This window comes from Eumetopias jubatus, unplaced genomic scaffold (assembly GCF_037043125.1).
Source record: "Eumetopias jubatus isolate StellerSeaLion01/CBP00866 unplaced genomic scaffold, mEumJub1_p1.0 scaffold_4, whole genome shotgun sequence".
In the NCBI taxonomy this organism is placed as follows: Eukaryota; Metazoa; Chordata; class Mammalia; order Carnivora; family Otariidae; genus Eumetopias; species Eumetopias jubatus.
Genome location: NW_028274810.1, coordinates 69,870,053 through 69,931,000, shown reverse-complemented (window position 1 = coordinate 69,931,000; position 60,948 = coordinate 69,870,053). Strand labels below are relative to the sequence as shown.

At 41.9% G+C, this 60,948-nt stretch overlaps 2 protein-coding genes across 2 annotated transcripts; one reads left to right on the top strand and one right to left on the bottom strand.

Annotated features, from left to right (window-relative positions):
- The first annotated feature begins 881 nt into the window (after positions 1-881).
- On the top strand, positions 882-38,987 carry CMPK1 (cytidine/uridine monophosphate kinase 1). The gene is made up of 6 exons (XM_028106924.2): positions 882-1,129; positions 30,534-30,680; positions 35,133-35,285; positions 36,571-36,647; positions 36,892-36,988; positions 37,902-38,987. Exons 1-6 carry the CDS (start codon positions 959-961, stop codon positions 37,941-37,943), a joined length of 687 nt encoding a protein of 228 aa, XP_027962725.1. The 5' UTR covers positions 882-958; the 3' UTR covers positions 37,944-38,987.
- On the bottom strand, positions 29,184-29,785 carry LOC148164526 (RING-type E3 ubiquitin-protein ligase PPIL2-like). The gene is made up of 2 exons (XM_088022993.1): positions 29,403-29,785; positions 29,184-29,269 (listed from the first exon to the last, which is right to left on the bottom strand). Exons 1-2 carry the CDS (start codon positions 29,695-29,697, stop codon positions 29,250-29,252), a joined length of 315 nt encoding a protein of 104 aa, XP_087879119.1. The 5' UTR covers positions 29,698-29,785; the 3' UTR covers positions 29,184-29,249.
- Positions 38,988-60,948: the final 21,961 nt, after the last annotated feature.

Genomic DNA, 60,948 nt, shown 5'->3' with positions numbered 1-60,948 from the left:
TATTGTAGTGGGTATGTTCTGTACGAACGCTGTCCAATACAACTGCCACTACCACATGTGACCATTGAGTACTTAAAATGTGGTTCGTGTGACTGAAGAACTTAATTTTTATTTGTATTTAACGAGATTTTTCACATATGCAGGCAGCAGAGAAATGGAGTTATTGTTAACGGGCTTCCCACTGCAATTAGAATTTAATCCCAACTCCATTCCATAACCAAAGGGCCTGAACGACCTGCCTGGGCCTACCTTTCCCACATTCCAGTCTCTGCCTCATTCCCACAGCTCTGGTCTCTCTGGCCTTTTCTAACACAAGCCGTTTTAGGTTTTTTTGCACGCGCTTTTCTTTTTGTGGGACACTCTATCCTAGTCTTTACCTGCTTTTGCTCTTTCCCATCCTTATGTCTGGGCTTAAACGTCACCTCTTTACAGGCTTTCTCTGACTACCGTCTACAAATCACAACCACCCCTTGTTATTCTTCCGCTTTTTTCCTTCAAAGCCTGCATCGCTTCCTCCCTTCCTTCTTGACTATCTATCTCTTCTTATGTTGGCTTGTCCAGCTCGGCTACCTCTCCATTGGAATTTAAACTCCTCGCGAGCAGACAATAGGTTTCCTCTCGTGTGTGTCGCGTTGCAGACGCCAGCACAGGCCCGCCACACAATGCGCGCGATGAAGGATCTGCGCACTGGACAAACTACAGCGGAGGGATGAATGAGCCGGCAGAGGGGCGGGAACGAGAACCCGCGCAGGCCCGTACGGGGGACGCTCAAGCGCAGCCGCTGAGGGGGCAGCGGAAGCCCCGCCCGTTCCGGCCGCGGCGCGGACACCTCGGCAGCCACGGCGGCGGGGCCGCGGCGGGCGCCGACTCGGCCCACCCCCTTCCCCCCGCCCCGCCCCGCGCCGCCGCCGGCCGGGCTGCTGTCAGCTCTCCTCAGCGTCGGGCCGAGACGCTGTGTATGCTGAGCCGCTGCGACCGCAGGCTGCTGCACGTCCTGGGCCTTAGCTTCCCGCTGCTGACCCGCCGGCCGCTTTTCCTCTGCCCTCACCGCCTCATGAAACCGCTGGTCGTGTTCGTCCTCGGCGGTCCCGGCGCCGGCAAGGGGACCCAGTGCGCCCGCATCGTCGAGGTGAGGCCCGGGCAGCTGGCGCACTCCCTGGGCTTGACCGAACGCCGGGTCGGCCTGTCCAGCCGTGCCGGGCGGTCCGCGCCTCCCCCACCCCCGGATCCGCGGACTACGAGTCCCGGCGACCATTGCATCGCCGGCTTGGCGGTGGTCGAGGGTCCTGAGGCGCGCGGCCTGTCGGGACTCGTAGTCCACGTCCGCCCGCCTCGGGGCGCCCAGAGTGGAGGGGGACCTCTTGGGGTCGCTTTGTTCTGCACCCCTTTTCCCTTAAAATTTGGGGACCAAGTTCGTCTCGAGAGTGGTCTGGGAGGGGGATTCGGGAGGATCAGCTTCCGGGGACCCCCGGCGCCCCGAGGTCAGTGTGTCGCTGGTTGTGAGGTGGGTGAAGGCACAGCAGGAGCGTGGGTTCAGGTTAGAGGCAGTGCGCGCTTGCAGCTTTCTGGAGGGGAGACGGGTTTATCCACTCCGCCCCTTTCCGCAAGCCCTCTGTAAACACCCAACACCTCAGCTAACCTCACCCTGGTCTTAAACCTGGAAAGGAACCCCGGGGACCAGGGTGTTGCTTAAGGTATTCTGTGACCTGCCCGGAGTACCAGCTCTGAGGCTCAGCCCGGATTCTTGTGGTCGAAAAGCCGAGGAGCAGAGTATGAGTTCAAGCTTCAACCTTTGGTCCCGCTGCCAACTCACGCTTTGTCCATGGCCAAGTCACTTCCTCTCTCCGAGTCTCAGTTGCACTCTAGACCATAAGAGCTCTGCACCCAGATTTAAACTCAGTGTAAAATACCTCCCAACCCTAAAATTGTGTTACTTTTTTTGTTGTTGCTTCATGACGCGTTAAGGTTACCGGTTCAATTCTGTTAATTTTCGAAAGATAGACGTGGTTAGCTGCAGTGACACTGAGGAGAAAGGCTTATTGGAGAATCTGGGGAATGAAATTGGGAGTGAAGGAAAACGGTATCTAGAAACAAGAGGCGACCAGTGGTGCTGTAAAACACCCAAACAATACCTGTGAAACTCGTTGACCACAAAAGTTTTGACCCAGAACTTCTAAAATAATGCCCTTCTCTGTTCCAGGACGTGGCTTATATTAGCGTTGGACCTTCATTCCAATTCTGTGTTTGTACAATCCACTCCTGTCCTATATCTTATTTTAAAAAGTTTTATTTATTTGACAGAGACAGCAAGAGCAGGAACACAAGCAGGGGGAGTGGGAGAGGGAGAAGCAGGCTTCCCGCTGAGCAGGGAGCCCGATTCCTGTCCTATGTTTTATTTTCTAAAGAGCATCCAAAGAAAGTGAAATGGTAACATCTACTTCACTACTCTTTTACAGCTGTCTTGATAATTACTGATCATTTTTAGGAATAAAAGTGGAACTAATTTAACCAAAACCCCCATAAATATTTTTCTTCTTGTTTTTGTTGGTTCTTTTAACTTTTTAAGACAAGTGGCAATTGAATGATTTCATTTTTTTTTAAATATCTGAGTATATAGCATAAGAGGGGAAGGAGAAAAGATTTCAAAATCAAACAAATATGGGTTCAAATCCTAACTCTGTCGTTTACTGTTTTTCTTTTTTTTAAGATTTTATTTTTTTTTAGGGGCGCCTGGGTGGCTTAATCGTTAAACGTCTGCCTTCGGCTCAGGTCATGATCCCAGGGTCCCGGGATCGAGCCCCGCGTCGGGCTCCCTGCTCCGCGGGAAGCCCGCTTCTCCCTCTCCCACTCCCCTGTTTGTGTTCCCGCTCTCGCTCTCTCTCTCTCTCTATCAAATAAATAAATAAAATCTTTAAAAAAAATAAAAATAAAAAAATAAAAATTGGTTTATGACTGCTATATTTGAATGCATTTAAATATTTTGTTTCTGAATCATAATGTGGCTTTAGATATCCACACCCCAAACTAATAATACTCAAATTACTCCACTGCTTTAAAAATAATTTATACATTCTGTAACTAGTATTTATTCTTTACTCTGTTCAGTAATGGCTAAGAATGTTTTAAACCTGTTAATTATCAACTATAAGTTTTCCATGATTAAATGTTATCATAATGTATTATTCTTTAATATTTTGGCAGTTATATAAGCTTGAATTGTTTTAAAACTTTTTTTTTAAGATTTTTTTATTCATTTGACAGAGAGAGCACAAGCAGAGGGAGAGAAAGGGAGAAGCAGGCTCCCTGCTGAGCAAGGAGCCCAATATGGGACTCGATCCCAGGACTTGGGATCATGACCCTGGCTAAAGGCAGCCACTTAACCGACTGAGCCACCCAGGTGTCCCAAGCTTAAATTGTTTTAAACTGTCATCTTCTTTCATGAAAATCGTTGCTCTTGATTCCACTTGCTGTAAACAATTAAGTTGATTTCTACAAATTTCAAATAGCTTATAATTTAGCAATTGCTATCTCCTAGCAGACTAAATTAAACAATGGAATGTCTGCAACAGTTAAGTCAGAGGTTTTTTTTTCACTCCTCGTGAGTCTTTTGAGATTTTATTTATTTATTTGACAGAGAGAGAGATACAGTGAGAGAGAGAACACAAGCAGGGGGCAGTGGGAGAGGGAGAAGCAGACTCCCTGCCAAGCAGGGAACCCAATGCGGGGCTCGATCCTTGGACCCTGGGATCATGACCTGAGCCGAAGGCAGACACTTAACTGAGCCACCCAGGCGCCCCTTCTCGTGAGTCTTTTGTATTTTGACTCAATTTTTATTTCATAGGCAAATAGAAACTGAATCATAAACAATTATAATTTGGGGGACTAAGTTTTTTTCTGTAGGGAAAAAGTTCTGTAACTCAAGGTTAAATTCCCTATCATGCCAATGCTAATTTAGTTCACAGAGTACCTGAAATATGGCTGAAATAAAATTTGAGGAGGTGGGGAATTACATTGATTTCCAACTCAGGCGGCCAGAAGTACCTATTTGGGCCTGGCTGTAGAATCTGAGAATATCTGGCCCTCCAACGTCTGGGGCATTGCAGTTAGTTATGAGCGTATAACTGGAGGGAAGCTGGTTTGTATGTATATATGTATTTATTTATTATCTCTTTCTTTTCTCCCTTCCCTCCCTCCCCTCCTTCTCTTCTTTCCTTCCTTGAGCTGAGTTGTACCTATGCTACTTACTCTCCCAGACCTTGAAGAAGAAAAGGCAAATCTGATACAGTATTTTGAGTGTTCTGAACTGGGATGGGAGAATTTGAGGGAGATTTGGGTGTTGTCTTTGCCCAGTTTGTACTGGTCATCCTCAGTTTTATTTTCTAATTGTTTCTAAGTCTGTGTCCTCTTGTACTCAATTTGTTTTTGAAAATTAGCAGTTTTCCAAATCAGTGCAATCCTTTCAGAGTTAAGTACGTAAGAGTTATTGTGGAATAACTTTTTACTAAAAAATGATGGGGATACTCTGTCATTTTTTTTAATAGATTTTTTTTTATTTTAAGATTTTTTATTTGACACAGAGAGAGAGAGAGTACAAGCAGGGGGAGCGACAGGCAGAGGCAGAGGGAGAGGGAGAAGCAGGCTCCCCACTCAGCAGGGAGCCCGATGTGGGGCTTGATCCCAGGACCCTGGGATCATGACCCAAGCCGAAGGCAGACGCTTAACCGTCAGCCACCCAGGCGCCCCATTTTTTTAATTTCTAAAATTAAGCTTTATTTATATTGTTTTGGCTCAAGAAAATTAATGGTGCCATAACCTAAACTTGTCCTTCACAATAACCACAATTTTGCATGTGTTAGCTGGAAGGATATTTAAACCTCCTCTCTCCTTTTTTTTTTTTTTTAAGATTTTTTATTCATTTGAGACAGAGAAATAGAGAGCATGAGCAGGAGGAGAGGGAGAGGGATAGGGAGAAGCAGACTCCCTGCTGAGCTAGGAGCCCACTCCGGGCTGGATCACAGGACCTGGAGATCATGACCTGAGCAGAAGGCAGATGCTCAACATGCTCAACCATCTGACCCAGGCGCCCCTTAAACTTCCTCTCTTTTAAAGATTTGCTTACATAAACAAATTATGCTAAAGCTTATCTCAATGCCAAATTGCTTTCTTTAGTACCCCAAAAGCATTCTTGTCATCTTCTGTGTCATAAGTTTCTCCAGGGACTATATGGGTAACTCATACTTTGTATGGTCTTCCTACTTACTATGCTTAGAAATTTTGAGATGGTATTAACTTTAAGCATGTAGAAATCAGAAAATTGATTTTATTTGCCTTAGTGTTTCTAGTGCTGAACATTGTGCCTGGCACATACTAAAGGCTTAGTAAGTATTTTTTGAATCAGTGGTTTTAGAAGACACTAGTTTGTACCAAGTTGTAAAAAGGTTTTAAAAAATTTGGTCCCCAGGGGGCGCCCAAGTAGCAGTTAGCTCTCACAGTTTCAGGACAGAAATGCTTGAAGGAGACCTAGCTCTGTCATACTCAGATTTCTTATGTAACACTTTGCTTACTCTCAGTGAATGAATGGTATGGTTGTGAAAATCTGCTGAGTATTCTAAAATATCCAAGCTCCTGATTACAAATCCCCAAAGCAGATTATGGCTCATAGAAGAAACTTGATAGGAAGATCCACTGAACATTAAGCTTGTTTTAAGAATAGGCCTTTCTCTCCTTTTGGTGGGATAGGATAGAGTAAGGGATAGGTTTGTTTAATAGAAAGTTTAAATTATCTGTAAAAGAGATGGTCCACAGAATTCTTGACTCTTCTGCAGTACTACCTTTTTATTAAAGGTGGTTGTAACTTAGAATTTTTTTTTTTTTTTTTTTTGGTTAACTTGTAGAAGGGGAGAATATATTGAGAAATTACTATCATTACTTTTGAAAACTTCCTTTTTTTTGCCTTTCTGTTTTTAATTACAAAAGTAATACATACTTGGTTGGGAAAAGTAAACTCCCCTCTAATTCTAATGTCACTCATATTAGCTGTCTAGTTTTAACTGCTTCCCCATCTCTTTCTCGATATTCTTAGAAATAAAAATGCCAGTGTATATATATTTTTTTACCTCCAGATGGGATTCTTCTATTTTCTACTGAACATATCATGGATATCCTTTCAGGTCTTTACATATAGATTTAATTCATTCCTTTTTTTTTTCTTTAAAGATTTTATTATTAGAGAGCCTGAGCTTGAGAGAGCTGGAGCAGTGGGGAGGGGCAGAGGCAGAAGCAGACTCCCCGCTGAGCAGGGAGCCCTAGGCAGGACTCCATCCCAGGACCCTGAGATCATGACTTGAGCCAAGGCAGACGCTTACTGGACTGAGCCACCCAGGCACATGATTTAATTCATTCTTAGTAGCTGTAGAATATTCCATAATATGCATGTTCTATAGCATGATTGTACCATTCCCCTATTGATGGACATTCAGGATAGTCTCCAGGAATTGTTTTGCTATTGCAAACAGTACTTCAGAAAACTTCCTTGTAAATATAACTTTGCATATGGATACTGTTTTTGTAAGTAAAGTCCCTAAAAGTAGAATTGTTGAGTCAAGATTTTTTAATTTTAATTGATAATTCTCAGAATACTTTTCAAAAACATTATACTTACTACATTTCTGTCAGCAGTGTATGGTTCTTTATTAGCACGGTATGGTTATCAATCACTTTAATTTTTGCAAACTTGTAAATCTCCTCAAATTTTTCTGAGTAAATTCCTCATTTTTTCCAATAAGTCCACAAAGGTGAAAAGGCATAATTTAAAAAATTTCCTTTTACTTGTCATTTATTCAGAAAAGTTTTTTGAGAGCTAGGCACTGTGATTGTTGCTGAGATGAATAAAGCACAGATCCTGCTATTGAAAGCTCTTAGTGTGGAGGCAAGAAAGTTTATCGGTGACTACATAGAGTGGTAAGTTCTCTGATACAAATGTACTAAATATACCATTTAGATAAGGGACATTTAAATTTCAGTCCAGTGGGTCACGGAGGTCTTCCCAGGGTAGGTGATATGTCTCAACTCAATTTTGAGGGACAATAGGAAAGAAGCATCTGGGAGATGTGGGGGAATAGAGAACACTTAAAGCAGACTTACCCTTGAATAGGGTGATTGGAGATTTCATTTCTGAGAAAAGCCTAGTGAGAGTAAACCTATATGAGATTGACCACAAAACACTTCCTGAATGCAGACTGTGTGCTGTTATCTTTGTATGGGGGTATAGGCTTCTAGATCTAGGGGCTTTTGATTTAGTAAAGATAGACACACACTTAATAGAATTTTATGAGAAAAGATACGAAAAACTTTTGCAAACATTCAAGTTTAACATTACATTGTTTTGTTTCTTTTTTAAAGATTTTATTTATTTATTTGACAGAGACACAGTGAGAAAGGAAACACAAGCAGGGGGAGTGGGAGAGGGAGAAGCAGGCTTCCCGCAGAGCAGGGAGCCTGATGTGGGGCTGGATCCCAGGACCCTGGGATCATGACCTGAGCTGAAGGAGGTTCCCCTAACATTACACTGTTTTAAAACTGTTTATCTTGTAGTTTTGCCTTCTGAACTGTATTGTAATGTCTTCAAGGGTGGGGACTTTGTCTTTTAGTCCTCCTACCTGGTGGTTTGAAATGCTTGCTCATCTTTCAGATCTTAGCTTACTACAGAGATTCCCAGACGTTCTCAGTTCATGGTGCCTTTAGTGCTCAGTAATTTTTTTCACAACTAAATATCTAAGTTATATTTGTTAAGTAATTAGATCTGAACAATACTTAGGTATTTTCAAACAACTTGTGATCTTTGTCCATAGCTCCCACACCTCCCAAAACCCTTGGAATTTCCCAAGTGTTGAGAGTTTAAAAAGTTTCTTGGTATGTTAATGAGGTGGGAGGGGGTGCTGGTTGACAGAAAACCAACTGTTCAATCAGAGGGTTGGAACGTTCAGTCCCACCCCTCCCCCTCACCTCCAGGGAGGGGAGTGAGCCTGGATGTTTATTCAATTGCCAATGGCCAATGATTTAATCCATGACTAAGTCGTGAAGCTTCCAAAAATGAGGATGGGGTTCAGAGAGCCTCTGGGTTGGTGAACACGTGGAGATTCAGGGGGAGACACTTGTCTGGAAAGGCATTAAAGCTCTGTCCCCTTGTGCTATGCATATATCTGGCTGTTCCTGAGTTATATCCTCTTTATAGTAAACCGGTGATCTAGAAAGTAAAATGTTTCTCAGAGTTTTGTGACCCATTCTAGCAAATTAATCAAACCCAAAGAGTGGGTCTTGGGGCTCTCTAATTTATAGCCAGTTGGTCAGAAGTACAGGCAATACCTGGGACATGGGACTGGGCTCTGAAGTGGTGATGGTGGAGGGCAGTCTTTTAGGACCGAACCTTTAACCTGTGGAAGCTGACCATATCTCTGGGTAGATAGTGTCAGAATTGAGTTGAATTTTCACACACTCCGCTGGTGTTTGAGAATTGTGTAAGGGAACCTGTCCCTAAAGTTGGAATTGGGTCCAGGAACCCCAAAGACTACCCCATTAGGCCATAAACTCCATATGGGTGGAGAACCCTGAATTTCTGATTTACTCTCATATTTTTAGTGCCCAGCACAACGTCTGGCGTAAATTGATGCTCAGTGAACATTTAAGTAGATTTTGAAGCCATTCAGATCTTGGGTTCCTGCCCCTTGGTGAGTTACTTAAATTTTTGCTTTTTAGTTTCTTCCACTGAAAATTTGGGATATTAATTTACTTTTCATGGTGATTATGAGGTTTAACCAAAAATGTCTGGCAGAGTGCCTAATACATGTTATTATTACTTCATATATGTTAGCACCCCCCCCTTTGCCTACTCTGTGCTTATCCATAAATAGTCAATGAAGGAAATGCTTTGAGCAATGTAAGTAGCTATACTTTGGGTACATTTTGGTACAAGTAGCTACATTCTTAGTCATTAGACTGAAGAGAAATTGAACTGAAAGGATATGAATTAATGTCAAAGTGTCATACCTATGTATTGTCTGTTAGGCAATATGTAGAGTTCAGATTCTAGAGTCAGACTGCCTGGGTTTGGTTTTCATCCTAGCACCTACTGTGTGTATGACTTCAGCCAAGTCATTTAATCTCTCTGGGCTTAAATTTCTTCATCTGTAAAATGGGAATAATAATATATAGTATCTACCTCATAGGGGTGGTGTGCAGATTAAATGAGCTAATATATGTAAAGTTCTTAGAGCAGTGCCAGGCACGTGGTAAATCATACATAAATGTTAGCTGTTTTTATTATTATCATCATCTTTTTATGTGTTAATTTTATATATCCCCCTCCCTCATCTGCTTTCTTTGACTTGATTGAAATGCCTACCCCCATTTACTCCCTCCTTCTTTGGTAGCTATACAGTCTGTTTTTAGTGTTTGCCCTAGAAATTTTAAGCATACATGTTATTTAACTTAAGTTTAATGTTGATTAATATTTTTACTTCCCCCCCCACAATAGAAATACCTTAGGATGCTTAAATACTATAGTGATTTTTTAAATCCCTACAAATGATGTGTTAATGTTTTATAGCAATGATGTAATGTTTGTGTAGAATAACTCACATGTATACCAATTTGTCTATTCACCATTTATTTTTGCATCTCAGAACTTCCTTCTTTTTTCCTTAACAAGTTTCTTTAATCAGTATGGGCTTGTGGTTAGGAATTGTTGCTGTTTTCTCTGCATGGTGGGTTCTCTTTTCTAGTAGCCACTAAGAATATCATCCTTTTGGGGTTATGACTTTATGTGGAGCTCTTTGATCTGACCTCCAGTCCTGTTTAGGCCTCAGTCTTTGCCCTCTTTCCCCAGTCTGTGGGCCATTAAATCCCAGGTTCTAGCCATCAGAAATTTAGGGGTGGGGAAAGACCCTAGGGCTGCCACAACTCTAACATGCACTCACTCTAGATTTGTGCATCCTCAATTTAGCTAAATCTGAGTTACTCCTTTAATATTCTGCCAGCTCAGTCATGCATTGAAAAAAAAAATATATGTATGTATACAGGGTGCTGGCTGGCTTAGTTGGTAGAGCATGAGATTCTTGATCTCTGGGTCATGAGTTTGAGCCCCACATTGGGTGTAGAGATTACTTAAGAAAATAAAGAAAAAATATTATAAAAAGTACTCCATTTGGAGTGCCTGGCTGGCTCAGTGGGTGGAGCATGTGGCTCTTGATCTTGGGGTTGTGGGTTCAAGCCCCATGTTGGATATAGAGATTATTTTAGAATGAAATCTTAAAAAATACACACACACACACACACACTCTCACACATATCCAACTACATGGGTTTGCTATGCAAGGAGGAGTCTCTCTGAATGTACATATATATCCTACTCCCAAGAAAATTCGATGCCTCTACCTAAGTCTTAGCTCAGAGTGCCTCTTCAATATCCGTTCTTTCCCTTATCCTTACTCTCTTTGAAATCTACTTGATGTACACCCTTTGGGTTAAAGTTTCAGTGACAGTAATGGGTTAATCTAAATACCACATTCTAGTTAAGATACTGATGGGGAGAGGACTTCATTCCCTGAGGACCTCCCAAAGTCACATAGGAGTACAGTATTTTTTTCTAGTGGTTGTCCTGAATTGAAATTCAGACCACTTCAGAGAAGTTCTCTAGTAGTGGGACTTTTAGATCAGGTAAGAGAGAAGGGGTGGGCATGGGTGATAACTGTCTTATTCTTCATGTCATGTTGGCCTAATCATACTGACTCTTGTTAACCTGAAAGCTAATACTTTTTTTTTAAAGATTTTATTTATTTATTTGAGAGAGAGAATGAGAGAGAGAGAAAGCACATGAGAGGGGGGAAGGTCAGAGGGAGAAGCAGACTCCCCGCCGAGCAGGGAGCCTGATGGCAGGACTCAATCTAGCGACTCCAGGATCATGACCTGAGCCGAAAGCAGTCGCTTAACCAACTGAGCCACCCAGGCGCCCGAAAGCTAATACTTTCAACCCAGTTGCCTGTGAAAATGTATTTGCTCCAACATTTCTATTGCTTTAACCTGGCAAATCAAGAACATTTTTATAGACTAAACATGTGATAAGAGCATCTGGAATTTAATAGAGAACAGGTGTGAATGGGTGTATTGTTTGCCAACAGTTTTATGCTGCCTGGTAAATAAAGCTAACAAAACATTACTTTGGTAAAGGAAAAAACACCAGTTGTTACCTACCATTCTCAGAAACTTTCACTTGGAGGACTGGATCCCATAAATGGCTTTCTATGCCTGGTTTCCATGTCTTTTCCAGAAGACCCATAGGTTGGTTTTATTCATCATTAGGTTATATCTTATATCAACAAACAATTAAATATGCTTAACTTGGGGCTACACAAAAGACTGCTTCCCTGCCCCCTATCTGTTTGGAACTTCTGTGACGTGTTTGTTACTGGTGTGTGCCATTGGAAAGTATTATGTGTTTAATTTAACCCATAAGATTTACCTTTATAATTATGTGTGGTTTAGGTAGATAACATGAATTAATATTTTCTCGGTGTCTACAGGGAGTAGAGAGACAGCCCAGAGCCTTTGATTATGTGATTGGGAATTGACTTAATGGCTAACATAGGTTTTTATATAGTGGACAATTTCATTTGCTACTTATTTAGTGATTATTGGGCGAGGCAGGTGGCAAGTGGAAATGGTAACGGTGTCAGAAGCGGTAGTGGTGTCAAAAGGCAAGAGTGAAGCAGGGATGATCAGAATCTGGCTGAATGGTAGATAGGCCAAATATGCTTGGCTCTTTGTGTGCGGATGAAGTTCTCTCATCCCATGCTAGGATACAACCGAATGATAAAGTACATCAATTTTGAGTTTCCTTTTTAATTTCTACCAGCAGATTCTGTTAATTAAAGGCAGTAAGTAGCTTGAAGGCAAAAGACTGTCTCCAGGCCTGTCACGTAGGAATTGCCCCAGATCCCCACTGTGGATTAATAGTCAGACTTGGGTTCAAGTGCTGGTTTCCTCTCCACTAACTGGCAGATCGGTTTATCTCAATGTTCCCTTTTGTAAAAGGAGGGGTATAGAAGTAGATGGTCTTGCCAACTCTGAAACAAATCTGTATCCCAGGACTTCAGTATTAGATAGCATGTAATCCAGTGTAGTCACACTCAGAGGCAAATTATCCAGTCGCCATGAATATGTATACCTTCTGTGCCATTCTGTGCTGTATGAATTGTGAGCGCCAAGGAATTGTATTTAATAAATTCCTGTGTATTTCATGTTTACCTAGAGCTTCAGGCTGGTAACAAAGACTGTGTAAGGTGGGAAAAGCAATAGCTTTCTGAAATAGAATTGTGTATGTATTTTTTTTTAATTACAAATATGTAAGAATTGGGGTATTAGGACCAACTTTCTTACAATACAGCATAGAATTAGAAAGCATGTCGACTTTGAAGTTAGGTGTTGGTTTGAATCTCAGTCTACCACCTACAGCTGTATTTGCTGACTTTTCTGATTCTGTATCTTCATTTGTAAAGTGATGATAATGCCAATCTCACTGGGTTGTTAGGAAGATGAAATGAGGTGATGCTTCTATAATGTTCAGCACAGTACATGATACTGAGTGTATAGATGGTAACATTTATTATTTTAGAAAAGATCTGTAGGAAAGAGATCAAAAAGTAATTTGGATAAAGGTAGTTTTGGGAAGCATTATATTCTCATTGTTGGCTGTAACATATAAAGTGATTGCTCACACTGATTTATAAATTTTAGAAAATCTGGTACAGTATTTTAGAGTCTATGGAATATGAAAGATCTTTGTACTTGGAGAAAATATTTGGAGTTAGCTTACATTTAAAAATCCTAGAAAGGGTGAGTGGATTTAAGGAAGTTGATAGTATAAATGCTATTTATATTCAAAATAGATTATTAGATGCCAAGTGGAGCTAATGACCTAATGATGTGTTAAGTGTCATAAGCTAATACTATATATATACCTTAAATGTCCTGTTATTAAAGATGTGCTGCATACTTCTTATTTTGGTTACTTTTTTTATTATGCAAGTAGTATAGACACATTATTCAAAATTTAGAAAATACAGATACAGAAAAATAAGAATACAGGGGCTCCTGGGTGGATCAGTCAAACATCTGCCTTTGGCTCAAGTCATGATCTCAGGGTCCTGGAATCAAGCCCCACATTGGGCTCCTCACTCAGAGGGCAGTCTACTTGTCCCTCTCCCTCTGCCCCTACCCCCGCTCATGCTTTCTCTTCTCTCTCTCAAATAAATAAAATCTTAAAAAAAAAAAAAAAGGAGGGGCACCTGTGTGGCTCAGTCTGTTAAGTGTCTGCCTTCGGCTCAGGTCATGATCTCAGGGTCCTGGGATCAAGCCCCACATTGGTCTCCCTGCTCGGCAGGAAGCCTGCTTCTCCCTCTCCCACTCCCCCTGCTGTGTTCCCTCTCTTGCTGTCTCTCTCTGTCAAAAAATAAAATCTTGGGCCCCTGGGTGGCTCAGTTGGTTAAGCGACTGCCTTCGGCTCAGGTCGTGATCCTGGAGTCCCGGGATCGAGTCCTGCATCGGGTTCCCTGCTCATCAGGAAGTCTGCTTCTCCCTCTGACCCTCCCCCCTCTCATGCTCTGTCTCATTCTCTCTCTCAAATAAATAAATAAAAATCTTAAAAAAAAAGTATAAAAATTACCAGTAACCTTACCATCCAGAGAAAGCTACCACCAATCACTATTTTTGGGCATATTCTTCCAGACTTTTTTTTTTTTTTTTAGTAGGCTCATGCTATCTGGAAACTTGCTTTTTCACTTATAATATAAACATATTACCATGTTAATAAATATACTTTTATCATATAATCTATATTAAAATATACAGTATAGATTAGATACGTTATATAATTGCCTATTTTGGAAATTTTGTTGTTTGTGATTTTTTCAGAAATTGTATTTTTTTTTTAAGGTTTTATTTCAGAGAGAGAGGAGGAAGAGCATGCAAACATGAGCAGGGGGAGGGGAAGGGGCAGAGGGAGAAGCAGACTCCCTGCAGAGCAGGGAGCCCAATGCAGGGCTTGATTCCAGGACCCCAGGATCATGACCTGAGCTGAAGGCAGACGCCTAACCAACTGAGCCACCCAGGCGCCCCTGTATTCTGTTTTTTTTTAAATAACTTCATTGAGATATAATTTCCATACCAAATGATTCCCCCATTTGAAGTGTATAATTCAGTGGTTTTGGTATATTGCATTGTTAATTTTTTTAAAATGTGGTAAAATACAGCTAAGGTTTCTCATTTTAACGATCTTAAGTGTACAGTTGAGCAGCATTAATCACATTCACCATGTACATTGTGCAGCTGTCATCACTTTTCTAAAACTTCTTTGATATACAAACAGAAACTGTGCCATATAGGGATAAGTTCCCATTCCTCCCTTTTCCCAGTCCCTGTTAACCTCTGATCTACTTTCTCCCTTTATGAATTTGCCTATCTTGGGCTCTTCATACAAGTGGAATCACAATATTTGTCTTGTTGTATCTAGCTTATTTCACTTAGCATACTGTTTTCAAGGTTCATACACATTAGCATGTGTCAGAACTTTCTTCCTTTTTATGGCTAATGTTTCGTAGTATGAATATCATATTTTGTTTATCCATTTGTCTGTTGTGGGACAGGGCTGCTTCCACCTTTTGGCTATTGTGAATAATGCTGCAATGAACATTGGCATACAAGCATCTGTTTGAGTCTCTGTTTTGAATTCTTTTGGGTATATAGCTGGGAATATAATTGCTGGGTCCTATGATGAGTTTCTCAACTTGTTGAGGAACTGCCGAACTGTTGTCCACAGTGGCTGTTAAGATTTTACATTCCCATCAGCAATGTGTGAGGGTTCCAATTTCTTCACATCCTTACCAACACTTAATTATTTTTGGTTTGTTTAATTACAGCCATCCTAGTAGTGTGAAGTGGGATCTCATTGTGGTTTTGATCTACATTTCTCTAATGACTAGCATGAGCATCTTTCCTAGACTTGGTCATTTGTGTATCTTTGGAGAAATGTCTATTCAAGTCCTTGAGCCATTTATTAATTGAGTTGTCTTTTTGTTGTTCAGTTATAGGAGTTCTTTATTCTAGATATTAAGAAGCCTTTGTCAGATAGATGATATGCAGACATTTTATGTTTAACCTTTAGAGGAACTGCTTGACTTTCTCAAAGTGGCTGCACCATTTTACATTCCTACCTACCGGGTGTAAGGGTTCCAGTTTCTTGACGTACTGGCCAACACTTCTTATCTGTTTTTTTCATGTTTGTTTGTTGTTTGTTTTAAAGATTTTATTTATTTGTCAGAGAGAGAGCACAAGCAGGGGGAGGAGCAGGCAGAAGGAGAGGGAGAAGCAGGCTCCCTGCTGAGCAAGGATCCCCGATGTGGGACTCGATCCCAGGACCCTGGGATCATGACCTGAGCTGAAGGCAGACACTTAACCGACTGAGCCACCCAGGCGTCCCTGTTTTGTTTTTTTTTTAATAGCTATCCCAGTGGGTGTGAAGTAGTATCTTACTATGGTTTTGATTTGCATTTCCCTAGTGACTAATGATGTTGAGGAACTTTCCCATATTTACCAGGCATTTGTTTTGTTTTTTCTTTTTTTAAAATATTTTATTTATTTATTTGACAGAGACATAGCGAGAGGGGAACACAAGCAGTGGGAGTGGGAGAGGGAGAAGCAGGCTTCCTGCCGAGTGGGGAGCCTGATGTGGGGCTTGATCCTAGGACCCTGGGATCATGACCTGAGCCGAAGGCAGACACTTAACGACTGAGCCACCCAGGCACACCTTACCAGACTTTTGTAGATCTGCTTTGGAGAAATGCCTATTTGGATCCCTTGTCCTTTTTTTCTGTTTTTCCCAGAATATTGCATTTTAAAAATTGTCTTTGTTCATTATTTGAATTGGGTTATCTTTTTATTACTGAGTTATAAAGTTGTTTATGTATTTTTAGATACAAGTCCCTTATCCAGATAGATATATGATTTGCAAATATTTTCTCCCATCCTGTGGGTTGTCTTTTCATTTTCTTGGTAGTATCCTTGGAAGCACGGTAGTTCTTAATTTTGATGAGGCCTTACATCTTGCACATTAGAGCATATGGTATGCTTTCTATCGCCTATGATGCAGAGATTAAAAGACTGATAAGTAAGTTTAAAACTCAAAAAGAGGACAGCTGGTAAGTGTATGTCTTGTACTTGGGACTGAGAATAGGGGGTGGATGAGAGCGGGGGTAGTGGTAAATGGAAAGGAAGAGTGGTAATAACAGATTCTTATTATTTTCTTGACTGATTCTAGGGTGTAATTGAGTCCAAGTTAAGTCAGACTAGTGGGGTGGGCGAGAGAAGTTGCCCATTTGGCAGAATGGTTTCTAGCATTCTTCCTGTTGTGTAGTCATGGCAGGAAAGAAAATTTGCCCTAAAATTTCCCATACATTTACCACTTTTTCCCTTATAGGAAGAAATTAGTCTCTAATCAAGAACTGGGAGTCCCTTACATTCTGCTCTACATTATAAAAATGGGTACAGTTATCTGTGGCCAACATTGAATTCCAGGCTGGGCTAGGATTTGATGGCTGTGCCATCAAAAAAGTGTATTCTTAGACTGACTTTGATTGATTGATTGTTGATGCACAATGTTACGTTAATTTCAGGTGTACATAGTGATTCAGCATCTCTATAGGTTATGCTGTGTCACAATAAGTGTAGCTACCATCTGTCACTGTACAATGCTATTACAATATTATTGACTGCATTCCCCACACCATGTCTTCTATTCTCATAACTTATTCATTCCATAACTGGAAGCCTGTATCTTCCACTTCCCCTCACCCATTTTGCCCATCCCCCTTCCTTCTGGTAACCATCAGTTTACTCTCTGTATTTGTAGATTAGATCCTGCTTTTTGTTTATTCATTTGTTTTTCTGACTTTAATTTTAGATTCAGCAAAATGTAATGAAACTACACTTTATAACCCCAATTTTAAAGCATGTCCTATCTTTAAAAGCCAAATAAATAATAGTTTTCTGATGCCTGGGTGGCTCAGTTGGTTAAGCATCTGCCTTCGGCTCGGGTGGTGATCCCAGGGTTCTGGGATGGAGTCCCGAACTGGCCTTCTTGCTCCACGGGGAGCCTGCTTCTCCCTCTGCCTGCAGCTCCCCCTGCTTGTGCTCTCTCTCTGACACATGAGTAAATAAAATCTTTGAAAAAAAATAATGGTTTTGCTCACACTTTCTTCTATTAGCACAGGTTGGTGGACTAAAATGAAGATGATTCTTTGTTAAAGTTAAGCAAGATTAATTATGTCTAAAAAATCAGTTGAGAGAGGTTGCTTGGCACAATAAAGTTCTGAAAGTGCTCCAAAGGGTTATTCTGGAGACTAGAAGTAGTATGAGTATATTGTTTTTGCCATGAAGGTGTCATTTTCAGAACAACTTGCTTATAATTTTGAACTCTAGTGTCTAGAGTAGGGCTTCATTGGAATAGGTTTCCTTTTAAACCTTTGCTGCTGTGCCTTTTGGATTCTCTCAACTGAGTGTTGTCTCTAAATTTCCATCTGTTTCTAAGCTATAAAACTGAACTGTTTTCTGTCTCCTTCTACAACTCTTGACTTCATGCCACAATTTTGTGTTGCTATATTATACTTTTGTTTCTCTTGTGTTTAAGGAATGGATCACTTTACAGAAAAATTTTTTATTCAAACATTTGAATTAGTTTTTGCTATTCTCCACAATGATTTAGTTTTAAATTTTAAATAAGTTTTTGATTATACAGGTCCTCTTTCCCTTTTTTCTTGAAGTTACATTTTTAAAAAAAAATTTTTAATTTATTTATTTGACAGAACACAAGGAGGCAGAGTAGCAGGTAGAGGGAGAGGGAGAAGCAGGTTCCCCACTGAGCAGGAAGCCTGATGCAGGGCCCGATCCCAGGACCCTGGGATCATGACCTGAGCTGAAGGCAGACGCTTAACTGACTGAGCCACCCAGGCGCCCCAAATTACATGTCTTTTTATATAGGGATTTTATCCTTCGTGTGAGGCTTTTTGAATTTCATTTTGCTGTTTTCTTAGGATTTTATATATACATATATATGTACTTTTTTTTTTTTAAGATTTTTATTTCTAAGTAATCTCTACACCCAATGTGGGGCTTGAACTTACAACCTTGAGATCAGGAGTTACATGCTCCACCGACTGAGCCAGCCACATGCCGCATGGATTTTATTTATTTTATTTTTATTTTATTTATTTATTTATTTATTTATTTATTTATTTATTTATTTATTTATTTTTATGTTAGGTTAATCACCATACATTACATCATTAGTTTTTGATGTAGTGTTCCATGATTCATTGTTTGTGCATAACACCCAGTGCTCCATGCAGTATGTGCCCTCTTTCATTCCCATCACCAGGCTAACCCATCCTCCCCACCCCCCTGCAGAACCTTCAGTTTGTTTCTCAGAGTCCGTAGTCTCTCATGGTCCAAGGATTTTATATTAATAAAACATTTAACTCATTAATTTTTCTTTGTGATATTTGCCATTTAGAGATGTGTAGGTAGTATATATGCTTTATGTAAAAGTATGTATATTAAAACTCTAAAAAGCTTATATGTATACATGTACATTATAAAAGATTCAAACATTTTGAAAGTGCATAAAAATGAAAGTTCTCCTTAATCAACCTCAGAGTACTCCTTATGTAATCACTTAAAAAATTTTTTGTGTGTGTTTCTGGTCTTTTTTTAATGTAGGCTCCACGCCCAACCTGGGGCTCCAACTCATGACACTGAGATTAAGAGTAGCATGCTCTACTGACTGAGACAGCCACGCACCCTTTTTTTGATGTATCTATACACAGATATAATGCATGCACACCTATGTGCACACACGTTGCCTGTTGTTTTGTGACTTGGGTATTTTTGCTTAACAGTGTATCTTGGATAGCTTTCCATATAGATAGCTCTACTTCATTCGTAATACATACAGTGATCTATTTAATCTCTTGTATATTGGTGAACATTTTGATTTTGTTTACAAATGATGCTGTGAACATTCATGTACAGAATGTCTTTTTTTTTTTTAAGATTTTATTTGACAGCACAAACGGGGAGCAGCAGGCAGAGGGAGAGGGAGAGGGAGAAGCAGGCTCCCCACTGAGCAAGGAGCCCGATGTGGGACTCAATCCCAGGTCCTGGAACCATGACCTGAACGGAAGGCAGATGCTTGGGGCGCCTGGGTGGCTCAGTTGTTAAGCGTCTGCTTTCAGCTCAGGTCATGATCCCAGGGTCCTGGGATCGAGCCCTGCATGGGGCTCCCTGCTTGGCAGGAAGCCTGCTTCTCTCCCTCTCCCACTCCCCCTGCTGTGTTCCCTCTCTTGCTGTGTCTCTCTCTGTCAAATAAATAACAGATTTAAAAAAAAAAAGGCAGATGCTTAACGGGTTGAGCCACCCAGGCCTCCCTGTACAGAATGTCTTCATGTGCATGTACAACTCTTTCAGTAGCAACAGCTCCTAGAGACGGAAGTACTGAGCCAGAGGGTATGTAAACTTAAATTCTGATAGATTCTGCTACATTGCCCTCTAAAAAGGCTGAACCAGTTCACACTCACACAAAGTATGAGGATGCTGGTTTTTCCCCACCCCAACCTCCATTCTTGTCATAGCTAGATAGAGCAGAGTTTTTATTTTAACCAATCTGATGGGTGGAAAATGGAATCACATTGGTTTGTTTTTGTTTTTAAGATTTTATTTATTTAACCGACTGAGCCACCCAGGCGCCCCATCTTTTTTTTTATTAAGATTTTATTTATTTATTTGACAGAGAGACACAGCGAGAGAGAGAACACAAGCGGGGGGTGGGAGAGGGAGAAGCAGGCTTCCCGCGGAGCAGGGAGCCCGATGCTGGGCTCATGGTCCTGGGACCATGACCTGAGCCAAACACAGATGCTTAACAACTGAGCCACCCAGGTGCCCCTGAATCACATTGTTTTAATTTGCATTTTTATGATTACCAGTGAATTAAGCATCAGTTCTTTTCTGTGAATCGTTTATTCTTATCGTTTGCCCATTTCTGTATTGAGGTTTTTTTCTTTGTTAGTATGATCTCTTTATGTATAGTATGTATTACCCCTTTCACCTTTGTATGGTGAAAACATTTTCTTCTAGGCTCTTGCTTGTTATTTGATTATACTTATGATATCTTTCTTTGTTCCAAAGTTTTTATTATTTATGTGGTCAGACATAAATCTTAGCTGACTTGGTTCTTGTTTTAGAATGCCTTTTTTATATCTCAAGATTTTTTTTCTCTAGTACTGTCATAGGGTTTTTTCCTTGTGTTTAGTTTTCATATAGTATGATGCAGGAATCTGATTTAATTTTTTCCCAGATGGGTAGCTAGTTGCACAAGTATCATTTATTAAATAGTTAATCTTTTCCTCATTAATTTTTATTTCATTTAAATTTCTTAAAAATATTTTATTTATTTATCTGACAGAGAGACACAGCGAGAGAGGGAACACAAGCAGGGGGAGTGGGAGAGGGAGAAGCAGGCTTCCCACCGAGCAGGGAGCCTGATGCGGGGCTCAATCCCATGACCCTGGGATCATGACCGGAGCTGAAGGCAGACGCTTAACGACTGAGCCACCCAGGTGCCCTTAACTTTTTTTTTTTAAGGTTTTATTTATTTGAGAGAGAGAATGAGAGCGAGCACAAGTGTGGGGTAGGCAGAAGGAGAGGGAGAAGCAGATTCTCAGTTGAGTAGGGAGCCCAACGTGGGGCTTGATCCGAGGACTCTGAGATCAAGACCTGAACAGAAGGCAGATGCTTAACTGACTGAGCCACCCAGGTGCCACTCATTTAAGTTTTCTTTAACCTTTTTTTTTTTTTTGAAGTATTCTCTGTGCCCAACGTGGGGCTCAAACTCAGGACCCCGAGATCAAGAGTTGTATGCTCTACTGACTGAGCTAGCCAGCCAGTCCCCTTATTGGTTTTTAGATGCTAAGTCTATCATTTCTTTTTAAGGATTTTACTTATTTATTTGAGAGACAAGAGCACGAGAGCAGGGTGAGGGGCAGAGGAAGAAGAAGACTCTCCGCTGGGCAGGGAGCCTGATGTGGGGCTGGATCCCTGGGATTCTGGGATCACTACCTGAGCTGAAGGCGGCTGCTTAACCAGCTGAGCCACCCAGGTGCCCCAAGTCTATCATTTATTGAAATCCCATTTACGCCTGGGTCAGTTTTGGGACTGTTGAGTCTCGTTGTTCTGTTTGCGTATTTTTATACTAGTGTTATACTATTTTAATTACTATAGTTTTATAATATTTTACGCTACCTGGTAGGACAAGTTTCCACTTGTTAAAATGTTTTAATTATTATAGTTTTATAATATTTTATGCTACCTGGTAGGACAAGTTTCCACTTGTTAAAATTATTTTCAGGTTTGGCCATTCTGCTCACAGTTACTGTCTGATAAACTTGAGAATCAGTTCATTCTGTTTCATTAAAAAAAATTAATTCCAGTTGAATTTTGATTGAGGTTGCAATAAATTCATAGATTAATTTGTGGAATTTTAAAATATTTACAGTATTGTGTCTTTCTATTCAGGAACACAGAAGCACAGAATGCCTTCTTTTTACTTATTTTTTAAAAATATTTTATTTATTTTTTTAAGTAAACTCTTTGCCCAGCGTGGGACTTGAACTCATGACCCTGAGATTGAGAGTTGCACGCCCTTCCAACTGAGCCAGCCAGATGCCCCAAATGCTTTCTTTTTGTGATAATGGTTTTAAGGGTTTTTAATTTCTTTATATGATTTTTATACATTAGTTTCAGGTTTAATCCTAAATTTAAGTTTTTATTGCTGTTTTGAGTAGGATCTTTTAAAATGTATTTTTTTCTTATTAATCATTGCTAGTTGATTGGAAAGCTATTGATCTGTTTGTTTATAAGCAAGATAAATTCCTGTTCTCATAAATTTTTAAATGTACTCAAATATATCTCTGATGACAATTTTTGGAGCCTCTGTGTTTGAGGCTATTTGCATAGTGGATTGGATTGTCATTTATCGTACTATACTTGTTCTATAGTTATTTGTTGACTTTGCTCCTTTCTTGTGTACATTTGTATGCTGTTGAGCCTGTTTGGTAGTTCTTTTCCTTAATTAGTATGTAATTGTAGTTTAGCCGCTGATTATTTTGGACTTTGTTCCAGGAATAATCTGAATATGTTTGTCTTAACTTCTCCCTGACGTGAATGCTCTCATAGTAGGTCTTAAATCTAGCAGTGTAGACCATGTATTTAGGAGTATGTTCTTAAGGAGATGCCTCTAGTTGTAATACTTTGCTGTAGCTGATAGTGTAGTGTAGATATTATTTCTGATAGTATAGATATTGTGTTTTAGAAATGAAGAAGCTGAGATCTAAGAAAGGTTACATAATTTTCCAGTGTCACACAGGGTTGTGACAGAGTTAGTCTTAAAACTAATCCCTTAACTTTCAGTTCAGTGCTCCAAGGATGTGACTTCATGCAAAATTCTTATGTCCTTGTGGTTCTTGCTGAGTTCTTTGTTTCTGTAAGTGCATTTCTCCATTAGTTTGATAATTTTGCAGATGCTCAAATGCTGTGTTTGTATATATTATTGAATTCAGAGTTTGGTATCCTTTGCACATTTTACCCAAGAGTGGATTTGTAAATCCAAATAAATTCTAGCCCTTAAGGAGAACCTGAGCTGTTAAAATGTTGTTATTTGTGATGAGGCTTTTTACAAATTGCATTCTCAAGTAGTTATATCTCTAAGGGTGACTTTATTACTTTTGGTATTCTGTAGGTAATGATATTCTGATTTTAATGTTATTTACTTTTTAAAAATAATAAATACAGTTAGGCTTAATATTTTAAAAGCCTCTCTTTTCTAATGTGAAATAGAGGCAAGGGCTTCATATGCGTGGTTTGATATATGTCCTCCAAGTGTTTTCACAGGAAATGACTTAACTGAACTCTAGGTTCTTATGCCACCTGCAACAATATTTGGGTTATAGTGATATGAGTGTATAGCTTGTAGACCCTACAGTGACTGTATGAATTGATCATTCAGTTAACAAGATCAGAGAATGTTTTCTAAGATTGACAAGACTTCTGTGCCTGTTCATTAGTGTTGGAAGTTTTCAAATTATTGCTTCTGAGGTCCTGGAATACCAGGAGGTTTCTGGGCCTGGTCTTCATCTTTGACCATTTTCCATCTCCTTCTAATGTAGGGAATACAGATTGATTAAGAATGGGTGAGATGAATTAAAAGAGAAATACTGGAAATGACCAACTGGAATGGAATTGGAGTGTGAAAATTCCAATTCACAGGCTATAGGGGGCATTCAGTATGTAAATCAGGTACACAAATCCTCAGTTATCTGAGAGCCTTTTGCAAACTGTTAGAGGGATATGCAGGCTTACACAGGTGGGGAAACAGTGTTGGGTGGCTTCTAACTCACCCTTGCTTTAAGTTTTATATATTGTTCTGTCTTCTTGCCACCCTCTCTGAGGAATCAACTTCTTCCCACAGCAGACGGTGCTGGTAAAGACTGAATTCCTTAGGAAAAGTTGTGCCAAGTATGAAGAATTACCTTATTAGTTAATAGTAGGGCTCCGGTCACTTTATATATGCAGGTCACTGTTACATCCTATTTACTTTCCCTGAATCAGCACATGACGTGGCATTTCATAGACACTCAATAAATATTTATGGATTTAAAGTAAGTTCCAGGGGCGCCTGGGTGGCTCAGTCGTTAAGCGTCTGCCTTCGGCTCAGGTCCTGATCCCAGGGTCCTGGGATCGAGCCCCACATCGGGCTCCCTGCTCAGCAAGAAGCCTACTTCTCCCTCTGCTTGTGTTCCCTCTCTCACTGTGTCTCTGTCAAATAAATAAATAAAAATCTTTAAAAAAAATGGAGTAAGTTCCAAGTATTGCCTGAATTAAAGTTTTCTTATATGAAGAGCAAAACATCGCGGAAAATGAATGGTGCTATAATTGTGTGCAGCTGAATGGATTATATCCCTCCTCTTTTCAGAATATAAGCTTTTAAAATATCACTCTTTAATTAGAAAAAGAAGTATGCTTCATGTTAATTTAAAATCTGTTAAAGCTTTTTGTTTAAGAAAAGATTTAGCTCAGTTTATAACTTCTATAGTTAATATGTAGATTTTCAGTTAATAGGCGTGTGAAATACAATGAATACATTTGGAAATACAGTGAGGGCACACTAAAAATGAGATTGGAAATCCTCTAGCGACTTAAGTCAACTATTACACTCAGCTTTTCTTGCACTGGATAGTCTTTTTTTTTTTTTTTCTTTTAATGCTAACCTTTCTTTAATGGTGATTATAGGGAAGACCCTTTTTCAAACCCTCTGTGGGTGAAACTGGAAGGAACCTTAAACATTTGACCAGTTTTAAGCGTCTGGGCACTGTGTCGGTTTTTACGTTCAAAGTAATGTAAGTTCCCCAAGACTGGCTGTTTCTGTTCTTGGAAGGTCCTTATCAATTTAGAGTAAATGGAAAAAGTTCTGTTGGAAATGCCTTTGAAATGAATGATAGGCGTACATAAAATGATGCTGGGAGGCTGTAGGCTCTAAAGCTGTTGTTTGCAACAAGCACCAGACTGGTGAGTATGGATGGCTCTGGATAGTCCTTGCAGCATTTCTAGGTGTTTTGCTGAAGGTGCATTGTTGATAGTACATAACCAAAATTAAGATTTTAAGGTTCACTAATATTCTAGGGAATGCAAAATACACTTAATCTTAAATGCTTCATAGATGTGTCCACTATTTAAAGGACACCCAATAATTTGAACACACACAGTTGCATTAAAAATATATTTGTATCTAATATATCTGCTATGTGCCCTTTCTTGTGAGGCTCAGAAGCAGTCCTGTGGTACTTTCTTTCTTTTTTTTTTTTTTAAGATTTTATTTATTTATTTGACAGAGACAGTGAGAGAGGGAACACAAGCAGGGGGAGCTAGAGAGGGAGAGGCAAGCCTCCCGCCGGGCTCGATCCCAGGATTCCGGGATCATGACTTGAGCCAAAGGCAGACGCTTAACCGACTGAGCCACCCAGGCGCCCCCCTGTGGTACTTTCCAATTGCCACACTAACTGGAGGAGGTGTCTGGCATCTGGATCTCTTCTTGCCTCCAAGGACTTGCCATTTACGCATCCTTTTTACCCTTTTTTTTTTTTTTTTTTAGATTTTATTTATTTACTTGAGAGAGACCGTGAACGGGGCGGGGGGGGGTTGTGGGGGGAGGCAGAGAGGGAGGGAAAAGCAGGCCCCCTGCAGAGCAGGGAACCCTACGCGGGGCTTAATCCCAGAGCCCTGGGATCATGACCTCAGCCCAAGGCAGATGCTTAACCTTAATCGACTGAGCCAGCCCAGGCACCCTGCATCAGTTTTATCTTGAACTCCTTTTTGTTGTTGTGGTTTTGTTTTTGATCGTGTTTATTGTTGTTTTTGTTCACATAGAACCACGTTACCCAAATTAAGAAAGAAGGAACGATGATTGCTAAGAAGTGAAAGTCCATCAAGAAGATTGGAGATTTGATATCATAAAGTTGTCAACATTCACCTAGTAAAATAGAGTGCCATTCTGTCCTTATTGAGAACGTGGTGCTTTTTTTTTTCTCCCTCCAAATCTTAGTATGTGGTTTATGAAAATTTATTGAGTTGTTTTTTTCAGTTTCTTTTTTTTTTTTAAGATTTATTTATTTATTTTAACAGAGAGAGAGACAGCGAGAGAGGGAACACAAGCAGGGAGAGTGGGAGAGGGAGAAGCAGGCTTCCCGCTGAGCAGGGAGCCTGATGCGGGGCTTGATCCCAGGACCCTAGGATCATGACCTGAGCCAAAGGCAGACGCTTAACAACTGAGCCACCCAGGCGCCCTTTTTTTCAGTTGCTTAAAGGAGAAAATGAAAGTAAAAAGTTTAGACCGATATTTGTCACTAGAAAACTATTTTTGTTTTTTTAGTTGAATAGTAGCTTGTAATTGTATTTATTGTAATCTGCTGTGGTTTTGAATGTTATTCTTAAGACTGCAGTTAGTGACCCACTAGGTTTTAATTGCTAGGAAATGTCAGAGAATGTGAAAAAGTTTTGGTTAAGTCTAAGAAATAGCCTTGCTTGCTTTCCTCAAAATTGGCATCCCTGACTACTTAATGACAACAGAATGCTTTAAAAACATGCTCCTTAAAGTCTAGCTGTTATTAAAATACCATAATAGCTAGTGTGTAAGTGATAGTTGCTTTTTTGTTGTAGAAACTCGGTGGTAAGAGGAAAGCTTTAGCAAAATCCTTAAGAAAAATACAGTATAAAAAAGCAGTAAATAGAGGATTTTTAAAAATGGAATGTGGATGAGAAATAGGAAGATACATGTATAGATCTGACATGGTTATATTTACTTAAATTCCTTCTTTCCTTAGACTTTGCAGATAAGGTTGTTTTCTCTCTTTTTGACGAACTATGGGTAATTGTTTTTTAAAATATCATTTGTATACCTCTACAGTTTACGACTGGTTTCTCTTTTTAAAAAGTGATATGCCAAAACCCATTTTAATGCAATATAAAGCTTGTAAATTTGAGCACACCAGTGCCAGGAAATCAACACCCTATGCACTGATTTCTAGATTAGTAGCTGGGCTTCTAAATGTATGTTGTTCATGCAGCAGAGGCAATCCCTACAGAGCAGTCTGTGTAGTTTGTGTTTCACTAAGCATTTGCCATTGTTTAGTACTGTTTGTCTCTGCATTTATTCAATATTACCATATGCTATCATCTCTAGACCAGATGAGAATATCCAGCAAACATAGACTTCCAAGCAGGAAACAAAGTAAGCTGTAGGAAATGGAGCTGCTATAAAATTTTATAGACACTAGTTGCAAAATGCTTTTTGAAAATTATAATAGTGAGTGGGAACGTGGGTCACGCCTCATTTTTTATAGTCTTTTCTACACCCATCTTTCAGAAGTTTCCTTACGCTTGGTGATCAAAGTAGCATTTAAAAATGGTGTGGTGTGGAAATAATTTTAGAATAACAGTTTAAATAATTAAACATTTTGTATTTCCATTTTCTGTAAACCATGGGAGGGTTTTTTTTTCTTAAGCCTATTACAACAACAGAATACACTTTTGATTATTCTAATGGAAGGGGCTGTATGACTAAGAGACACGAGTGACACTGTGGTTTTGTTTCTTATCCAACGTTATGCCCAATTTTAGTCAGCAAATAAACTGTTTAGAGTTTGTTTTCCTTTGCTGACTGCCTTGCCGCTTGCTTACTTTAGTCACTGAGAACAAGCTAGCCAACAATGTTTAGAATTGAAAAGGGGGTAAAGAATGTATGGCTTCTGCAATCCAAAGAAAGAAGTCTCACCATAATCTGGGTGATTGAGAGCTTTTATGAACTGTGCGATTGAAACATTCTACTTTAAAAGGGGGGGTGGGAATGTGGGCTTCCTCAGATCTTAATATTGAAATTGATAAATTTAAGACATTAAATTTTTATTGTGCACTGAACTATGGATGAGATAAAAACCCATTTAGGGAGTCTTAAGAATTTGGGGTGAGATGATTGTTGTAACTGAAAATTGAATATAGTTCTGAGTGCCCTGATAGAAAGTAAAAACTTTTCTTTAATATAAAGTGTTCTTTTTATTTATTTATTTAAAAAATTTCTTTAAAGATTTTATTTGAGAGAGAGAGAGTGAGATCGAGCAAGTGGGGGGAGGGGCAGAGGGAGAGGGACAAGCGGACTCTGTGCTGAGCATGGAACCAACTTGGAGCTCAATCTCATGACCCTGAGATCATGACCAGAGCCGAAATCAAGAGTCCTCGGCTTAACTGATTGAGCTGCCCAGGTGCCCCAAAAACGTTTTCTTTCTTTTTTTTTTTAAGATTTCGTTTATTTATTTGACAGAGAGAGACACAGCGAAAGAGGGAACACAAGCAGGGGGAGTGGGAGAGGGAGAAGCAGGGTTCCCGCAGAGCAGGGAGCCCGATGCGGGGCTCAATCCCAGGACCCTGGGATCATGACCTGAGCCAAAGACAGACGCTTAACTGACTGAGCCACCCAGGTGCCACCCCAAAAACGTTTTTAAAATAGATTTTATAGTTCTTTTGATTTAATAACAGGGAATGTGTATGTTCATGTGGCAGAAGAAGCTTTTCATTATTCAGAATTGTTTCTTAGATCTGCATTGTTTTTTCATTCCAGTCATGGGGGAATGGCAGAACAACACTACAGCATCTCATATGACTTAGTTCAACTATTACCCTATACCCTGACCTAATGCATCATTTGTAGTCCTACATAATAATGATCATCACAATCATAATAATACTATTGACCTTTCATAGGCTATTCATATCTGTTATTTCACTTAAGCCTCTTGATTGGTCTTTCCATAGAAACCATTAAAGTGAGTACATATGCAGGTCTGTGCATGTATATGTGTGTGTGTATGTATATATAGAATATAAAAATGATATATATATACATATATAAAAAATGCTTATAGATTATTTAAGATAAGTATCTTCATAATGGCAAGAAGGTAATTGATGACTTTTATCTCATACTATGCGTCAGGCTCTTTGGTAGGCAGTTTATGTACGTTATCTCATTCAGTCATCACCACTAACTTATGAAATAGGTATCTGTATTCCCATTTTACAGATGAGACCTTTAGTTGCAACTAGAGAGGAGGAGATGGACTTTTAAGAATGGTAAGGAAGGTACTGGTCTAGGTAGAGAGACAGTGATACTTGAAGACACTGTTTGATTATGTGACCACTTTCCAGAATGGTCAGGAAAGTTAATTTTGTGGAGGAGGTAGGACTTGTGCTATTTACCAAGAAAGGGAACAGACCAGAAGAACAGGGTTAGTGTAAATGCTGATGAGTTCAGTTTAGATGTGTTGAGTTTAAGGAAGGGAAGCATTTTGTAGAAGGTGGGTACAGCCAACAGTGGTGAGTTTTTGTTTTTTTTGTTTTGTTTTGTTTTGTTTTTTTGCCTTGAATTATTTAGGTTTTTTTTTTTTTTTTTTGCCACTTTAACCACTTTATTATTTTAAGTAATCTTTACTGCCAATGTGGGGCTTGAACTCACAACACCAAGATCAAGAGTTGCGGGTTCCACTGACTCAGTCAGCCCAAGGCGCCCCTACATATTTGAAAAATTAAGTGTCCAGCTTGATCAGAAAGGAACGATGGATTCTGCAGAGAATTTGGTGAGAGGCAGGGCCACTGGGGTCTGTGGCACAGTCTTCGAATTGGCTGTAAAAGGGATCACTCACCTTCCTTGTTCTTTGCAAAGTTCAGCTTGATCAGGGACCTCCCGTCCAGTTTCTCTCCGTTGCTGGGGTTGGTCCCATACTTCTTAAGCCAAGGGACGATGTTAAGCAAGTCAAAGACGACGCCTTCAGGGGTGCAGACTGGGTAGACGAAGGGCTGCAGAGAGAGACTGCAGTGATCAAAAGGCAAACGATGAAAATTTGCTTGTGGAATATCTGGTTTCTTGCCACCATAGAAGTGAGTGTATTCAGCACAGGTAATGTACATCTTGTCCTTCTGATGCTGTCGCTTCCCCATGGCGGCGGCGGCGGCGGCGGCACTGGCCGGGCCAGGACCAGCGAGTGCATAGAAACGACGGCAAACAATCCAGATTCCGACTTCCCGGCCCAGCCTGAATTATTTAGGTTTTTGTTAGGCATTTCTTTGGACATTATTAATGACATTTAAATTTTGTGTTTCTGAAGTTTTACAATAAAATGTTAATGCCTTGAATCTCCTTCCCCTCCTCCTCTTCTTCCTTCCCGCCTCCTTTCCCTTTTCTGTTTCCTTGTAAGCCTTCTTTCTTCCCTCCCTCCTTTCCTTCCTTCCTTCCTTCCTTCCTTCCCTTTCTTCCTTTTTCAACCATGACCCTCCTGTTGTTGCCGTTTTCTCAATGTTGTTGTTCTTTTGTGGTGAATGTGTCACCATCTTCAGATGATTTCTTGGTGTGTGAACATTATAGCTACCTTGCCCTACCAGGTTAAGAATGTTTTTTAAGCAAACTTGATTGTGTGAAATCTCTTAAAATTTGTTTATTATTAGTTTAATATACATGCAAATCTTATTTATTGTAGAAAAGTTAGACTATAGAAATTAATATAAAGGAAAAAAAATTGATAGTCCTACCACTCAGTTGAATGTATTCTTTTTTGAGAACGAGAGAGCGCGTGTATGCACGCACGTGTGAGCCTGGGGAGGAGCAGAGGGAGAGGGACAAGCAGATGCCACACTGAGCACAGAGCCAGATGTGAGGCTCGATCCGAAATCATGACTTGAGCTGAAATCAAGAGCCGGATGCTCAACCGACTGAGCCACCCAGGCGTCTCTGGGTTGAATGTATTCTGATTTTTTCCCCTATGTGTTGTTTCTTTCAGAAATATGGTTACACACACCTTTCTGCAGGAGAACTTCTTCGTGATGAAAGGAAGAACCCAGATTCACAGTATGGTGAACTCATTGAAAAGTACATTAAAGATGGAAAGATTGTGCCAGTTGAGATAACCATCAGTTTGTTAAAGAGGGTAAGGAGTGTGAATGCCAACCAGTTTAAACCAGCAAGGAAATATGAAACTAAATCTGCCCTTCCTTTGAGTAATGAAAAAAAAAATGAGAGTGCTAAATTTCTTTCTTGTGGTAAGTGGTCATGCTGTTTGAGAATGGTAGTACTGGACATTCTACTTTCACCTGGGAAGAAATTGGACAGTAGCAAGCATTCTCTGTCTTGATCTAGGATCAGCTCGCTCAGCTTCACATCCATATGTGTGTCCTTGATCCTTCCCCAACATGCAGACAGTGTCTCACTTCCATTTCTGTTTCTTCTTCCTTTTCTCCTTCCCCTCCTCCTCTTCCTTCCCGCCTCCTTTCCCTTTTCTGTTTCCTTGTAAGCCTTCTTTCTTCCCTCCCTCCTTTCCTTCCTTCCTTCCCTTTCTTCCTTTTTCAACCATGACCTTCCTGTTGTTGCTGTTTTCTCAATTTTGTTGTTCTTTTGTGGTGAATGTGTCACCATCTTCAGTATGAAATATGGAGATTAACAGCTATCAAAATATGTCCCATCTTAAAAACAGGTATCTTGCATTTACGTGGCATCTCTCCACTGTAGATTCCCAAGACGAATTATTTTTTTTTAAGATTTTATTTATTTATTTGAGAGAGAGAATGAGATAGAGAGAGAGCATGAAAGGGGAGAGGGTCAGAGGGAGAAGCAGACTCCCTGCTGAGCAGGGAGCCCGATGCGGGACTCGATCCTGGGACTCCAGGATCATGACCTGGGCCGAAGGCAGTCGCTTAACCAACTGAGCCACCCAGGCGCCCCCAAGATGAATTATTAACAGGTATTTTCACATATAAGAAACAATGAAAGAGAAATGCAGGAGTGAGAACAGCAAGAAATAGTTAAAACCCAATGGAAGAGAGATATATGAGCACCTGGATGGAACCACAGAAACTTGAGGAGGAGGAGTGACTCATTTACACACATTCTTACCTTTTGTTTCAGAGATGGGAGTAATGTGCTTCTATTCCAGAATATATCCTCTCTCCCTATTCTCTTTTTTTTTTTTTTAAGATTTTATTTATTTGACAGAGAAAGAGACAGCCAGAGAAGGAACACAAGCAGGGGGGAACAGGAGAGGGAGAAGAAGCAGGCTTCCCGCTGAGCAGGGAACCCGATGTGCGGCTCGATCCCAGGATCCTGGGATCATGACCTGAGCCAAAGGCAGACGCTTAAGGACTGAGCCACCCAGGTGCCTCCTCTCTCCCTGTTCTCTAGATTTAATGCCCTTTCTCCACTTTATCACTAAACATTGTGAAAAAGTGGTCTACAGTTTTCACTTTCTACTCTTCAACCCTTTGTGGTGAGGTTCTACTTCCATCTTCATTGAAACTATTCTTGCTGTTGTTACCAGTGATCTTCCTTATAAAATCTAGGGGATATTTTTAGTCATTTTTCTTATAGTATTTAACTCTATCCACTGTCTTTTTGAAACTTCTTTGTTCTCTGTGACACCATTTTTCTTTTTTCTTTTTTTAAGATTTTATTTATTTATTTGAGAGAGAGAGAATGAGAGAGAAGGCACATGAGAGGGGGGAGGGTCAGAGGGAGAAGCAGACTCCTTGCCGAGCAGGGAGCCCAATGCGGGACTCGATCCAGGGACTCCAGGATCATGACCTGAGCCGAAGGCAGTCGCTTAACCAACTGAGCCACCCAGGCGCCCTGTGACACCATTTTTCTTCTTTCCTGCTTCAACAGCTGTTGTTTCTTACGTCTCCTTGCAAGTTTCCTAAACCATGATGTTCTCCAGGTTTTATCCATGGTTCTCCTCTCTTATGTATTTCATGCTGGATGCTTTTAGCCATGCCCAAGGCTTTCATTATACTAACAAATGCTAAAATCTATAGCTCTAACACACACCTTTTTTAACTCCAGATCTACATTTCTAATTACTAGACATCCATCTGAATATTACACAAGTGTCTCAGCGTATCAATGTATCATCTAAAGTGTGATCACCCTTTATCTCCTGTCCTGGTTAATGGTTCCACCATCTGTGCCCAAGCCAGAAATCTGGGGACCATTCTGTATTTTTCACCTTTTCTATTACCACTGTCACCTTAGTTCAGATCCTCTTTTCCTTACCTGGAGCCTCCTCATGAGTCTTTTTGCCTTTAATCCATGCTTGTCCCCTTCTAATTCATCCTTCATGGTGCTGTCAGGGTGATTTTTTTTTTTTTTTGAGGGGGGAGAGGGGAGAGAGAATCTCAAGCAGGCTCCACACTCAGTGCGGAGCCCATCATGGGGCTTGATCTCACAAACCTGAGATCACAACCTGAGCCAAAATTAAGAGTCAACGCTCAACAGACTGAGCAACCCAGGCACCCCAGTCAGGGAGATTTTTTTCCAGAAGGTGATATAAGCATATTCTGCTTAAAATTCCTTAGTGGTCCTCGGTTGCTTCCAGAATAAAAACCAGTTCCTTAGTGTGGCATAATAAGCTCTTCATTAATCTTGCCCCTACCTACTTTCTAGTCATATCTCCCACCATCTGTACACGTGTCCTAATATTCAACTGCCTCAGCTTACTTGAGATTCATCAAAGCTATTATGCTTGCTCATTTCTGAGCCTTTGTATATTCAGTTTACACTGTTTGGAGTACCTTGATCCCCGTCTGCTTGCCACTTCATTATTTAGGACTCAGTTCCACTGCCACCTCTCGTAAAGCTCTCTCAGGCTGTTTTCCAGGTAGTTCGTGCTTTATTTCTTTGTTTTATCATAGCATCCTTTCATATGTCCTCATAGAACTTAGCACATTTCTTTACACATATTTGTTACCTGCTGAACCATGAGCCCCCCAAGAGCCATGTCACTGTCCATGTTCCCTGGTAATAGGCCTTGAGTAAGTGTATGTTGAGTGAGTAGAATATTGATGCACCTCTTCAGATATCTTCCTCTACCATAATTAGGGTAGAAATGCTATAGGAGGGGCCCAAAAACATTCTATGAAAGTTTTGTATTATTGGAGAATATTGGAGAAGCAAATGGTGGGACAAAGCCAACCCTCAGATGAAGGAATTAGAGGGCCTGACAGCCCTTGTTCTTCTTGAGGAACAAGGAGATAGTTTGAGTACTGAGGGGACTGGCTGTTGGTTAGCTTTGGAATAGAGGCTTCTTCAGAGTTGGTCATAGTCGTGCATCAGTGCATACCCCGTGGTGGCTGGCAGTGGTGAGGATTTGGAGACTAGAGATCTGCATCTCCCATTCACATATTTCGACATTCCGGCCTCAGACTTTGGGGGAGGATGGTGAAGCGTGCTACTCTTGCTGTCTTCCTTGACTGAATTCTTTTCCTCTGCTACCTGTGTTATGGGGTAGCTAGTGGCATTTAAAGTTTAATTAGCTTCAGTCAAAAATGTATTAACTTTTATGCTAATAATTAATGCTAACAATCTCTTTACATTTGTCCAAAGCTTTGTGCAATTGGACTTGAACTGCAGAGAATCTGAATGCCTGCAGAAGCAGCATACTTCTTCCTACAGCGAAATGACTTGGGGGTGGGGAGGGGAAGGCAAGATAGGGTCTCTAGTGGCTGAAGCAAAGATACTGGTTAATGCTTATTTTTTTTTCTTTTTGCTGTTCATAACTTTGTGAATGTATATGTGAAAGTAATAAATGCTTACTGTAGAAAACTTAGAAACTGCAGAAAAAAATTTTATGTGTGTATGTGTATAAATTGGGAAGGGGTACATACCTGTAACTCCACCAACTTGCTACATTGGATCATTTCATTTAAGTCTTTTTTTTTTTTTTCTATGCACCCTCCACTTTTTACTAGTGATTTAGGGAATAATAACAAAACAAATACTCATATCTCCACCACCCTGTTTAAATAATTGAATTTTGTTGGAGGGGAGGGGGTTGGGGGGATAGGGTAACTGGGTAATGGACATTAAGGAGGGCATGTGATGTAATGAGCACTGGGTATTATATAAGACTGATGAATCACTGAACTCTACCTCTGAAACTAATAATACACTATATGTTAATTAATTGAAATTTTAAGTAAAAATAAAGTCTTAAAAAAAAGGACTTCTCTACCCTTTCACCCCATTTTTCAACTAATCTTTTTGCTGCCAACTTAAAATTAATAGAATTCTGTGCCTCTTTATATTTTAATTTCTTCTGTGTTGTCAGTCAGCATTTTGTAGTCATTTATTAATATCTACCTTATGAGTTTTTTTTTTACATTTCTGCTTATGCTTCATTGTTTCAAATACCCCCTCAAATGGACATCATTCCTGGGTCAAACCTTTTCTTACACCCTCACCCCATAAACCTTGTAAAACTAGTCACTCCTCAGTTAGGCTACTTTTGTACCTAGCATATGCTTTTATTAAACATGTTAACACTGAAAAAAAAGAAAAAGAGAAATTGCATTTTGTTGATGTCCTGTTGAACCTAAATCTTCTTTTCTTTTAGGAAATGGATCAGACAATGGCTGTCAATGCTCAGAAGAATAAATTCTTGATTGATGGATTTCCAAGAAATCAAGACAACCTTCAAGGTTGGAACAAGACCATGGATGGGAAGGCAGATGTGTCTTTTGTTCTGTTTTTTGACTGTAACAATGAGGTAATGAAGACCTTCATCTGCTCACATGGGCTTTAACCAATTGATGGTCAACTATTAGAGAAAGACAAAGTGACTTTTTACTTATATTTACATTTTATATTGGCAGCAGTTTTACTTTGAACTGGTAAATTGGATGGATGGAACAGCACTGTCTTGCTGTTGGACTACTAAAAACTATTTGGCATCAGCAACCTAGTGGACCTAAAATTTGCTTTATTTTCAAGATAACAAGTATTTGCTTTGTTTTTAAGTAAGAATTGACTTGTACAATAATGTTAGGTAACGAAGCTGCGCTGTTACCTCTTAGGTATGCACTCTTATCAGAGAGTATTGCCTTAGGATGTTAGGGAAACATTTTGGGGAAGTTGGGAAAACTTTCTATTTTAAAGAAACATAGGTTAGCTTGATTTGGGGGGAAAAAAGATAGCTTGATTTTTATCTTCTGAGAGTGAAATGATCTTGAAAAAAGCAGGAAAGCATTCTTTTTCTTCCTGGTACTTCTAATAACATAGCCAGATATATCTTTGAATAACTAAATGAATTTCTCAGGATCATTTAATTAAAAGACCTGACTGTTTGACAGCTGTAATATAACTTCATTAAATTAACGCCAACAGCCTGAAAGAATAAGAATCTAAAGTACTGCCTTGAAGGAAGTTGGCTATTCTTGGGTTGAATTGCAAATGTGCCTCTGGTGGAGAGATTTGCTGCAGCTTTGAGTTGTTTTAAAATCTAACTCTCTTTTTCCAACCCCCAAAAATATGTTTTCACTTATTCTTCAAAGTGAACTTTAGAATGTTACCGCAGCTTTATAACCAAGGAATGTTTATTCACGATTAACAAGGGATACTTTATTCAAATGCAAATTTGTTGATTCTTAAATATTTGGATATTTATGGAATTATCAAAAAGTAAGCAAAATGGAACAAAGTTTGAGGCATGTAATTCATACCTAATAAGTTAATAATATGTCCTACATGGAAGCATACACATACAGATCTTCTTTTTATTGCGGTTTTAAAAAAAGTACACAGGAAAAACTGAGTCATGAATGAATTCTTATTATGCTCTGTACTTATTTAACCTAGTTTATATAAATTGAACCACATGTTTAAATTTAAAAGGACTTTGCATGTTGATTAATGAATTAGACAAATTAGTTTTAATGTAGGAGGTTTTTTGTAATCTCTTCAAACTTTGTTCTCCTTTTAGGTTAAAAGAATGGCAAAAGTGATTAGCAAATTCACATATTTTTTTTTTTTATTTTATTTATTTCTCTTTTTAGATCTGTATTGAACGATGCCTTGAGAGGGGAAAGAGTAGTGGTAGAAGTGATGACAACAGAGAGAGCTTGGAGAAGAGGTACTCTGCAGATTTTACACATCGCCACCTTAGGCTCAGTTTGGAACTTGAGGAAGAGATTAAATACCTGCCTCAGTTTTGCCCAGAAAAAGAAAATGGCATGCTTAAATATGTAAAATATCTGGTCTAAGAAGATGGTAAGGGAGTCGGTTGGGTCAGATCTGGGTTGTGCTCCAAGCAATCCTATAACATGGGGAAGAATGGGTGGACACTTAGAACCTTGCATTATTTGCTGCTTTTGCAGAATTCAGACCTATCTTCAGTCAACAAAGCCAATTATTGACTTATATGAAGAAATGGGGAAAGTCAAGAAAATAGATGCCTCTAAGTCTGTTGACGAAGTGAGTATCCCTAGCTTGCCTTAAAAGTCAAGTAAAAATGTGATTTCATGGGGTAAGGGGGTAGATAGGCAGGAGAAAAAGAGATATGACAGATTAGTTTGTTTGCTTTTCAAGACCCTGGAGACTAAATGAAAAATGAGATTTTTTTTCTCCTTTTTGAATAGTGTCTAAAATAGATTTTACAACTTCAGACTTGTTCTTCACAAGAAGTGGGTGGTTTATTAATTCCAAACCTCTTTTCTCAAGCACTGGAAAATTGGCATTTTGAGAACTGTGATTTGGACCACGTTCATTTTATAAAATCTCTAATGTAATGGCGAGTCCTCTTAGCTCAAGGGCCCCAGGCTGCTTCTATCTCTTCATCACAGGGCACACAGCTCCAGGGGCTCAGGGCTTCCAAACCCAGCCCTTCTCTCTGCCTCTGAAAATCCATGATCTTTCAGTGCCCAGCAGCTCTTTCTAGTGTCTCTTAATCCAGCTCCTCTTGCCCTGATTCCCTGAGTCTTCCTTTCTGGACTTTCCTTGTTTATCACATAGTTCTGTTGGTTTTTTATCCATTACTCCTTCCCCTAGAGGTGAGGTGATATATCAGGGAACTTAGTGCTTTAGAACCAGAACTAGAAAAATAAGCCACTTCAGTTTACATTTTATCCAATAATTGCTACTGATAAGAAATTTGTTTTGTCCTGAAAACACTAATAAAATTGAATGCACTTGTTCACAATTTTATATGTGTTTATGATATTACATACTACTGTCTAAAGTAAGATAGATGAAACCAAGGAATTACAATATATATTTTAATGATACATCTTGAAAATTAATAGAAAATTTACTTTTTAACAGTAACTTAGCCATATAGTGTTTTAATAATGCCTTCTTTTTAAATTACTATTATTTTTGTCCTTTACAGGTTTTTGATGAAGTTGTGAAGATTTTTGACAAAGAAGGCTAACTCTAAACCTGAAAGCATCCTCAAAATCATGCTTGAATATTGCTTTGATAGCTGCTATTACAACCCCTTTTTAAGGCAGTTTTAATCTTTCAAAATTACATCTCAGTTAATGGCTGGAAAGTATGTAGTAAGACAAATTAAATTTTTTATCTTAGATTTTTTTGGTTATAGGAGTAGACAGTGAATTCGGGTCTAACTTCATCTTAGCTATGGTGCTCACAAAACAAAGAAGGATATCAGCTTAGTTCTTTGTTTTTACTCAAAAAAAAATATATCCCTTTTATAGTTTGTGCCTTGTGTGAGCAAAACTTTTTAGTATGTCTGTATTTCCCTTTAATAATTACAACATGTTAGGATTAGGGATTCCCCACTTCCTTGTTTTCTTACAGGTTTTAAATTTCCAACCTGTTAAGTGAATTTGTGGACCAAATTCCAAAGGAACTTATTGTGTAGTCGGTTCTTGCAAAATGTGTTTGGTAAACAAACTCATAAAATGAATTCCTAGAAGTGTTTTAGTATTTATCAAATAATTGACCATTTCCTGTAGAAAGATAAGAAAACTTAGGCTTTGTTTTATTACAACTTATACAAAGTTGTGTGACAGGGCATCTTCTTTGCTTCCAGGGATTGGGATGGGGGTCACTGGGGGTTCAGAGCCTGGCAGAATTGTCAGCTTTATTCTGACATAAATCTGAGGGTAAGGGGCAGGGACCGCATCTAATGACCTGTGTTACTGTCCTCTATTATGTAGTGTTCTTAGTGATTAAACTGATCTTAACAGAATTCCTAGCAGTGGAACCTTGAAATGCATGTATGAGGTTTATGGTCAATGATTTGGTTAGCGTTTTGGTAACACTTCATTCAAAGTGTTTTTGTTTGTTTTCTAGACTAAATGTAGGGTTGGTATGAAGTAAAAACATCTAATGGTTAATTTCCCATTTGTGTTTTATTTTCTTGAATACTTTTTTTCAGTTATTTGTTTAAGATTTAAAAATCATTGCACTTTGGTCAGAAAAATAATAAATATATCTTATAAATGTTTTATTTCCTTCCTGGCTACTTTTATTTAGTATATTCTTTTTTGGCATCATGTTGAAGCATTGAAAAGTACAGAATAAAAAAAGGCTAAAGAGTCCCAAGGAATTTTCCCTTAAATCCATTCTTCCTTTAAAAAATCTCTAAGAAATTGATTTTCTTCTTTCTTATCTTTTCTGCCATTACTAATGCAGAGTGACTTCCAAGGTTCTTAATGTGAGATTTATTAAAATGTTTCTCATTTTTAGCATGTATGCTATTTGGTATACAAGGTTAAATCAGGTAAGGAATTTTGTCTTTGTGTAATTAGATTTTATATTTAAAGTCATTGGGAATAGGAGCACCTGGCTGGCCAAGTGGTAGATCATGCAGTTCTTGATTTCGTGGTCATGAGTTCAAACCCCACATTGAACATAGAGTTTACTTAAAAAAAAAAAAAAAAAAAGAGGGGCGCCTGGGTGGCTCAGTTGTTAAGCGTCTGCCTTCGGCTCGGTTCATGATCCCAGGTCCAGGGATCGAGCCCCGCATCAGGCTCCCTGCTTGGTGGGAAGCCTGCTTCTCCCTCTCCCACTCCCCCTGCTTGTGTTCCCTCTCCAGCTGTGTCCCTCTTCTGTCAAATAAATAAATAAAATCTTAAAAAAAAAGTATAAAGTCATTGGGAATAGTGAGTGCAATTTATGAATGTTCTTACATTGTAATAGGTTTGTTTATTTCTATGTGTATGATGAAATTCACTTAATGATACACTTTTCAACAAACTTGCCATTAAGAAACAAAGTATCTGTAAGTACTGTAACATATTAGCCACCAAAATTTGTATTGAGATTATTTTGGTTTCTTGGAAGAGATTGTAATGAATTCTTATCTAGTGATTTTGTCCAGCCAGTACAGAGGGACTTTACTGGTGGTTTAATCAAACAACTGCAGTATGAAACAAGAGTAAAGACTAAGGTTTTTAGAGCATTCCTACTTAAATAAGTGAAAAAATTCATCAGATGGGGGAATCTAAAGATTTGTATTGATAACGGGAAAGCAAATTTAAGGTTTTTAAGAAGACTGCTGAGACAAGGTGCTTTGCTTCCTTTCATCACACATCCTTTTATGGCATTTGAGAACAGAAACCAAGAAACAATAATAACTGATGAGCCTTTGCTTATTGTTTGCTTTTGAGTAGAAAAACATGTTGGCAATATTGAGTTTAGGATTTGACTGAGATACATCTGACTTCATTACTTTTAGTTATTCCATTTGTTAAAGATACAGTAACCAAGAAGTTTTTGACTTTCTTGAAAGACCCCAGTGGAAGCCTTGCCTTTTTTTTTTTTAATTAATTAGCCTTATTTCCATTCAGTGATGTTGGATGTATATGACTTATTTGGTAAATAATTCCAATAAATTTTGTGTTATGGCCTTTGCTTTTTCAGATTTCTGTTCTTTCAAGCATATTGAAAGACCAAGAAGTATCATGTATTTAACATGTGGGTTTAAGGCAAAATCATAGTTCAGGATCCAGGAGAATTTTCTGCTCTGTGTATTATGTTTGCACATTTGAATTAAGTAGAAAGCATGACTTTATCCCATTCCTTTAAGAAGTGATTTGGATTGAGGCGCAAGTATAGCGTATTTTATTACCTACCTACAGCATCAATTGCTTGTCTCTTTCAGGGGGAGATTGGCAGCCAGCAACATCTCAGGATGCAGGGTTTTGGGGGCTTGTGGCTTTGTCATGTAATCTGAGTGGTTGCCTGACACTCCAGTGGTCTCTGGAGATAATAGTGGCTGAAAGTATTGGCCAGAGTAGGTCAGAATTTTTTCCCTGGAGGTTTGCTCCTTCATCTTAAACACATACTAATTGCACTAGCCATGGTGCTGCAAACATATTCTCTGCGTTATAGGAGTTTTCTACCTAAAACTAACATCCTGATATGGGTAGACCTTCAGATGTCTTCTCTTGGCTAATAATCATTATTACATAGCTTATTTCCCTTCTCCCTAGCCTACCTGCATGTTCAGCTAAATTAAATGCGCCTTAATTCTAAGCATTTCTTTTTTCTAATGAAAGCAAGGAAGCTCATTTATTGTGTACCAAGGAAGAAAGGTAGAAAAATGGTCCTAATCACCTATCCCTTTATTTCGTCACCCCTGACTCCAGTGTAAGTATTCTCTGGATCCAGGTATGCTTTCCTTTGAATGGGTGTGATTATTGTGATTGTGGTGTTAATTCTGGGTCTCAGTTATGTTCTGCAGGTCACCAGCTTTCCTGTCCTGGGGAGAGCTAAAGGATGAAGTTGAATTTCTGGCTGTCACCCTATGCCTTTGGTCAGCTATACCAGCTCCAGGCTATCACCAGGGCTCAGATTTTTATGGGGTCCCTGCTGTCCCTGCTCATTAGAGCAGAACCTGGTTTTCTTGAGTCCATCTTCTTTAAAGAGGCTTTTCTTTCATGATTTTGTCCTCCTAAGACAGAGGCATAAGAGAAGACGGTTTAATTATTTTGTCCTATTTAGGGAGAGACAAGGGTCATAAATCAACATTTCTCTAAGTGAGGTTCTTTGAGCCACAGAAAATTGTTTTTTATTTAGGATACATTTTGAAGTAATTTTATGCAACTTCCTAACATTGGCCTTTGATGCCCTAACCGACCAGAGGAAAAACATCTGCACATCTGCAGAGGTAGGTTACCACACCTCAACCCTAACGGAAGATAATCCAAACCAACTTTAAAAAGTGTCTTCTACACAGTGGAATCGAGCAGTTAAGCAGCCTTCTGCATAGATAGCAGATGCATTCTCTTTAGGTTGAGTAACCACATTTAAAAAAAAGAAAGTAAAATTCAAAAAACATGTATGTGAGCTTTGGGAATATTCTCATTCTACCTTTTAGGAGGCTTCTTGGAAGAAATATACTCTCAGTAGCTGCTTCTGTGAAATTAAGGGGGGAAAATTGATACAGTGGACTCCAGATGGACTTCCAAGAAAACCCCTGAATTGGCTGAGATTCCTTGCCAGTTTGTAAACGCTTGCAGCCCTCTAAAGACTCTAGGTGGAAGTGGCCCTCTCATAACCACCTGGTTCCAAAGGCTTACAGAACCGGAGGGAAAAGACACTGAATTGGTTCAGCAGTTAGTACTTAGAAGCACAAAGCTGTTGTGCATGGCTCACTGTAGGTTGTTCATTAGTTTTATAGAGAAGCATTTTCACAAGTGGCTCCAAAGCAGCCGTCAGAATTTGGCCAGAGTATCTGTGATTGAGACAAGGCTGCATCAAAATAGCCTTGTCGCAATGGAAACCTATCTTTTTAATTACCAGGTAGCGCACAATAGGCACTACCATTATCCTATCCTGAACTGGGAGAGTGGTTCAGATAGACACATTGTTTACATTATTTGGGGGGGAAAATGCTGAAGTTTAAAATGTTTAACTTTCATGTTGGGTCAAACCACTCATATCAAAATGACCATTTTAAAAACAGCTGCATCAGAATCCCCTGGTGTCAGGTACTGTGTCGGAATGTCTGTGACATATACAGCATCAAACATGATGGAACAGAGACTATTCTCTGTTTAGGGCCTTTACTGAGGCCTGAATAAGTGCCCTTCAGCGACAGGCTTGAGGCTGCTACTATGTGTTAATGCAATATTCAGAAATGGAGGGGAGGGAATGGGGTGAGGGCGAGGGAGGGTAGTGAAGCCGTTTGTATAGAGAAGCAGGAGGTGGTTCAGTCCAGTTCTCCTTCATCCACGGTGGCCTTGTAGGAGACTTATTCCTCCCATAATCACTCCTACCAACACCATTTCTTCATCTGCCCACAGTTTGCATGATCGTAGACCACATTCCCACTAGTCTTCAGGAGAATTTTATTGATGAATGTGGGTTTCAAGAATGTGACTCCCTTAACACCATCTATCTTCATTTATCCTTAACTTATGGTTTGAGTAATTTTATGGATATTTTTGAGTTCAGCTTGTGTATATGACTTAAAGTAGCTGTTTAATTTATAGTCATCAGCTAAATCATTGTTTCATATGACAATACACAGACTGTGGTCACTTGCTGAAATAACAGCTAGATTCATTTTTTTTTAAAGATTTTATTTGAGAGAGAGGGAGTGAGAGAGAGCACGAGAGGAGAGAGGGTCAGAGGGAAAAGCAGACTCCCCGCTGAGCAGGGAGCCCGATGCGGGACTCCATCCTGGGACTCTGGGATCATGACGCGAGCCGAAGGCAGTTGCCCAACCAACTGAGCCACCCAGGCACCCCAGCTAGATTCATACAGGAGGCATTATTACAGTTTGTAATCACATTAATGCAAGGATCTGCCATCTTAATTGAGCTAACTAATCATGTTAGCCAGCTGCATTTTAGAGATGCTAGCCCTTGACTGAGATCAGAGTTTGTTACAGGAAATCTACATTTTCCTTAGGCAATGGCGTCTGGCATCAGACCAAGAAACGACAAGAGCACTAAATGATGATGTTACAAAAAGTTGGTTGGCCATTCATTCAAAATATGTTTGAGACAAATTAATTAGGGATACCACAATCAGTAATACACAGTTCCTGCCCTCAAGCTCATCAGTTAAGCTCAAGTCTATTGGTTTCTTACCTGTATTGTGTTTTTGTATAGTGCTTTGATGCCAGCACACTTTTAGCTCTGTGATCTCATTTTGCTTTCCAAATCATGTAAGTTGGGATGGCAATTTTCCTGTTTCATGGATGATTAAACTGCAGCCCAAGGAATCCAAATCAATTACCCAACAATCTTTATAGCTAAATAGTTGTGAGTCTCGAATTGGACCCCAGACCTCTGGGTCTTACCGGATCTGCCCCCCGTCTTTCTGGTAGCCCACGCTTCCTCATCACTAGCATATTACCCTCGTTTATTTTCCCTATTGCACAGATCTGCAGTTTGTGGTTACCTTGTTTACTTAATCCATGATCCCCCTTGCTAGATTCTAAGTGGCAGGAGAGCAGAAATGTCTGTTTTCATCTGTTTCCCAGTGTCTGTACATAGTAGGCACTCCATAAATATTTCTTGAAAAAATAAACTGAAAAGGAAAATTATTTTTGGCTATAGCTGTCGCTACAAGTTGCATCACTGAACTTTGGATCCTCCTTGGGTCTACTAGCAATTTCCTTACGTTTTTTTGTTTGTTTCTTTTTTTAAGAGAGGCAGAGTGGGGGGAGGGGCAGGGAGAGTCTTAAGCAGGCTCCATGCCTGGCGTAGAGCCCGATGTGGGGCTCAATCTCACAACCCTGAGACCATGACCTGAGCCGAAATGAAGAGTTGGAGGCTTAACTAGCTGAGCCACCCAGGGGCCCCTCCTTAGGATTCCATTTTCATTCCTCCTGGAGACTGGATGCTGACAAGATGACTCTTTACCTTCATCAGCCTCCCTCTATTTGTACCACACAACTCAGAGAAGACTTAAAGTGTGACTGACTGTCTTGGAAAACCAGGAGGGAGAGACAGGGACCTGGAAACAATGTTTTGGTGAAAAATCTAACCACCCATGCATAGTTCAGTCTAGTTGATTTTTAACCTATTGTACCTTTGTTTTAATGTTCCTGTGTTATGACTTAGAAAATTTTTGCTTTCTGAAGACTTTTGACAGTTTCTGGTTCATGCTCCAGATCTGAAACTGCTTAGTATAAATTTCTACTCAAAGCCTGGTAAGACTATGGTGTATCCTCGGCACTTTCACTGTGTTTACTGGACTGGGAAAGAAGAGAAGTGAGAGGCTTTCTGCCTATTTTCTCCTCCATGGGTGTGCACCGTAGTTCTTGATGCATGGAGTCTTTGGGAAAGAAATTTTAGAGATCTTGGCTGTATTTCTGTATTCTTATTGACCTGGCACAGAGTAGATTCTTAATACATTTTATTCTTAATACATTCTCTTGAATATTGAAGGACGTGTCTTCCTCGAAGCCCTTCACATAGGGACGCCTGGGTGGCTCAGTCAGTTAAGCATCTGCCTTCGGCTCAGGTCATAATCCCAGGGTCCTGGGATCGAGCCCCACATCGGGCTCCTTGCTCTGCAGGGAATCTAATCTGCTTCTGCCTCTGCCTGCTCTGCCTGCCACTCCCCCTGCTTGTGCTCTCTCTCTCTGACAAATAAAATCTTAAAAACAAAAACAAAAAAAAAACCCTCCAGATAGTAGAGGAACTAGGCCCAGAACCCAGCTTTCCTTTCTTCCAGCACACGTTCCTTAATTAACCCCAACATGATTTTATCCACTGTCATTCCAAACAACAACTTGGAAAGGGGAAAGGCAAAGTCGTATCTTGTGATGCTCCAGAGTCACTCATTTAATAGGATTTTATTCGATGTGCAGAACATTTGTTGAATGTTCTTTAAACCATTTTTTTTTAAACTGGTGCCTCAGGCATCACTCCCAGAAATTCTAAATTCATTTTAAAGACTCCCCAGGTGAATCTAAATCAGTGGTTCTCAAACTTTCAAGTGCATCAGAATCATTTGGAGGGCTTGTTAAACCCAATTTGTGGGGCCCACCCCAGAGCTTCTGGTTCTGTAGATCTGGGTATGGTCCAAGAATTTGCATTTCTTATAAAGTTCCAGGTGATACTGATACTTTGAGAACCACCGTACTAAATAGTGACCAGAGCTGATATTGGAAACTCCCAGTCTTGCATCTTTGTGGGCAAGGGACCAAGCAAGTCTTCTTGGTCTTTATAACCACAGTGCCTAACACAGAGTAGACACTTAGTGCTGGATAAATGACAAATTGATAACAACCCTAATGAGAGCTCACAAGTCAAACAGTTGCCTAGTCTGCCATTCCTGAAGCTCCTGGGTTGGTCAGGAGGAGGAGAGGAAGATGGACTAGGAGAAGATCACAAATATTCTCTCCCTAAAAAAGTTGTCAGGTAGGTACTAACTTGACAATGTAGGTGGCTCAGCTCACCAGCTGCCACTGTCTTAAAAGGTGAGGAGAGCCCTGGCGGCTGCTCTCACTGTCCAGACTTCTGAAGGGAGATGTTGTAGATGTGTTCAATGTGGGCTTGAGGGCACAGCTAAGACCATGGAAGCAACTAAAGGAGTCCTTTTAAAGTTAGAGCCACACAGGGGCGCCTGGCTGGCTCAGTTAATTGTCTGCTTTCGGCTCAGGTCAGGATCTCTGGGTCCTGGGATCGAGTTGCGTGTTGGGCTCCTCGCTCAGCGGGGAGCCTGCTTCTCCCTCTCCCTCTGCCTGCCACTCCCCCTGCTTGTGCTCTCTTTGTCAAATAAACACAATCTTAAGAGGAAAAAAAAAAAAAAGCTGCCGAGCAGTGAACTGGGATAACTGAGGACGTGAGTTCCCCATCACTGGAGGTGTGCAAGCAGCCTGGATGCCTACTCAGCAGGATGTTTTAGAATCTTCCAGCCCTGAGGTTCTATGGCTTGTGGACCATCCTGTTCGAGTTGTAGCTATCTAAGTCTGAGGTCCACCTGGAACCCCAGCCACATTCTCTGGGCGCTCTTGAAACTGTCCGTAGAACCAGGGAGAAAAGGCTGAGGAACATCATGGAAGCCTGTGCCTTCCCATAGGAACCCAAATACTGAGAAATTTCCTTAAGCTTCTGTTTTCTACCTCCCGGGTCCCCTCCCCAGTGTCTGGGTTAGGTACCCAACAAAGTTCTTTGGTGGTAATGCTGCTGGTGGTGAGGAGGTGTCTGCTTTGCATCAGAGGAGAGGAACAGCACTAGCAAAAGCATGGCAGGATGAGTGAGGGGTGGGGGAGATGTGCCCAGCTGGACAGGGTGGGGGTCCATGTACCAAACAATGGGAGACAGGAACATGCAAAGACAAGGTGGGGAAATGTAATGGACAAACTGTAAAGGCAGGTAAAAGAATGCGGACTTATCTTGTGTCTGTTTATTCAAGTCCAGACTAGAATGCTGGCTAACTACTAGGCTGGATGAGGCAGTTTGACAAAGGCTTCTCAGATTTTGGAGGCTGCTCTACTCTCACCCCCTCCTCTTTTTCCTCCTTGCTGTAAGCTGTCCCTTGAGTTCTATTCTGAACCCTTAATGGTTTTTTCCATCTCACTAGGGACAGTTTGCAAACCCTCCCTGGCTTGGCCTGGGTTAGGGCTGGGCCCGGGGCCCGCCTGCCTGAGCCGGGGAGAGGAGGTGCCTCCTAGCAATAAGCAACCCACAGAATTGTGTCTGTTATTTAAGAAAAGTTTCTGGGTTTTCGGCTAATTGCAAAAATACATAATGGATGCTTTTCGCATCTGCTAGTTATTCTGGAACAGGCCTGCATCCAAGAGCAAACTTAAAACAAACAATAAGATTATGGAGCTTAACTATTTCAATGTGTAACAGAAAAGAAAGCCAAGGCTCAAAAAGTTACATTAACACACATCCACGCAGACACAAGCAATGGTACCAACGGATACACATACATACAAACATACAGATGCACCTTCTGGTTCCAGTGCTCACAATGCCCCAGCCCTGGCCCCAGTACACATGCTCTCAGACACACAAATACACATGCCTAAATTCATGTACACGTGTACACCTACCCAACTGGGCAACCCAAGCACACAGACACACAACCCCAGACACAGCTGCATTCACACAAATCATTTTCACTGCAACAAGTGGTCCTCTTGTGTGAGCAAGTGGGCCCCTCTAGTAATGAGCTAAGTGAAACAGCCGGGCACTGGCTGAGCCTCGTTAGTATCAGGTGTAGTTATTCAGTGTGGCCACCAAGGGGCGCCCGTCATCCATCCTGCATCCACCTTCTGTGGGTTCTGCCCGCCTGTCGATTGTTTCTGGGCCCACAAGCCTGCACCTTCCTGTTCCGGCTCCCTGCACAGACCTGGGAGGCACCTTACTTCCAGCCCCAACCTTCTAGGATCCACTGTACGCATTCACCCCTTTCCCTCTCCCAAACCACTGAAACAGCCACAGCTCCTCCTCCCACCTCCCACCTAGCTGAACAACATACTTCAGAGCCCCCTGCTCAGTCCTGAGACTTCTTGGGAACTTGATCTGTCAGGTCTTAATCATAATGTGGCCTCTACCAAAAGCTTCTCCCCCGGGAGCAGCTGTCCAAATCTCATCTCTTTTTCAGAGCCTGAGATAGCATCTCCCAGGGCAGGATTACTAAAGTTAACAATCCATGTTAAAATAATTGAGTGAGTTAATGCCCAACTCAACAACTTCCCCACCAGCTCTAGCTGGAGAAATCTTCCACACCCACCTCCTGCCTCCCAGCTTCCCCGCCCCGGGGGTCTATGGAATAAATCCTGACTTCAAAACATAAGCTAGGGTAGAAGGACTAGTGTGTCATGAAGTCAGTCTTTTTCGGCATCCCTGACAGGTAGCTACCCTAGCTAGCAACAGATTGCTTACCCCTCCCTAAGCAGTTGTCCTCACTGGGTGGCTCCGACTTCTAGGAAGTTTCTCTATGTTCCGTCTCCATAAACATTCCCAGAGCTCCTTCTTCATGACAGGGGCTGTGGCAGGCCTGGATTTCTGCCCTTCCACGAGCTAATAATCTGGAGAGGGCATTTAACCAGTATAGCATGAGACCTGCATTCAGCAAGTACAAAGTGCAGGGGAGGGTGTGGTGAACTTTCCAGAGGAGTGAGGCAGGGAGTCAGGAAGTCAGAGGGAGTAAGACCTGAACAAAGAAAGAGTGAATAAAATGATAGTTACAATTCTGTTTACTGACTGCTTACTGTGTTTGTGACTGCTAACCCTCATAGAGGAACAATTCTAATCCAGGTCAGCCTGCCTGCAATCTCACAGTTTAACCACCAGGCCAGAACATCTCCTATAACAAATAAAATAGGAGTTTGGGGGCAGACATGCCAGGTGTATTAGTTTTCTATTTCTGTGTAACGAATCATCACAAACTTGGCAACTTTAAACAACACCCACGTTGTTTACTTCACAGTTGTTCAGAAGTCTGGGTTCTCTGCTCACAGTATCACAAAACTGAAATCAAGAAACCAGCTGGGCCGGGCTCTCATCTGGAGGCTCTGGAGAGATTCTACTTCCAAGCTTACCAAACTCTTGGCAGAATCCAATTCCTTGCGGTTGTAAGACTGAAGTGCCTGTTTACTCGCTGACTATTGGTCATGGGGCACTCTTGGCACCAGGGGCTGGGCTCAGGTCCCTTCCACTTGCCCCTTCCAAGATAGAATGCATATAGATGCATCCAAAATTTTAGAAACTTAAGAAATTTTTTTGTGTAATTGTGTTAGTATCAGTCACTGCAGAGCTGGTGGTTACTAGACGGCATTTTATTTATTTTTTTTAAGACTTATTTGAGAGAGAGAGAGCACGAGCAGGGGGAGCAGCAGAGGTAGAGGGAGATGCAGACTCCCTGCTGAGCAGGGAGCCTGATGCGGGGTTCCATCCCAGACCCCTGGGACCATGACCCGGGCTGAAGGCAGATGCCCAACTGACTGAGCCCCCCAGGCGCCCCTAGAAGGCGTTTTATTTCTTACACTACTTTTTTTCCCTTCTTTTCCTTACTGCCTTTATCTCTCCCTCATGTTTATCCAGTCCTCTCTTTCATTCAGCCTCCCTCTCTCCCCAGAGACCTCCTTTCAAGGCCCTCTACTCTCCCACTCCAGTCTCATCTGCGAGTGTCTCCACCTGCTGGACACCTGTCAGCCTGACTTCCCCTCACAGCTTCTGCAGTGCAGCGGGGGTAGGGGGGTGGGGGGGATGGGGGGGTGGCGGCTAGTCTTTTCTGGAACTTAGTCTTTTTTCTTCAATGGCTTATTTCCATGTTTGGAGAAAACCCTCCCAGTAATCACCTAAGGAAGGGTGCATAGGACATAAATATTCTGACTCCTGATATGGCTCCACATGTCTGTACTCTAGCCCAGTAATTGACAGTTCAGCCTTTATTGAGCTCTAGATTGAAAGCTCTGCTCTGCCAGCATTCGGAAGCATTTCTCTGTTGACTGCTAGCATCCCATGTTGCTGCTGAGAATTCTGAAGCCATTCTCATTCTCATTCCTTTGCGACCTTTTTTCTTTTCATTTTTCTCCCCTCTGAAAGCTTTTAGATCTTCTCTTTAAGTCCTGTGTTAAAAAAATGTCAGGATATTGTTCCTGAGTGTGGGTCACTTTGTCATTCATTTGGGGGGCACATAGCGAACTCTTTTAATATGAACTTTGTTTATGGGAAATTTTCTTATGTAACTTTTAAATAATTCCTCTTCTCCATTGGTATCTATTTGTGCTAGAATTCCCATTTGTTGGATTTTTAACTTCTTGGATTGATCCTTTATGTTGCTTATATTTTCTGTCATATTTTCTTTTTTTTTCAAGTTTATTTACTTTTCTTAGTAATCTCTGCAGCCAATGTGGTGCTCAAACTCACAACGCCGAGATCAAGAGTTGCGTGCTCTTTGGACTGAGCTGGCCAGGAGCCCCATTCTTTCCTATTTTCTACCTCTTCATCTTTTTATTTCACTTTCTGAAAAATTTCTTTAGCTTGAAAACATTCTATTCCTATTATATAGATTTATATTATATATAAGTTATATATAATTTATTTACATAATATATAAATTATATAATTAATATATATCTATAATACAAAAATATTTATATACCTAATATATACATATAATATAAATATATATATTTTTTTCCAAGAGCTGTCTGGTTCTTTTTTCTTTATACCATCCAGTTTTTATTTTAGGGTTACGATACCTCCTTGAATCTCTGTGAGGTTATTAATAGAGTGTAAACTTTTTTTTTGTTCTTCTCTGTTCCTTGCATCATTTCCATTTCCTCTGAGGTCATTTTATTTGTCTTACGTTCAGTTTGGAGGCTTTCCTCAAATGTGTGGTAATCTGGCTGTCCATTTATGTTTAAGAATGAAGAACTAAGCAGCTTACTGATTAGCTGGCATGCCTTAGTGGATGAGGTGGTCAGTCAGTTACTACAGCAGAGGACTTCCTCCCCCCATTCCCACCCCAATGCCAGTACATGAGGGTCCTTCTTCTGGGGACATTAGATTTCTCCAGAAACTGCCTGATCCCACCTGAAGAGCAGACTCTGACCTCTTGGTGCTCTGTGCCCAGGTGTGGGGAGGCCCTGTCCAGGGCACAGATTTTCATTTCATCTGCTGATTTGAGCTCTGTGTCTTGCTGGTTCTGTCAAGGACACCTGCCTCTTTCCTTGACTGTGTCTTCTCTGCATGCTCTGTGCTAAGGCTTTCTCTGCCCTGCTGCATCGGTAACCACTCTTCCATCTGCTTTCTGTTGTCCTGAAATTTGTTGTAGCGTCTCCCCTACTGGTGGTACCTCACCCATTATTTTTATTATTGTGGGTTTACATCCTCTTTATTTCTTAACAGTCATTTTAGAGGGTTCTCAAGAGAAAGGGGAATAAGACGAGCCATCAATGTATCATCCCCAGTGACATGTCAGCCCCGGCTCTTTCATCTATCCCTCATATTACCACACTGGCCCAATTTTGAGGTCCTCAAAAGTGTGCCTCAGGACTCCTGTGCTTGCTCCCTTATCCCTGAGCTTCAGGCACCTCTTCTTCACCTTTTGAGGCTTTTTCTTCCACCGGAAAGGACGGTAGACTTCTTCACTCCGAGTGTGCATGTCAGGTGAGAGCCTCTGGGAACATAGTCCCTATTGCTTCACACCTCACAAATAAAGAGTGAATGGTGGTATTTCAGTTCTATGGCTTGATTTTGGAAAGCTATGCCTCAGGCTTGAGCACCATTCTTATATGTCTTGAGCCCTAAAATGATCTCATGTTACTCACTGGTGGTAATAGCACAAGTGTGAATCTCTCAAAGAGCTGAGACAGGCCAACTGTGCTAGAGAGAAGTTGTTGTTACTCCATACTATACCTTCTGTCTCAGGCCTGGACATGCAGCTTGTGATCACTGAGGGGCCATTGCTGTCCCTGACCTATAAGGCTATAAAGCCTGGTTGCCTGCATCACGGGCCTCCAGCGGACAGACTACTTGGCCAGGATGTTATCCCTTACACTGGGACACGGACTCCCTGAATCTTGGAGGGCTCCACCTAGAGGATCCCCTGCAGACAGGATCTGACCAACCATCCTGGTTTGCCCTGTATTGAAGAGCTTCTCAGGATGAGAGATTTTCAATGCTAAAACTGGAAAGTCCTGGGCAAACTAGGACAAACTGGTCACCCTACCTGCAGAAGACTGTTCCCCATCCCAACCTCAGGTTTCTATAGAGGAAGAGTTGGGGGCCTCACAGACTGCTCTTAGCTATTGTTTGGGGTTCCAAATAGGCTCTTCTCCTTAGCTCCCAAATTATAGGTCACTCCCACCTTTCCCCATCACTGAGCTGTACAGGACAGTTCAGCTTCTCCCAGGGCCCCTCAGCTCTGTCCCAGAGATGGAAGGGGCACATCCAGAGGCAGCTATGTCTCCCACAAAATGCTTCCCTGACACTTCCCCCTCAATGGTCTCAGCAACGACATCGGGAACCACACAAAACCAACTGGGTTACTTTTCTGCCTCTCAATTAATAATTTGATAAACTAGTCATGATAAATGACATTTCAAAATCACTATGCATGAGCTCTCATGCTAAGCTCTTACTATGTATCCTCTCATTGAATTCTCAGAAGGGCCTTAGAGGCAAATATTATTATTATGCCTATTTTATAAATGAGGAAATTGAAGCTCAGAGAGGCTGAGTTGCTCATTCACCCAGCTAGTAGTAATTGCAGAAATAGAACTCAAACCTAGGAGTATTTGATACCAAAGTCTAAGAACTTGAGATGGTCTTGAAATGTCCAGTTGAAGTCCCACCCTCTCCAAGAAGTCTTCCCTGATCATATTTGCCTCCTACTCCAAATTTGGACAGAAAATCCAACTCACAATGGCTTAAACTTTTAGGACATTATTTGTTTACTTGAGAAGTCCAGATAGGGTAGTCCCAGAACCAGTGCTGTGGCTTATAGATAAAAAGGACCATGGCTCTTTCCAGCTTACCACATCATGGTCTTCAGGGTGTGGGTGTGGTAGATTGCATTTCCCAAAGATGGACAGAACAATATCTCCCATGCCGCTTGCTCTTCTGCAATGTCACCTTGCCATTCCCTCTCCTAGAGAGAGTCTAATTCTCACCATAGCACATACCCTTCTCAATGTCCATCACCTAGCCGCCCCATCCCTCCCATCCCCCACCACTCCAGCAACCCTCAGTTTATTTCCTGAGATTAAGAATTCCTCATATCAGTGAGGTCATATGATACATGTCCTCTTCAATCGGAGCTGGCCTTAGTAATTAGCTTAACCAATAGAATGTGGTGGAAATGACATTTTAAACTTTCAAGCTTATACCATAAACCTTGTAGCATCTGTCTGGGCCTCTTAAAATTATTAGTGCTTGAACACTTGCCCTTGGAAAACAGCAGTCATGCTGTGGGACACCCAAGCCATATGGAGAATCCCTGTGCAGGTGTCCTGGTCAAGGGTCTTAGCTGAGCTCCCGCAGGGTATCCAGCATCAATTGCCAGCTATGTGAGTGAGCCATCCAGGACATCCAGCCCCACTGAGCCTTTAGAAGATTCCTGTCCCCAACTCTATCAGATTGCAATCACATAAGAGACCTCAAGTAAGAACCATCTAGTCGAGTCTGGTCAACATACAGAATGGTGACAGATGATAAATTGTTCCTTTAAGATACTGAATTTTGACAGTATGGAGGTTCTTCAAAAAGTTGAAAATAGAGCTACCATATGATCCAGCAATTGCACTACTGGGTATTTACCCCAAAGATACAAGTGTAGGGATCTGAAGGGGTACATGCACCCCGATGTTTATAGCAGTAATGTCCACAATAGCCAAACTGTGGAAAGAGCCAAGATGTCCATCGACAGATGAATGGATAAAGAAGATGTGGTATATATACACAATGGAATATTATGCAGCCATCATAAGGAATGACATCTTGCCATTTGCAACAACGTGATGGAACCGGAGGGTGTTATGCTGAGCGAAATAAGTCAATCAGAGAAAGACATGTATCATATGACCTCTCTGATATGAGGAATTCTTAATCTCAGGAAACAAACTGAGGATTGCTGGAGTGGTGGGGGATGGGAGGGATGGGGCAGCTGGGTGATAGACATTGGGGAGGGTATGTGCTATGGTGAGCGCTGTGAATTGTGCAAGACCGTTGAATCACAGATCTGTACCTCTGAAACAAGTAATACATTATATGTTAAAAAAAAAAAAAGAAGAAGATAGCAGGAGGGGAATAATGAAGGGGGGAATCGGAGGGGAGACGAACCATGAGAGACGATGGACTCTGAAAAACAAACTGAGGGTTCTGCGGGGGGTGGGAAGATGGGTTAGCCTCGTGATGGGTATTAAAGAGGGCACGTTCTGCATGGAGTACTGGGTGTTATATGCAAACAATGAATCATGGAACACTACATCAAAAACTAATGATGTAATGTATGGTGATTAATATAACATAATAATAAAAAAAAGATACTGAATTTTGGGGGGTGATTTATTATATAGCAATAGATGACTGAAGCAGTTGGCTTTCTTCTAGTTTGTTGCCTCAAGTTACAAGATGGTTGCCTCAGCCCCAAGTAGCACTACAAAACCCAAAGGTAAAAGCAGAAGTGAGGGAGTAAGTATGGAGCAAAGGCTTTCTTTTTGAGTAACTAGAAGAGGAAGAAAATCTGCCCAGAAGTCCCACAGAAAAATCCCCCACATATCTCATTGGCCAGAACTGGGTCACGTAGTCTCTCCTAACCACAAGAGAGGCTTTGCACAGTCTCTTTAGTGGGAGGTAGGCAAAGGCAAAGGAGGATGGGCATGACCGTTGGGTGGACACCAACAGTGTGTGCCATATTGTTGACACTAGTGGTTGTTCAAGGAGAAAGAAGAATCAGGTGGAAAAAATGACCCCATGTTAAGGAAGGAGCAGACTCCTTTAGATGGCAAGTATGGTGTAATGGTTAGTCTTTCTCTGGACGGCAGAACCTGGCTCTATTGCTTGTTGGTGGTGCAGTAGTGGTGGATTGGTTCCCCATTCTGTGCCTCAGTTTCCTCATCTATACAATGAAAGGACCCCCTCCAACTCCTTCAGGCTAAGAGAAGCCAGGGCAGAAGGGAAGTGCCGGATGCTTCCTGTGTGTGGAGGCTATGCGCTGCCCAAGTCAAGCTCCGCAGAGCCTGCCTCTAGCCACAGATGTTGGGATTTGCCAAACAAGCCCTAATCACTTAATGAGAAACGAAAATGGTGCCTGGTTCCTCCACTTAATTGCCCCTTTGAAAACAACACACGGGAGATTTATAGTAATCACCATAATCGCCTCATAAAAACCCGAGAATTTAAAGACTGACATGCCTCATTTCTGGGAGGAATTAGAGGCAAAAATTAAGGCAAGGAATTCTGGCCTGCCTTGGCCTTGGCTCCCTGGAATCCGGGCTTCTGCCCACAGAGAGCCTGCCACTCTGGACAGCCCCCTGGCCCCAGCCAAATATCACTCCAAACACTCGGCCTCCAGTGTCAGTGCAGGCAGGCTCCCAGCCCTCCTCTGTCACTGTACCACCCAAGGCAGGTACCAATCGTAGTAAGAAGGCTTGACAGCCCTGGGGGTCAGATGAGGTCTGGGAGCAGGCGACAGGAACCTTGCTTCCACCCACTTGCACCATCTGAGCTAGAGGACAGGAGTTGGGGGACACACAGGCTATCGCTAGCCCATGGAGGGCCACAGCCCACAGTTCTCCTGAGGCCACCAGCGCTTGAGTCGCACACCTCTCCCGACAAGGTATTATGACCTCCCAGGACATTTACTAAGATAGCCGGCCAGCTCGGCTCAGCGGACATTTGTTCTCTTTCACGTCTTCCTAACTGGACTCAGAAGCACTGAGTGTCAAGGTCGGAAGATTCCTTCGGGTTTGCCTCTCCAGCTTCTCCCCTCCACAGCAATTCTTTCTTTCTTCCTTCTTAGTCCCCTCTGCTCATTCATTCGAAAACGACTATTAAATCCCTAATGTGCATCGAAACTATCAATTCTTACCACAATAGCCAGAGTGGTCCTTTTAAAGCCTAAGTCAGATCAACTTACTTGTCCATCACTCTCCAGTGGCTTCCCAGCTTAGAGGAGGGGGAAGCCCTTATGGTACCCTGTGCACTCCCCTGCCCTGCCCCTTGGCGCACTCTGCTCCAGTCTTGCTGGCTTTCTTGCTGTTGTCCTTGGAAAATGCCAGGGACCTTCCCACTTCCGCACTTTTGTACTTGCTGTTCCCACTGTCAGGAATGCCCTTCCCTCATATATCCAAACGGCTCCCTCCCTTATCTCCTTCTAGGCCCTTCCTGCCCTCCCTACATACAATCACACCCCTACTCCTTCTATTACCCCTCCCCCCACTTTATTTCTGTCCAGCTTGCTTAATACCTTCGAAGACCGAACACACTATAAGATTTGCTGATCCTCTGTCTATGATTGGAGGTAAGCTCCAAAAGGCAGGGATTTTTATCATTTTTTTTTCCACTAGTGAATAAGAAACACCTAGCACAGTGGCTCTCATAGAGTGGGTGCTCAATAGATATTTGTTGAGTGAGTCAACAAATGGGGTTAGAGCAGTGACAAAGATAAAGCCCCCTACTGTTGGGGGACTTAGAGTCCAATGGCAGAGGCAGACATTAGACACATAGTCACCTGCAGGACTAACCGCTGGAGGGAAAGGGGCAGTCTTGACAAGGGTGATCTCACTGTGGTCTAGGGGTCCAGCCTGCGGAGAGCTGTTTGTGAGAGAGGGGGGCTGACAAGTAGGGGGCTGAAGGTTTGGGGCCATGAAGCTTCTGGAGCAAAGGGTGCTGCACCCTCTAAAGACAATGGGACTCCCTGATGAGAAGACGACCATCTGTCAGTGGGGTTCAAGTCCCCGCTGGGCCACCTCCCAGCCATCCACCTCAGGGCAAGCCACCTCAATGCCCGGGTACTCGTTTCCTTGCCTATAAGACAGAGAAGGGATGACCAGCTCCCAGGCTTGTTGGGAGGCACAGATGAAATATGTAGCAGAGCTGGAACCTGTAGGTACACAGAAAGTGCTCACTCATTTCCGGCTCATTTCTTCTTCGCCAAACCTTTTAACAGCTGGCTGTGCCCATCTCTCTCCTGCCCCCTTGTGAGCCTTAGGGTGCATCTAATCAGCCTGGATGTAAAACTACAGGTTAACAGAGAGGAACCAGATCTTTCGGGAGCATCATCCAGCAGAAGATTAGACTGATCTCTACTGTGCCCTAGGCCCTCCTGGGCTCCAGGCCAAACTGGGTTGGCTTTGGAGCTATTGACTATATAGTCCATCAGCCTCTGGGCCTGATGCCTGTGACCCATAGGCCTATGTGACTAGAATGAAGGGTGGGGGCCAGTGGGTGGCCGACACAGCTGGGCCTGTAACGCTGCCAACCGCTTTGCTCTCAGGGGGCCCTCCTTGACTCACAACCCGGAGAGCTCCCTGCACGTAGCTGTGCACGCCCGTACCTGGGCAGTACACCGTGCATCCATACGCAGCTCCCAGCTCTACAGCTCCCTGCCCCCTCAAACCTTGCTCTCTCTCCTGATTGGTAGGTCGGGGAGGGAGGCTGGTAAGGAGGCAGCAGACACATCACTTCTTCCTGCGCTTAGTGTGGACTATGGACAGGTGGGTATGGACAGGTGTTTAGCAAATTGTCCCCACTGTGGGCCAGCCCCAGCACTGGGCAATAGAGAAGCCGTGAATCCAATCTGAGTTGCTGGCCTCAGGTCTCACATTCTGGTGGGGACAACAGATGCACAGGTCGGTATAATATAAGCTACACAGTAGAGGAATCCACAGAAAAAGAGCCTGGATTTCACTTCGGGGGGTGGGGGCGGGTGACAGGAAAGGCTGTCAGGATAAGGTGGCCTTTGAGCTGCACCGAGAGTGGATGAAGGGTAGACTAGGCCAGGGGACCGCAGCAGCAAAGGCACAGTGAGGGGCGGGGCAGGAAATGGTGAGCTGTCCGCTGTCAAGCTAGATAGAGCACCTGGGGGATATCATTGCTGTCACTGCAGTGATTTGGTTTGTAACCAGGCCTGAGAAACCCTCCCAGTTCTTAATCTTCCCAATCCCTCCCTCCACCCACCCAACACTTTGGATGGCTTTGGATGGCTCCTGGGGACCAGAAGACCACCATCTTTCTTGTTTGCTACTTTACCTCCCTGCTTGGTTGCACATTCAACTCCTTCAGATCAGCCTCCCTTGCATCATCTCAAGCGTCCCCTCAGAAGCATTCCACCTCATCTCTCCCTGCTTACACGAATCTCATCCTTCAAGGACAGAGGAGTCCTGCTTGTTCCGGAGACACGCTCCTGACCACTCCAGCCCCCAGTGGCCTCCTCGTCAGACCACCTAAAATGACTGAAGTAACCCCATGCTTTCATGGAATGATTCCCTTTCCAGTAAATGTTTTGCTACATGCTATATTAGGATGCTATTTTTACAACAAGAAATCCAACTTGAGTCAGTTTAAACAAAGAAAAGGGGAAGTGATTACAAGGGACTTGGAATCTCAAGCAACCTAATGCAGGAAAGGACTTGACCCAGCTCAGCGATCCAGGGGGTATGTATCTCTCTGCTTCTGGCTCTGCCTCCGTTCTGTTCTCTTCCCAGGCTGGCCTTCTCTGCCCTCTACCAGAGGAGGGGCAACATGACTGTTCACAGCACCTTCAGGTCCAGCCACCTCCAAATTCCCAAGAGAAGGTGATTGGCCCAACTGAAGTAGGTGCCCCACTCTGGCCCACTTGTTAGTAACAAGGCTGCTAGGCTACTCCTACTTCCCCATAGTCATGGGGATCGGGGGCTGGGCTGTTCTGACAGAAGGGACATTGTCATGAGCAGAGCAGATAGCCCAAAGATGTCTATTACATATCTATAATGTAACATGACTAAATGCTCATGACTATGCTACTCGCCTACTTTGACTTCCCAGTCCTTCCCCTCTTGGGCTGCGGCTTTCACTGGACACAGAGGAGGGGGGACTAAGTGTTCTGTTGGACTCCTTAACTCTCTGGGACTTTGGGACAACTACTTACCCTCTCTGAACCTCTTCCTTCTCACCTGGGAGTAAAATAGGAGCAATGCTACCCACCCTCACAGAGTTCTCATAAGATAGTACGCCTGAGAATGCCTAACATGGGCTGGGTACTAAGATGCTCCAGAAATGCTCGTGACGCTAGTAGATTTAAATTGGGGTAGCCTCCCAGCTCACAGGGATATCCCCGCCGCCCCCCGTGGTCATGGCCGTGCTACCCCATGTGTTTGGGGGAATTGTTTCTCCTCTAGCTGGGATCTGCCCCCCTCCGACAGTGATTTGTTAAGGTGAGAGCGTGTCCCAAATTGGATCACTCGGAGTGCTTCTCTGGGGCTTCCCCCCCCCCAACTGCAGCTCTTTTGTCTCTGTTTACAGAACTGTAAGGACGGGATCGTAGAGCTGCCAACACCCAGGTCCCCAACCTCATGGAGGAAGTGGTCTGTGAAATTGAAGCCAGCATGAAGAGGGTGTTCAAGTACTTGGTTCCCAGACATCGCCAAATCCTGTTCCATCTTGACCATAAGTTATGAGCCAGTGCATCCTTCTCATTTCTCTTAAGTTGATTTGAGTTGGTGGTTCTGTCGCTTGCAAGCAATGACTCCGGATAATACTGCTCCTCCCTGCGTAAACCTCAGAATCCTGACCTATAAAATGCTGGGGTTGCAGCCTGCCCCTTCATTTCTGATGTTCTATTATTGCATCCATCAATTTCTTCATTTCATCCGTCAGTCCGTTAGTCAGCAACTGCGCGGCATCTGTTCTGTCCCTGGCCCTCTGTTGGATGCTGGGGGTGTCGCTAGGGGAATAACTCACACCACCAGTTCCCAAGACTTATAGAGTCAGGAGGGGCCCCAAACAAGCATTTCATACTGAGTGTGGTAACGGCTGTGTTGGAGGGAAGCACGGGAGCTGTAGGGAAGTCAGAGAAGGAGCCCAGGGCTATTTGGAATGCTTCCTGGAGGCGGTGGCCTGAGGTGAGTTTTTCAGATGGGGGTGGGAGCAGGGAGGAGGAAGGGCATTCCAGGCAGAAGCAGCTAACTCTGTAAGATCCCAAAGGAGAATGAGGGAAAGTGGCAGCCTGGGGCTGGAGGGAAGGGACACAAGGGATGAATTTATTTGTATTTTCCACCCATGTAACTTCTGCGGGGAGAAAAAAAACAATTACAAGACCTCCATTTTTTAAACTGGGAAAATCCCTAGGGTGGAGTCTTTGAACAGGGAGGAAAGAAGTGACTCTTGGCCACAGTAAAGCGCTGGAGGAAATGATCCTTTCCCTCGCAGGCCACCCCACTGGCCCTTGTTGGTCCCCCAGGGAAGCCATGCTTGCAGTTGCATCCAGAGGCTGGTCCTGAGGCTGTTGGACCTGTCTAAAAATAGGAAGGCAGGGAGCCTAACGCCAAGCAGACGGCAGAAGAGCAGGCCTGGGAGGAGCGCAAACATCCCCCCTCCTAGGAATCATACTCATTACATTCTGAGCAAAGGCGGTTCACAATGTATCCTGGAGAAAATATGCAGTTATTGCCCCCAAACATGCCAAAGCTCGACTAATGACTGCATGCCTGCTCCAAAGGCATAAACTATTCCAGATGCTACTTCTTGCCTCCGTGAGAGCCCTTCTTTCTTCCAGCCTGAGGTTCTGGACTCTTCCTTGGGTTCTAGTCCTTTGGGAGACAGGGTAGGCAGAGGGTCTTGGGGTAAGTGATCACCCTCTCTGGGCCTCATTGGGGCATACTACAGGATCTTTGCCTTAAAAGACCATTGTGGAGACTAAGCCGAGCTGGCCGAAGGGAGCCAGTGTTCTAGGTCATCTGGGTGAGGCAGGGGGCTTCTGAGCCTGAGCAAGTTCAGTTTCTCTATCTACCAAGTGGTAATGAGTCTGCAGGGAAGCAGTACTTTGAAAACTCACAGTGT

Excerpts from the sequence above, each read along its gene's own strand:
- CMPK1 (XM_028106924.2), top strand. The coding sequence starts at position 959 with ATGCTGAGCCGCTGCGACCGCAGGCTGCTGCACGTCCTGGGCCTTAGC. Across the intron at positions 30,681-35,132 it reads CCATCAGTTTGTTAAAGAGG|GAAATGGATCAGACAATGGC; the intron begins GTAAGGAGTGTG and ends CTTTTCTTTTAG. Across the intron at positions 36,648-36,891 it reads AGAGAGAGCTTGGAGAAGAG|AATTCAGACCTATCTTCAGT; the intron begins GTACTCTGCAGA and ends CTGCTTTTGCAG.
- LOC148164526 (XM_088022993.1), bottom strand. The coding sequence starts at position 29,697 with ATGGGGAAGCGACAGCATCAGAAGGACAAGATGTACATTACCTGTGCT. Across the intron at positions 29,270-29,402 it reads CTTTGCAAAGAACAAGGAAG|GGGCGCCTTGGGCTGACTGA; the intron begins GTGAGTGATCCC and ends TCAAATATGTAG.